Source organism: Nannobrachium achirus, assembly GCF_963921795.1.
Source record: "Nannobrachium achirus genome assembly, chromosome: 6".
Lineage (NCBI taxonomy): Eukaryota > Metazoa > Chordata > Actinopteri > Myctophiformes > Myctophidae > Nannobrachium > Nannobrachium achirus.
In genome coordinates, this window is record NC_137815.1 from 64,660,783 (window position 1) to 64,732,871 (window position 72,089).

Sequence of the window (72,089 nt, forward strand, 5' to 3'; positions counted from 1 at the left end):
TCATCTACTGTATACAGTATGCAAGATCTGGAGTACCTCTGTAAGATCTAATACTATAAGATCTATACAGTACTTCTGCAAGATCTTGTAATTAAGTAATTTTACTGCAGTACAGTATTTCGGTAAGATCTATACTATACAGTCTTCTCTAAGATCTACATTACTACATACAGTGCTGTAAGATCCAGTTAGCATCATATTGGTTATATAACTTGATGACGGTGAGGTATTTTGTGTTTGGATGACTCCAGCAGACACTGACATCAATTGAAGGATAAGGCAAGATGCATTTAATGTGGTTGCAAAACCCATCTGTATAAGGAATAGCTTTTAAAGAATTACTGTCTATGTACTGTACAGTATATTTTGCATTTTCTTGATTTTTCTTGACATGTTTTAGTTTAGATTCCATTGAATTTAACAAGCTGAGTTCAACACATAGCGCTATGTAACTTTTACACGTGGCTGTTCTTTTGTCAAGGAATAAACGTTCCTTTAGGGCATCTCTTAGTTCACTCCGGAATATAATTAAATACATAGCACAGGGGTTGACAACTTGACACTAAGGTCTCAGAGGCACTTGCCCATTGGGCCTACATCGGGCAAGTACAGGTCATGTTCTACTTTCCCTAAAGTCATGCCCTTGCCTGTAAGGTAAATAGTCCATTATAAAATGATAGGTAAAATTTGAATTACCGTTCAATTTAACACTTTTCTTTTCTTTTGTGTGGGGCTGTGCGATAATAAATGTCATACCTTATTTTTTATTTCAAATACCTAGATAGCTAAGACTATGGGTTCACACTTGTTATTTTATATTTTTAAGTGTAGCAACAGTGAAAACAAATGAGCACTTGCCCAGTCGGGCAACCTGAAAGCAAACTCCACCTGCCCGAAAGTTTTATTTACCTGCCAGGGGCAGGTGGGCAACCCTTAGTGTCATCGCTGGAGAAACATGTGGACAGCTCTTACGTACTGTATATCATTGTTGCATTTGAAGTTCATATAGCATCTATACCACCATTGTATGGGTCATAACATTGGTTCATATGTTCAACAACCTTAGTGAATTATGTGTGATTGATCACACATTGTTATTACATTGTTATTAATATATAATTGTCAGTATAATTCACCCAATAACTTTCAATTGCACATCACTATTAAATTAGACTGTGGCAATATATAGGCAATATATTTACTACTTTGACTCTTACTGGAGGCTTACTGGCTTGGCTGTCTTGATGTTGCCCCTATTGATGACGGATGCAGCATCTCAAAGTTGTAGCTCTCGTCCAAGCCCAAGAACTCAACCTGCTTTCCATTCCTGAAAAGGTAAAAGACGTGACATGAATGTGAAATATAAGAACATCTACATTGGTCAAAATCATTGGCATATGTACAGTATGAGTTTAAAGTCAGTTTATTGGAGGGCACAAGTGTCCACCTGAAGATGCCAGATCTGATCTTCCGCCCAGCCTTAGTGTGTGAGAGCAATAAGAAAGCAGCAAACACAAGCACCAGACACCATGCACATACACCAACGCTTCCCTTTCCTGCAGGGGTCTTCAACGTTTTCAGGCCAAGGACCACTTATCTGAGAGGGAGAGTCTATGAAGCAGGGACCCCCACAATCATAGATTCCATATAGTTTCATCGTTTGACAGCACAATCCTCAATGTATTTTGGATTCATGTCAATTTGTGTTTTCAGATATTTAACCACTTGAGCCGTCATTACCTAATAAACTTGACCTTTTACTCTGTACTTAGTCTGCTCTTTTTCCCCTCTACACCAAACCTCTTTGCTGAGAATAGCCGATCTACAAGCTCACAATGCCTCGCAGCGAGAGGCGTTGTAGATCTGCTATTTTTGTCTACAGTTCTCAGAATATAGACACTAGGGTTCAGGTTGTTATTAAAGGATTGGAAGATTTGGAGGACCCCCTGTAGTAACTCTGAGGACCCCCTAACAAGACACAATACAATTACATTTGGACTGTTTTTTTTCTTGCATATATAGAGTGTAGTTGTAATAGGCCCTTGTGTCGATGTACTACAATGGTCACCTACTGTATGTCTGCATAGATTATTGATTATTGAGATTATTGTGTGATTGGCGCTTTCTCATAATCTGTAACCCCATACACTTTTTGTTTAGGTTCCATTCACCATATAATGACATTTACAGTACATGCATGATCAAAGGACTTTTATTTTAATTTTTTTGATCAGGAATGATTACATTTAGTGTAAAATGTGTGAGATTCTTTGCAAGACAATATATACCTCAGGTGAGACGCCAATTGTGAGATATAATATTCTTCATCTATAAGTCTAAAAGTCTTTGATCTACTGAGAACAGAGTTTTCTCTCCAAAGAAAGGTAATGGATATAACAATGACAGAATTCAAACAAGTGTTGTATAGCCAATTATAGAAGAAGAATACCACACAACCACTCACACTGAATATCAAGCAACCCGAGACGGGTCAACATTGTTTTGAAAAGATATTAGCTTACACACTAAATGGTCAGAAAGTATATAGTGTCAATGAACTGAAAAAGCAGTTTGCGTGTACATTACAGTATGTACTGTCTAGGGGTGTCACACCAAATTCTGGGCTTTGGGTAGAAGGATTCATTGCGGGCCCCCCATGAATGTTCTTCATAGGGGGAACTGGGAACGCATTATTTCTTGCGTTATTAAAAAAATAGCAGATACACAAGCTCACAGCTCAGCAGCGAGTGCCATTAAAAAACTATGTTTCTATGTCAGTGGTGCTCAAACCTTTTCATGTGAAGGGACCCCCAAAATGATATGTATTTGGCCACGGACCCCCATCTAAAAATAATTAGTTCCAGGGACCCCCCAGAAGCAAAATCTGAGTTACAAATGTTTGCTTAAAAATACAAAGCCTATATTCAAAGATTTGCACACATTTTAACAAGCTCACAGCGCGGCACCGAGTGCCACGCTGTGAGCTTGTATATCTGCTATTTTTCAATAGCTAAAGTATGAAATAATGAAGGCCCCTCCACCTTGGGCCCTAGTAATTCAGCCCCACTTCCCCCCCCTTGTGACGCCCCTGTGTACTGTAGTACAAATCTCTTTCACTCACCCCTTCCTCCCACAGCACAGCCAGCTGTCACTCTGGATGTCCCCTGTGTTACCACTGTTACATGGCCCATTAGAAGTTTGGGTCACAATAGCATGTCAGACATATAGAAGCAGGGGCGTCACAAGGGGGGGGGGGGGGGGAGTAGGACTGAGTTACTATAGGGCCCAAGGTGGAGGGGCCTTTAGCTATGAAAAATAGCAGATATACAAGCTCACAGCGCGGCATCGAGTGCTGCGCTACAAGCTTGTAAATCTGCTATTTTTGAAAAGGCGTGAAAATGTATGCAAATCTTTGAATATTTGTATTTTTTAAGCGAACATTTGTATCTCAAACTTTGCTTCTAGGGGGTCCCTGGAACGAAATATTTTGAGATGGGGGTCCGCGGCCAAATACATATCATTTTGGGGGTCCTTCACATGAAAAGGTTTGAGCACCACTGACATAGAAATCTAGTTTTTTCAAAAAACATTTTCATGACTTTTCAAAAATAGCAGATCTACAAGCTCGAAGCGCGGCACTCGGTAGCTTGTATATCTGCTATTTTTCAATAGTTAAAGTACCCAGGGCCCAGAATTTGGTGCGACACCCCTGTATAGAAGCACGTGGTGAACAATGTCCAGGTTCTCAATAACTGGTTCAATCTGCATGTAGTGGGGGGCTAGAGAGGGATTTGGAGAAAAGAAGGATATAATGATGAAGGAAGAAACAAAGAGGGACATTGAAAGTATGACACTATTATTCAATCCTGCTCAGCAGCATAATTAGTACAACTATAGCATTTTCATTGCAGTTACATCATTTGTGATCCATATAGTTTCTGGCAGTATTAATTGGTGATAGCTTTACAACTATGATATAGGCTAATCATAGTGAACTGAGAACCTAGATTAAGTTAATTAATGATATGGAAGACATGGAAACCGGATGCATTTCGCATGTTTATGTAATTGGCAATGACAAAAAACAAAAAGACAACTACTATTATTAATATTGAAGATGGTTCATAAAGATGAGATCCTCACCTGATACTATACAGTATGATGCTTCAAATTGAGCTTCACCTTGCAATGGTAGTGGTTAGATACAAGAGGAATAGTAATCTGTAGGCTAATCAAATAACACGCGTACTGTATATTGTATTACAATACTGTAGTTGAGAAATCATCAAATCACTAGCCCTGATGTTACCTAAACCATGACCCATGTACTTCTTTTTCATGTTCATTGTCCTCCTGGAATGTCCTAGAGATGTGAACAAGAGAGGGTGTTATAATAACACAGAACTATTGAATATAACAAGAAGGAAACTACACTAACAATGCATGTAAAACTACAATGGAGTATACATTACTAATAAGTTTGGCATGACAATCCTAAAGGACAAGATCTTGAAGAGGAACCATTTTTGTGGCCAGCTTTTATGTTCACACACAAAGCTATTCTTAGAACTCAACAATCGACCAGTGCCCAAAGTAGCTTTACATGAAAGGAAAACGGAAGGAACCAACTTGAAAAAGCATGGGTTGGATTGCATTAAAGATAATGTGACACCTTTTCACACACTGTAAACATTCTCAACCTAATTACTGTATTACAGCAATTTATCAACAGTACTAGCTGGTAAGATTTAGTGATTTAGCTTACTGAAAAGTATTTTCCATCGGGACCGATTCCTCAAATAACAACGTCTGACCATGACACGCCGCCATTTGGACTGAAGCTGAAGCCCATCCAGTCTGTAGTCCTGATGCTCAGTTTTAAGTAGATGGTTCCCTGGACATCTTTAAAGCCCCACACTGTATGGGTGGGTGACCAGCTGTTGTGGGTCTCGGCGCTCCATGAAGGGTGGTCCTCTTGTCCTTTAATTCCCACAGGTAATGTCACCATCGGTGGGGTGAAGGGAAACAGAGGATTCATAATTCGACCGCATCTACAAGTCCCTTGTACTGAACAAACTGTACTGAGCAAACACACACAATGTCAACCACTATCCCACACACCTCCAATGTAAGTTGAGTCCCAACAGGGGTGGAGGAGGAGGAGTCTCATTACAACAGCTACCTTTTCAAGATGAAAATACACTTTTTATAGCCTTTCATAGGCTATGCCCTATGCGATAGACATTACTATACTGACACAGCCTGGGTGCAGAAGGCCAGGTTGTATTACTGTCAAATTTACTGTATACTTTTTTATACTGTCTTTTATATTATATTGTTACACTTTTTGTTACTAGTCTTAATACTCTCTACTCAAGTTATTCTCTTACCTGTATCTTTGTTTTTCATCTTTACTCTGTCTATCTATAATTTCTTGCTGCACTTGCTTTGCTAAATATGTTGCAAATATTATCTGGTGTCCATGAAGGCTCTCCTTCTCAACATCAGTGCTGTTGAGGCCACTGTGCACTCAGCAAGGTCAAGATGATCAAATAAACATTTTAACCTGGCGAGATTCCAGTCAGTCCTCAACCAATGGCAAAAACAACTTATTTAGATGAAAAATTACCCTAAATGAATAGGCATATTCTAAGGATATTTTGTTAAATGACAACTGCTGTCAACCAGCATTGTGCAACACTAGATGCTGAGCTGTGAGGTTACACATTACTCCTCCGATTCCAGAATGCCATCATGTCATGTCATTGCAAAAGCGCACAGGGAGGCGGTTTTACTTGGTCCTGTCCTGTGTGAAAAAGCTTATCCATTGAGGCAGGCTGACTGAGAGGGACCTCACTGCATGCAGGTGGGGTGAGGATTTGACCTACTTCTACTATTACTTCTGACTTCTGTTTGCAGGCTCATCCTTCCTCACTGATGCCATCTAGCACCACAACCAGGGCAGGAATTTCATGGAGGCCATGAAGGCCATGGCTGCCATTTGCCCCTCAAACCAATGGCATGACCTGAGGCCACAGTGGCATTAATGCCCCAGCTGACTGTACCACTTTCTCCTCTGTCTCTTTCTGGTCAATAAGTAGACAGTAGACACCGGTGTTTCTTTCTTGTCATGTAGACACCAGTGTCTTTTGTTGAGATTCTGAAATCTTAACTCCCCATCTTTAAACCAGTCCAGTGACATTTATTGGTGCTGGGCTGAGCATGGATGAGATTGTAAATACCACCATTTATCTATTTCACTGTAGGTTAGGTTATTAACCCTTAAATTCAACAAATTCTTTCAATGGACTAAAATCTTGTATTATTTGATGGCCTTCCTGCCCTGGCCTTTGTGCCCTCACTAAAGGCCAAGTGGCCTTGCCCCTAAAATGACGAAATTCCAGGCCTGACCACAACACTAGCTCTTTTCAGCTGAAGATCCCATGAAAACACTGATTTGGGTGTCTTACAATAAACTGAACTTGGGCATCTGATGTGTGATATGAAAATGTGATATCAGCAGGGGTAGGGAAAGTATCAGTCAGAGCACTCTGGGTTTTCAATTCATTTACAGTTCATTTACAATTAGTCAGAGTAGATAATCAACGTTGCCATTGTCATCTTTATCTCAGGGCAGGAGACAGAGGTTAATATTTTAACCCCTGTCTGTGTGTGTGTCTGTCTGCCTGCCTGTGGGTGGGCCCTAATTTGGAATTACATGTTAAGGGGCCCTCTATATAGAGCACACACCTGCAAAAGAGCCCTTCTGTGCTGTGCACAGCCACAAATGCATGTGTGATGTAGAAATACTACCCCCAAGTTCTGCTCTCCCTCCCAGTTTCTTCATGCCCTGGCAGCCACAACCCATGACTTAAGTGTAAAGCACACTGCCAGCGCAGCTGCGTGTCATTGACATGCGTGCAGTGCCGCCCAAGCACTAATAGGACTGACTGGAATCTCATCATGCTGCCAGCCACACGCTGCAGTGACAGTGTGAACACCACTGAGAACACACACTACGTCTACGGTAGTGTGTTACACTTAGAACCCTGTCGCACTTAGAACCCTGTCACAGTGTCGCACTTAGAACTACAGACTCACTCCCTATAGCTTCCGCCGTGGACTGAAGACTCACCTCTTCAGACTACACCTAAATCCATAGCACTACTGTAACACTCCCCTTCCCTCAATGACCACACATGAAGCTAGATAGCGTTTTAAGGTTTTAGAACCTTTTTTTTTACTGATTAGGTGCGTGGTCTACCTATGTTATTGTTTTTGTAATTGTTATTCCTATGCATTGTTATATTGTTGTTGATGTACTGACATATTATTGCTTATTATACTGATGTATAACCTGCTTATTGTAAGTCGCTTTGGATTAAAAGCGTCTGCTAAACGCCCAAATTGTAAATTGTACGGTACATTTGTTCTGTGGCATACGTTCCTCAAAAGAACGGTACAGGTCTGAACGACCCCTTCAGTGAGCGGGTCTAGTCGCTTGTTTTGCTGCGGGGGAGATGGTCCACTTGTCCCCTTAGAGGGGGAATAGTCTATGTGAAAGCAAGTTATTCTCAGAGATCACCTTTATCCTATGATTAATATTTTAAATTCATCTATATCCTCATGGTTGTGGTCTCATTCATGATAAGGATAAGCAGGGAAAGAGTGTCACTGAATGGGTTGACGAGAATGAAAATGAATCATAATGCTACGGTCTTTCACTCATCTCAAACAGATTGTCAGAAATGTTTTTTGAGAATTTTCTACCGTTGTTATGGGAGGCTTTGTGGACATATGTTTCAGTGGCAGTGGTTCATACAAAAAATAACACAAGACATGCATGTCATATGATACTAAATCAATGAACAAAAGCAGTTGACAATGGACAGATTTTTATTTATGTTCTCTCTTTTAACTCCGAATTCCTCTGAACCAGGTCAAATGATGATAGGGGTACATTTCACATAATATTGTAAATTTGTAGACCATGCTTTTGTGCAGAAGTCCACAGTCTATAACAGGGGTCTTCAACGTTTTCAGGCCAAGGACCCCCACAACATTTTCAGAGATTCCATATAGTTTCATTGTTTGACAGCAATAATCATCAGTGTGTTCTGGATTCATGTCAATTTGTGTTTTCAGATATTTAACCACTTGAACTATCAATACTTAATAAACTTGACCTTTCACTCTGTACTTAGTCTGCTCTTTTTCCCCTTTACACCAAACCTCTTTGGCCAGAAATAGCCGATCTACAAGCTCACAACGCCTCGCAGTGCGAGGCGTTGTGAGCTTGTAGATCTGTTATTTTTGGCTAAGGTTCTCAGAATGTGGATGCAAGGGTTCAAGTGGTTAATATGAAACAAATGAGAAAAAGGGTTTCTATCACACAAAGATTTGGAGGACCCCCTGTTGTAACACTGAGGACCCCCTAGGGGTCCCGGACCCCCTGTTGATGACCCCTGGTCTATAAGATGAAAGGCAATGCACAGGAGTGAAAGTTTAAACATGCCCTTAAAACTGGCCCCATTACAAATATCTCTTTGACTATAATTACTGGCTTTAATTACATTTTGGCTGATTCAACGGGTAGGATTATTTTTTCTCATGAACAGTAGGGTTATTATCTGTTTCCATTGTAGATTCTTCATTCGATAGCAGCCGTCAAATCAAAAGAATCTTCAAGCCTGAGAAAAACACACAGGTTAAACACAGATTAGACTTTAACAATATTCACGTTACTAATGACCATGCTTATCATATTCACATTTTTGAATATTAGTCATCAACACCACCATTAGCGTTTATCATTATTATCACATCATCATTGTCACCACCCATAGACCCTCCCTCTCCTTTTTATTCTCCTACTCCTTTTCACATCCTCTCATAAAACGCCCTTACTTAGAATCTCCACCATCCAGGAGTGTCCTATAGGTGGCGATCTCTGCCTCTAGTTTCATCTTCATGTTGAGCAGAGCCTCATACTCCTGGGTCTGCTGTTGGATTTTGAAACGCAGGTTTCCCAACTCCTCCTCCAGTCGCATGATGACGGCGTTATACTTCTCTGTCTCCATGTTGTTACGCATCTCTGTGTTATGCAAGGTGTCCTCTAAGGAGACTTTCTGTGGATGGAATATGAAGCATATAGTTAAGATATGTACAGATATATTATTCAAGTTATCAAGTAATGGGATTAAAGAACATCAGAAACTGAATGTGGCAGGAAATGGTATTATACTATTTACTCTTATTTGAACCAGTAAGACTCCCTAATCGGGAGATAAGCGACCGCCACGTCACATACACAAACTTTAGAAGGCAGTCGTAGCCAATCAGGAGGGAATGGGAAATGGGACAGATCCATGTTGATGACATGACTTTAGAGATACTGTTTACTGCTTTGTGTGATTCAAGGGCAAAATCTGTAGGAGCAGTGTCCAAAAATGTGTTTTGCAACAATTGGCCTGATGGTGGCGCTAGAAGAGGGCCATGTGAGAAATCAGGGGCAGAGGTTGTGATTTGCCATCCAAGGAGTATGTGTGCAAAGTTTGGCATTGATAGGGCCAATGGTGGCATAAAAGATTATTTTTAACCATTAGAGTACCGTATGTTAATACAATATAACTATCACGTCTGCAGTGGTTGGAGGTTGCCTCCCCACTCGTCCACTGAGAAATTCTGACCCTGGTGTCAGCGGACTGTACCGTAGGACGTATGAAGGAATTGAAGGAAACATGACTGAAAAGGACACGCTTACCAAGCTCTGTTGAGATGCAAGTTCAATCTCCAGCGTCTGGATCTGCCTGGATAAGTCACTGATCTCCATCTGAGCCCCCTGGAGAGCCTCTGTGTTTTGTGAAACCTCTGCATGCACCTCTTGAATCTTAGGGAGAGATGAGGAAAATACAGAGGCTTGTTATCGTCATTGTCGGGTAGAAACCTTGTATCTCTAAGTTTCAAATTTGTACGTTCTTTCGCAAAGTAAAGCCCTGCTTCATCGTACAAGGCCGTCGCACAAAAGTAGTGAAAACAGCAGATCTACAAGCACACAACGCCTCGCGGTGCGAGGCGTTGTGTGCTTGTAGATCGGCTGTTTTCACTAGTTTAAATCATTTTTTAAATGATAAATGCAAACGGTTTTGGACCGACAACGACGTACCTTAGGTCACACTTTACACAGACAAACTGTGACATCTTTCCCAGTCAAACGTAACTACATGTACAACTCCATTAGTGTGTTTTACTGGAACCTGTAAAACATACTGGTTCCAGGTTCTATCAGACTACTTGTTCGTTTGGGTGCTAAATCAAGTGGTACGCAAGAATCAAGAATGTTTTATTCGTCACAGTGATGGCGTGTTTTCGGATCGGAGGAGGAAGGGACTGAGCTGCATTGGAGAGCTATAGACAATACATTGGCCTCTTTTGTTCATATCAATTTCAGAATATCATTTCTCATTTCTTCCGGTACCTTCAAATTAGGCACTTAATCTAAACTTAAATTGGTCATGTGCGATAGATGCAGAGGGTTCAATGTCACGTTTATTCTGTCAATGTCCAATAATAACCAATTTCTGGAGATATATATTCAATTGGTTAGTTTCTAGACTATGGGAAAGTGATATTGAGCCAGATTGCTGCTTGGCAATATTTAGTTGCTCTGATGAGACAAGGGCCCTTCCCTCCCACCAAAAACAAATATTTTTTTTTGTTTGACTTTTGATCTTTTTTTGTCTACTTAATTTTTGTTTCTGTATGTACTGTTGATCTTTTTTTTCTTTTTGTGTCTTGCATTGTGTCCTATTTGACCAAAAAAATCAAAATAAAGTAAAAGGGACGTGCTAACATTCTAACGTAAATAATATATTACATCAAAAAGGAAATAAAATATAATATAATAACAATATACAAATATTAAAAACATACATTAAAAGATGACAATCATACCTGACTTTCATGCCATTGCTTGAGGTCGTCAGCGTTCTTCAAAGCCAATTTCTCATAGTTCGCCCTCATGTCCTCCATGATCTGACCGAGGTCTTGTCCCTTTGGTGCATCGACATCCACCTGCACACCTGACCTGGAGATGTGACTCATCATCTCCATTACCTCCTGTATGGAAGAAAAGAAAGGTCACAATAAAAATATTTAATTATCTTCCATATCAATGGAATGTTATTAGCTTTGGTGTACTTCACTTATTGGTTACTTGCATTGGCCATGTTTTTTTGATAACTTTTTTCATTTATTTTTAATAATAATAACTGATAACATTTACATCAAATATCTAAATATTGAATGAAGCAAATTAAAATCTGTCCAGGGTGTTCATAAAAGCTTGATTAGACGATAAAATGACCTAAAGTTTTTTTGAAAGTGAAATATCCCTTTAACTTCTGAATATGCCGATTAGCCAGAATTGGATCCACATAGAATGCATAACACTGTTTTGACTGTTATAGGGGTTCATTAAGGAAATTACACAATGAATTTGAGGTGTAAAATAGCTGGAAAACCACTTTGACGCGATACTACTAATGGATGATAGCTCACATTCTCGTGGTTCCTCTTGAGGAAGAGGAGCTCCTCCCTCACAGCCTCAATCTCACTCTCGATGTTCATCCTGCTCATGTTGGTGTCATCCACGACTTTCTTCAGCCCGGCGATGTCTGCCTCCACAGACTGACGGATGGCCAGCTCGTTGTCAAGCCTGCAGTTTTACATAGAGACTCACTGTTTTAGATGCAACAAGTCGTCGTTGTCGGGGGGAAACCTTATAGGCCTATGTCCAAAACCGTTCGTTTTGCATTTAGCATTTTAAAAATGATTTAAACTAGTGAAAACAGCCGATCTACAAGCACACAACGCCTCGCACCACGAGGCGTTGTGTGCTTGTAGATCTGCTGTTTACACTACTTTTTTGCGATGGCCTTGTACGATGAAGCAGGGCTTTAAAGAACGTACAAATTTGAAACTTGGAGATAAGAGGTTTCTACCCGACAATGACGATTTAAAACTAAACATTTGACTACTTGACTTGGTAAAAAGCTACTTGGTAAAAAAATACTTACTTTATTTTGAAGTCATCAGCGGCCAAACGTGCATTATCAATCTGGAGCACAAGACTAGCATTGTCCACAGTCTTATCAAACACCTGGATGGGAGAAGAGATTGTTTCAGAGGTTAATATTATGTTATTGAAGATGAATGCATTAGCATTATTCTTTGTTTGTTCCACATTTGGCTGATCCCAGCGCAAAGTACTTTTCGTTACGATGTAGGTTTCACTACTCTGTAAAAATGTATCATCATATTAGTTTGAAGCACCATCTTCCCTGTGTGTCATAGAAGCCGTCGAGTCTGATTACACAATGGGGATAAACATGTTTGAATCTATGGCAACAGTTACTGAAAAGAGGAACCCACAAACCGATGGACAGGAAAATATGATGCTTTGTTTTAGTACTTTTGGAAGAATGGGTTGAGTTTCCTAATAACTCAAAAAGAGGCTCTTCCCTTTTTCATTTTTCCTCTCTCTCTCTCTCTCTCTGTATAGTGGAGTATTTATGTGGGTGTGTACTGTAACACTGTATTATAGTGCAATTGTGTTTCTTTGCAGTTGTGTACTGTCTGTGTATTTTAGTGAATCCATGGCCAGGGGTGTCGCATCAAATCCTGGGTCCTGGGTAGGCCTACAAGGATTCACTGTGGGCCCCACATGAATGTTCTTCATAGGGGGAGGGGGTTTAACCCATTTAGACTGGGAAAGCATTATTACGCATTATGTTGTGCTTTAACTATTGAAAAATAGCAGATATACAAGCTCACAGCATGGCACTGAGTGCCAAGCTGCGAGCTGGAAAATGTGTGCAAGTCTTCCAGTGGACCCCCCATGCAGAAACTATTTTTCAATAGCTAAAGTATAAAATAATGAAGGCCCCTCCATCTTGGGCCCTGGTAACTCAGTCCCGCTTCCCTCCCCCTTGTGACGCCCCTGTCCATGGCATCCTGTTGTGCAGAGTGGCGATGAAGGAAAACTCTTGTCGCTTTATGTGTCGGGATGCGACCATGGATGTGTCATCATACAGCACTGAAAAGCCGGACTGTAGCAAAGAATGTGACATTTGACTCTGCTGAGTGAGACTGATTGTTATACAACCACACACATATGCATCTGTGCACACACGCATGCTGGCAGTGTGGGATTCTTTGTGCATACTGCACATCTGGTTCCCATTGGGAGCCCTCCTACGCCATAGCAAGCGTGTTATATTGACCACTCACTATTGGATACATTCGAAAATGTTCCTCCGATGTTTGTAATAGTTGTGTGAAGGTTGTTTAATAGGGCCTTCTTGTGTTATCTCAAATGATGATTCCTTATTTCCCCTATTTCTGATGAATCAGTGGAAGTCATGCTCGTGGCGTGGGAGAGACTTTTATGGGGGGATGGGGGTTGTAAGAGGAGAGCTACCACACCCTCCATTCTCGCTTGAAATCTGATAATCTAAGCCAAGTTCCTCACATAATACTCTGCGCAGGGACACCTATCACGAGTCCTGAAAAGGGCTGTCTCACTTTTTATCCCAAAAGAAGCGCTATGAAAGGAATAGAATACAATGAACTGATTATGCAACAGCTGTCACAAGTAAAGGGATGATCATCACATGCATTCACTGATCATTAAAGTCCCTTGTTATCAAGCACTCCTGTGAGCGTTTGCAATCAAATACTCAAAATCAGCATCTATACCCCCTTGTCTAACGTAATATTTAGCACCCTTTTTTGATCTATTCGCCATAGTAACTCTTATCACCCTCCATCCACACTGACTTACAAATACCTTTGTTTATATACTTGTAATTACAGTAAATGTCATCATCAACTATTTCTACACAGCAAATTTGACTTTAAAAGTGTACATAAACGACCCTTTAGGTCACATGGAACCACGAGGGCCCATTTTGACTGGTTATACTTGCCTGCTGACGTAGGTCTTCTATGATAGGGGTGTATTTGCTGTAGTCTCTCATTTCGGGTCCCCCCTTCTCCAGGGCCTCTCGGATCCTCATCTCCAGCTCCTTGTTGGCCTGCTCCAGGTTCCTCACCGTGTCCAGGTAGTTGGAGAGGCGGTCGTTCAGGTTCTGCATGGCGCCCTTCTCGTTGCCCATGATCCCGCTCTTGTTGGCACCGCCGCCGGCCGTCAGGGACGAAGCGGCACCCGCCATGCCTCCCCCCATGCCCATGCCCATGCCCATGCCCCCGATGCCACTGCTCACCTTGTAAGCAGACGAGGAGGAGATCATGGAGGGCGCTCCCGAGCGCATGCCGGAGAAGGAGGCGGACGAGATGCGCGCGCCGTGCCCGCCGGCGCCGCCGTAGATGCTGGCGGCGCGGTGGGTGGGCACGGAGCGGTTGAAGGAGATGTGCGCCGAGGGCGTCTGCATGGTGGACCTGGCGTAGCTCATGGTTGGAGAGAGATGGAAGCGACGATGGAGAGCAGGAGGGGTGAGGAGGAACGCGGGGCTCAGTCTGCGCTGCCGGGCTGGCTTATAGAAAGTGGCGGTGGCAGAGGAGAGGGGGGGAACTTATACTCGCCCCCCTCCCACCCCTAGCCTGTGTCCCTCAATCACAGCTGGTCTCTCTGGCCCGGCCCACTTCCACATACCTCCGTCCTCCCTCCCTCCCTCATCTTTCCTCCCGCCCTCTCATTCACAGACACAAACTCCCCGTTTTGTCCACTGGTTTTGTGTTTGTCTCCAGGGAAGTGTATACTGTTACTGTACTTACGTAGGAACTTTGTATAAGCGGTTTATATTATGAATTTACACAGCCAGTCGGCAGTTTATCTGCTGGAAGTTTGGAAGTCAATTATGAAAAGAAGAACAAGACTCGGTGCATACATGAAACAGAGCAAATGACAAATGATATGCACGAGGTGCCATGAGATAGAGCAGTGGTTCTCAACCTGTGGGTCGGGACCCCCAGGGGGGTCCCCAAATTATTTTGGGCGTCCCAAGATGATTAACTTAATGTGCAACATTGTTTTCTCACTCAACAGTAAACAAACCAACATAAAGTTTAAGTGTATAGAGGATATATGCACAATTCAAGTGACATTTCAAGGACTTTTCAATACCTCTAAAATTACAAATTGTAAAATATTAGAGGCAGAAATTGTGAAAATAGCAGATCTACATGCTCACAACGCCTCGTGAGCAGGTAGATCTGCTATTTTCAGAACCGTGTTGTACAAAATGTAATTCCTCAACTCTTAGTGCTCGTCAGGGTGGGGGGGTCCCCAGTTAAAATATGATTATTTTGGAGGTCGCGGCCTGAAAAGGTTGAGAACCACTGAGATAGAGATACAGTATAATCCTAAACAAAAAAGAAACCGAAATGAAACTAGAAGAAAAACAACGTAAATGGAAAAACAGACTTTATTGGAGGCATGCAGCAGAATTCCTTTGGTTTTTCCATAAAAGGCATAATGCCTACTGCTTGTTACATGGCCTCTAAATATGTGGTCTGCTACGCCCCAAAATAAACATATTTGTACTGCCTCCCTGGCCACTCTAAACTGATACAGCTACTGCAGACACACAGCAATACACAGAACCCTTTCATTGCAACAGAAAGAAAGAAATTACATTTCCTTACCAACCCATTCAATTTGTCTCGGCACTCTTCTAACTATATAATACATATGTTCTAAGTAAATAGAATGAATATACTGAACCTATAAAGGGCAGCACTCAGGTTTCAGACACATAGGCGTCCATACGAGAGGTGAAATGCATAAAGAACTCGGGTAAACTGATATCGCCATTTGAGCTTAGATTAAGGAATACAATTGAAGGAAAAGAATAGGAAACATCCATTCTTTTTTGGAGCTGTGTGGAACATAAGCTCCCTATACGTGGCCGTGTGTGTGGGTCTGTCTGTCTGTCTGTCTGTCTGTCTCCGTCCGTGTCTGTATGTAGCCTAAACTTCGGCGCGTAACTAGTGCCGCACCATTTACGCCACTCGCGCAATATATACATCAAAATGTGCGGCTCGGCCGGGAATGGTGTTCTATTACCTTTCGTTCCGATCCGCCTTACCATGCCGACGTAATCGGCAAAAAACAACGCTTAATTGTCCCCATTGACTTATAATGGGACAATGCAAGAAATCACTTTCAAGTATTTTTCTCTCGTAAACCATAGGAGCTACAGTTTCAAACCTCGGAGAGGAGATTCATAATGATTTTAAGAATGAATCGAAAAATAATTACATCACTCGGCCTCATGGTGGCGCTATAACGGCCCACTTTACGTTTTGCCCCGTAACTCTTGAACCGTAGATCGGAAAATTAAAATTATTTTTTCCCTGGATTCCTTGGGTCAAGACGCATCTCCCCATATAGGCCACGCCCATTTGCGCCAGGATAGATTTTCCGCCATCTTGAATTTTCTCCAAAACACACTTTTTGCTCCTTTTCCTACATATTTTCTTCAAATGTCACAAAAATCGGTACACATGATCTAGCCTGCCCTGAGCATCAACTGCAATACACACACACACACACACACACACACACACACACACACACACACACACACACACACACACACACACACACACACACACACACACACACACACACACACACACAGCTCCACTTCGAACAGAGGTTAGATTTTTTTTACAAGTAAATACACAGATATTGATGATAAGGGGCAGCCATAGCTGAATGGGTGGAGATGCCACCTGGGAAACAGAAAGTACCCGGTTCAGCCCTCTGGTGTCCAAGTGTGACTGAGCAACACATTAACCCCTAACTGCTCCTAATAGATAGGATGGGTTAAATGCAGAGGACACTTTTCATCATAATGTGACAACAAATGACAAGACATACACCAATATTATGTTTATAGCATAACAATAGGAGGCACCCGAAAATAATTAATACAAAATAAATCAGTGACTTCAAATATCTGGGTTCAGGGCTGACTTTGACGGCGCAAGACCTTAAAGTAAGCGCTTGCAGAATCAGCTTTGCATGAAGGACTCGGGTGTGGAGGTCGAGGCTCCCACGACATATCAAGTTCGGCTTCATTTCTGCGACGGTAGAGTCTGTTCTCTTGACTGTGAATACTAGACCCTGAAGCCGGTCTTGGATGGGTGCTACACCAGAATGCAATGAGCAATACTAAACAAACACCAACCAGAATGAGCATGTTCCAACAAGCATGTATGGGGGCTACCAAGGGTAAGTGAGAAGACAGCAGCCAGGAGAATGAAGCTGGCTGGTCACTGCCATAGACAAAGGAGCTTCCAACAAGCAAACATTTGCTGTGGGAACCTGTACACGGACATCGATCATGAGGGTATCCTACACCTACTGTACCTGTATGTGGACGTATAAAAGATACTGTAGAATGCAGTGGTGGAAAGTACTGGTGAGCTAGTTAGATACAGTAAGGAGAATCAAGATGGATCAAGATTACTGGAGGGCTCGTCCGAGTACAACCTGAGAGTTGTTGTTATAGGGCGAGAACCACCAATTTTTAACATTGAACTATGTCATTAATTGCGACCGTCAGGTCGCAGTTACTATCAAAACCTCCAGTCAGTCATTCTGTCTGTCCGTCACACATCACACTTTTGCCCTAATCATATCTTCGCCACCGTTGCCCCTATCCATGCCAAACTTTGCACACACACTCCTTGGCTGCCAAACCACAACCACAACCTCATTTCTCACATGGAACTCTTCTAGCGCCACCATGAGGCTGATTCTTGCAAAACACATTTTTGGAAAATGCTCCTACAGATTTTGCCCTAAAATCACGCAATCTGTCCCATTTCCCATATTCCCTCCTGATTGGCTACCATTGCCTTCTAAAGTTTGTGTATGCAACCTGACGGTTTACTGGTATACCTTTGAGTTGTTAAGTGGAAATAAGAAAAAAGTCCCCCCTTCAATGTTGAAAATGGGTGGTTCTCCTCTTTAAGATCTAAGCCGTTGATTAGATCTCTACGTATCAAACTATGTATATATAGATGGTTATTGCGACTGTCAGGTCGCAGTTACTATCAAAACGGTCTGTCTGTCCGTCACACTTTTGCCCCTACTCTTATCTCTGCCACTGTTGCCCCGATCCATGCCAAACTTTGTGCACACACTCCTTGGCTGGCAGTCCACAACCTACGCCCCTGATTTCTCACATGGCCCTCTTCTAGCGCTACCATGAGGTTGCTTTTTGCAAACAACATTATGCGACCTGACGGTCACTTATCTCCCAATTAGGGAGTCTTACTGGTAATAAGTATTATAACACTGGATAGGATACTACGAGTATTGGATTACTGTCAGGTCAAGTAAGTGTTCTGCTATTTCTGCTAGTATTAGGTACCCACGTATGTATCCAAATACAACCACTGATTTTTTTTTTTTTTTTCATTTTTATCCCACGATTTTGCAACCCATTTTTCATCCAGTGCCAAATGCCAATTATCTGATGTAATCCTGGGCGCAACACTCCCTCTGCCAGCCTGGGGAGAGCAACGGACTGACCTAATGCTTCCTTCTATGCATTTTTCATGGAGGGGAAGTTTCCCTGGCTGGAACACATTATTCCAACCAGTTCCTTTCCCCTCCGTCAGGCACCCCAGCTGGCCAGGGGGAGGCAGTATAGAGCAGGGGTTTTCAAAATGGGTGACGGGGCACCCTGGGGTGCGTGGACGGCAGTCCACGGGTGCCGCGAGATAATTTGATAATACCGTATTTGGAATTTATTTGGACACTTAAAAAAATATTTAGTATCATTTTAAACTAAAGTACAAAGTTATTTTCAGTCAGTTCAAACCAAAATGGCTGTTATCTCAATGTTTTCCTCGTAACATAATCGCTAAAATATGCTATAAATATAAGGTGCTGGGAGTGAAAATGATCAATATCGTCACTGTCATGCAAAAACCTTGTATCTCCAAGTTTCAAATGTTTTTTGGTAAAATAAAAGCCCGACAAAAGTGTCACACAAGCAGTGAAAATAGCAGATCTACAAGCACACAATGCCTCGCATCGCGAGGCGTTGTGTGCTTGTAGATCGGCTATTTTCACTATTTTAAATCGTTTTTAAAATAATAACACAAAAAAGAAGGTTTTGGACATATTAGGTTTCCACCCGACAACGACGATTTAATGTAGGAGTGCCTCGGATGAAAAAAGATATTCATGGGGTGCCCTGAGACAAAAAAGTTTGGGAACCCCTAACGGGTTCATTTGGTTCCATTTGTACTCCGTCAAGAGTTAAGGGGAGACCTTGAAATGTGAAAGTTTGAGAAACACTGACATAGAGTTTACAGAAAAAGGTTAAATGAAAACAGGTTTAGGTTTAGGTGACATAAAAGTTCTCAGAACAAGAACAATCTGGTTGCCTATAGCAACCACACTAATAACGTCAATCAGCTTGTCATTGCTTTTCCTAATGCAATACAAGATGGGCGTGGTGTCGTCAGTAAGTAAACTCCTGGCGTCGTCACAGATTGCCGTTGTAGACTATTTTTTACTTGCCAGCATGTTTCATAATGACATTAACCGGTTCCACATAAAATAAAAACTGGTTTAAACTGGTACACCGGACCAGCTAAACAGGAAATCGACATGCAGAAGCCTGCATGCACATGGGACAGTTCAGTTCAAGTCCACATAACATGACAACATGCCGATATAACAACATACCCCACTCACTTACCGTAACATACTGTATACGGGCATATGTGTCGCTGAACACACGTGTGCACGTACAGGGAGAGACACACAGTTTGTCATACTGCGTCACGTCCAGTGTGCCTCATGGTACTTCATTATTATTATTTATTGTGTCATTTACTATTTAGTTTTCTTTTCTATTTTGTTTAGTTTTTAGCTTTTTTAGTAAATTGGTATGCAGCCAGATGTATGGCTGGCTCAGGGAGGAGGACACCCCTGCCATGCATAGTCCTTTTGCAGATGGGTATGTGTATTCTTATGGGCAGGCATGTATTGTGCATGTGTGTGTGTGTATGTGAGTGTATGAGTGAGTAGGGTTGTATTTTAATAATTCATGCTGTTATATTCTGTGTTGTTTTATAATGTAATGTAATGTTATGTTCTTATGGACTCTTGGAAGATTAGCCCGATGGGCTAAAAGAGATCCAAATCAAATCAAATCAAATTATGCTGTGAAGAAGAACATTATCTGACTTATACATGCAATAATACAGTATGTATGATAACTCCAATGTTTCTATGACAAACAGCTGCATTTATTCCAGCTCTCTTTAACCCGTTGAGCTTTGTTACTCAAAGAATGACGCTATCATAGGCTGACAGCTTTATGCACCAATATTACTAGTCCTGTGCGCGGGGGGTATGCACAGTAGGCTATATGAGAGATTGATTATACGAGTATCAGAAGTAATGTTGGAGAACCCAGACGGGTGCCCGTTGGGCAGAACAGTCACCATTGATGTCCAGTTGTGCAGTAACCGTTGTATCAGTCTGTGATGTCTCCGAATTTGGGCATTGTTTCAGCATGCAGCTGTTACCATGCTGGCGATACTGTTTTAGTATCAGTGATGTCAGCATGCTCATCTCCAAATTTGGGTATTGTTTCAGCAAGCGGCTGTTAGGGCTGTTCGATTTGGCCTAAATATAAAATCCTGATTTATTTCTCAGAAAAGCCGATTTACGATTTTCGATTAAAAAGAATATACTGTTTCAAAAATATTGTTTTCATAAAAAAACTAGACCAGGTCAACCTGGTTGTGCCAGACCCCCTGTCTGTCATCATCATTTATGACATCATGCCTTTTGTAGGCATGTCATCATCATGTCATCATCATATATACCCTTTATATAGAAAACCAGGACAGACAGACAGACCGACATTTGCTTATGTAGGCCTACCCATTTCATGGGTCTGGCAAATATGAACAACCTTTTTTTTTATATACAATTTTGGGATTAATAAAGTAACAACTTTCACAATATGTTCTTCTTCTCTTGACTGGACAAATCTCATCCTAAAAGGTAACCGGTAACCTCACATTTTAATTGGCTTATTCTTTCCTAAATGTTCAAATCATAATATATTTTACACACCATTATCCAAATTCCTTTTTTCTTTTTTACATTTTCGGAAAAATAGACAATTTAGCATTGAGGGGCCCACATTGCCCACCAGAATGACCCTAATTGAATTGAAAATAGATTTGACGATTTTCATTTTTTTTTATCTTCCAAACAAAAAAATCCGCTTTCGATTTAAAATCGATTAATCGCCCAGCCCTAGCGGCTGTTACCAAGGTGGATGTCAGCATGCTGATCTCCAAATTTGGGCATTGTTTCAGCATGCGGTTGTCACCATGGTGGCGACACTGTTTATCAGTGATGATAGCATGCAGACAGATGACAGATGGCGGACATCATCTCCAAATGTGGGCATTGTATCAGCATGCAGCTATTACTAGCTCCTTTCGGAACCCCTCACTCCACTGCTACGCAGCTCCGAGATGGGGTTCCTACTGGTCGCATGCCGGAATCCTGCGGCTGGATCGCTGATCCGCCGTTAGCGAACACTTCTTACCTTTGGTGAACACTCTATCCAAAAAGTGACGGGTCTCTGTTAATCTATAATCGTTTTACTTCTTTAAGGTGGAAGAAACTCGAAGCACTGGGGTGAAATAAAGACTTTATATCGCTCAGAAGGTCAGCCGGTTCTGTGTTTTCCCCGTTGTGTAACTTGTGTATATGTCACGGTTAGATAGAGAAACGGTTAGATAGAGAAACGGAGCGCTCGCCGTGCGGCACGGGGCGGAACAAGCGGTCGCCACAACAACGTCCTCCAGGCGGAGCCGCTCGATTGTCCACGACATTGCAAGCGGCGCGAAGGCCAGTGGACCTTGGCGCGAGTGGCCGCGAAGAGCGGGCCAGGGCCGCGCGGCCGGCGGAGCGCCGCGCGAGTTACGAAGCCGTGGTGAATGCAATCGTTATATTTATGCCCAGGACGTAAGGCCTGGGCAAGCTAGGCTAGGCTAGGCTAGGCTAGGCTAGGCTAGTAAATAAAGAAAGAGAGTCGCAAACGAGTGACGTCAGCGCCTTCACTAGTGAATGGCTGTCGTCGCCATCTGGTGGTGATTGGTGTGTGGTGAACGACAAAACAAGCGCTCTTACCACAGTCTAACCGAGTTACCCAAACTAACCGTAACATATATACCACGTGACCAGGGGAGGCAGTAATGTTTACCTATGCGGCCGCAACTTCCGGAATGTCTAAAAACACAGAACCGGCTGATCTTTTGAGCGATATAAAGTCTTTATTTCACCCCAGTGCTTCGAGTTTCTTCCACCTTAAAGAAGTAAAACGATTATAGATTAACAGAGACCCGTCACTTTTTGGATAGAGTGTTCACCAAAGGTAAGAAGTGTTCGCTAACGGCGGATCGGCGATCCAGCCGCAGGATTCCGGCATGCGACCAGTAGGAACCCCATCTCGGAGCTGCGTAGCAGTGGAGTGAGGGGTTCCGAAAGGAGCTAAGCTGACTGTTTAGTATTTTGGACATTGTTTCAGCATGCGGCTGTTGCCATGGTGGCGACAATGTTTAGTATCAGTGATATCAGCATGCAGACAGACGGTCAGATGGACAGACCTTCTGAAAATGTATAGTTAAACCAGTAAGACGTCAGACCATCTGTCTTGGCCATCTGTCTTGGCCATATGGATTCTGTTAGTGTGGTTTTCCTAACAGGGCGATAGAATCCCTTTTATTCCCATATATGGAGATCACTGCTCTGAGTATCGGTACACACAGATATGGGCTGTCTTCCTCCATATATGGGCATTCCCATATGAAGTCCTGTTAGATATGGGCTTAATATTGATGACATCAGGGTTAGGGTATATGGGCATAGAGTGTTTCCCATGACATTACAACATACAATCCCTTTTATGCCCATACATGGTTGGCCCATATATCCACATCTCGAACATATATCCGCGTATAGATTGTATAAATTGGCCTTTAGTTTAACGGAAACTATCTGCAGTAGAAAGTGCTATGGTGTAAAGTGGTGAGAGCCTTCAGTTCAGTTGAGGCGAATGCTTCTGCAGGGTAGATAATCAAACTGGGCCCCAGGGAACAGACAAACAAGTTAACCACCCAGGGGGAGTTAGAAAAGACCCAAACACCCCCTGAGCTCTCATAAAACCCAGCTCTATTCATCTGGGTTCCTACTTTACCTTTATGCTTGATCAAGTTTCAATACGTTCTCACCCTGCTTGGACCACACCATTTCAGCTCTTCACTTGTGTAGTTCTAATGTTAAAAACTGAATGTGGAGCAGGGACGTGCTGGGCCCCTGATTCAGCCCGGGAAGAAGAGTTGGAGAGGCCCTCATTGCTGCTACTCAAAGATTTGCCATTTCAGATCATGACAAGTGACAAGCCAGTGGGCCAATTACATGAGTTATATTTCGTCGTTGTCGGGTGGAAACCTTGTATGTCCAAAACCGTTTGTTTTGTATTTATCATTTTAAAAATGATTTTAACTATTGAAAAGGTGCGAGGCGTTGTGTGCTTGTAGATCTGCTGTTTTCACTACTTTTGTGCAACGGCCTTGTATGATGAAGCAGGGCTTTGCTTTGCGAAAAAAATTATACATTTGAAACTTGGAGATACAAGGTTTCTGCCCGACAGTGACGATTTACTTTGTTGGCCGCCCTGCCCCCAAAATGAAACGAAGGCTGAATTTTTTTTTCCTAATGGCCGGCCTGGACCGGCCGGGAATGAACCGGCCGTTCGGGAGTTGTCCCGCTTTTCCCAATGGCCAGCACGTCCCTGATGTGGAGGTTTTTGTTGTTGCCGTACTCTTTACTGAGAAGCAAACCCATGAGATAAAACAGGATGCCAAGGAAACACCCATGATTCTGGCTTCTGATTATGAATGGTTCAAATGGACTACAAAGAATAAATTGTTAAGAATGGTATCGGCGTGACTCATCTTTCATGACAGAGCTCTGCTTCCACCGTCTTGATTAGTTTAAATGAGTGCCATGTGTGTTTAATGTAGTTTAATAAACTACATTATGTCCCCACTCTACTCTTAGAACCTACATGAGAGAAGCAAAACAAGCTAAACTATATAATCATCATGTTTGTTTACCGCACGGTCACGCACGGTCGGTCGCACGCACGCACGCACGCACGCACGCACGCACGCACGCACATATATACAGTAGTTGAAAACATACTGTGGTGAGGTTTACCTGCTTTGAGTATGAACTGAATTCACCTTACTGTAAAGTCACACAGTAAATCAAGCATATCGGAAATGTAACTAAAATGTAACAACACGGTCCTCAGATATAAGGGCGGGCTGGAAAAATGAGTAGAAACAGAAGGAAATGGAGTGTGTGAGTCATGTGGGCTAACAATACGCAGCAGGAGGGTTGCTGCCTGGACAACAGTTAGAAAACTAAAACTCTCAGCTCCACTTGATTGTGTAAATGTGGACTTGTTGCTGGCGCCTAACTTCACTGCTTTCCATTCAGTCATCCTCAGTGAGGAGGAGGACAACACGCACGCACGCACGCACGCACACACACACACACACACACACACACACAGTGTGTGCGCACATACACACACACACACACACACCCCCACCCACACGCACGCACATAGACAGATAAACAGACACATGGCTATGATTTTTGCAAATCTGATTTGAACCACATTCCTTATGCTGCGCTCACACTGACATCTACAAAGCTTACAGGCTAGAATCCTACAGTATATTTGCGCTGCCTTCAACTACAAAGCTGCAAAACAACCAAGTGTTGTTTAACCATTTCCATTCAACTTCTCTCTTCACACAATTCCTGCTTGGAATAGGGGGAAACTAATTATTTCCGTCTGTCAGTTCTTTTTCACCCCAGGCTTTATATTTCTTCCGCCTGTCAGACGCATGCTTGACGCCAATGAACGTGTTGATCAGCACTTCAACATATTGGCCCAGTGTCAGTGACATGTATGCTGGGACACTTTGTAACTTTGTATGTTTTTAGCTGCCAGTGTGAATGCATGCTCCAATCTGGATAGGAAAACAGATTTGAGCGGGATTTTGGGCTGGCAGTCTGAACAAGGCCGAGACAGGACAGGACCTCTTCTAGATGCAGTGTCATCATGTCGTGAAAATAAACAAGATGAGCTCCTAAAATCACACCCAGTGTGAAGTAAGCGGTGCCTTTATATACCGTTGTTTCCTGTTGAGCTTGGCACATTTCCTGGGGCAAGCTGCCCAGATCACACATGTCACACGGGTCTTCTTATTTTTTCACTCTCAAAAAGCACCTGCAATGTAGTGCATTTGAAACTACATTGCAGTGCACATCATAGGGTGATCACTGATCACGGCTTGCCTCCTGTGAATTGTTTTATTTTTCTGTTTATTTCGTTGCTTCATCATACAAGGCTATCGCACAAAAGTAGTGAAAACAGCAGATCTACAAGCAGTGTGCTTGTAGATCGGCAGTTTAAATCATTTTTAAAATGATAAATGCAAAACGAACGGTTTTGGACATACAAGGTTTCCACCCGACAACGACGATATACAGTATAGTGGGCGGTCAGACCACTATACTAATACATAAGGGGTCTAGAAAAAAGCAAAAGACTAGCATTTAAACACAATAGAAATAGCTACAACCTATACCCATACAACACTAATAGCCAGGCAGCTAGAGTCAATTCTTTTAGAAGAATTGTTCACTTTGTGATACAAGCACCGAATTTTGCACGTTTCCTCTGGACCTACTTTTTCCAAAAAGCAAGTTAGCCACTCAATTAAAAACAAATAGGGTTGGGGTCCCATTGACTTTCTATACAGTAAAATAATACAAAAAAATAAATATGCTTTAAAGGAGTAGTTCACCCCCAAAATGACTTTTTTTCTATTGATTAGTCATGCCATGGAGAGTAGAGTTCAATAATATTTTTTGGTTTTTGTCACATTCCTAAGACAAAAATTTGATTTGAGTAAATTTACCCCCATTGATTCCGGATGGTGACCCGTTTCCAAACGGGTCACCATCCGAAATGAATGGGGGTACATTTATTGTTATCACATTTTTGGTTTTTGCAGTAACAAAAACCAAAAAATATTATTGAACTCTACTCTCCATGGCATGAGTAATCAATAGAAAAAAAGTCATTTTGGGGGTGAACTACTCCTTTAAGTAGTATGTGAGGGGTCAAAATAGGGTTTTTTCATGATTCTGAATCCATTGCAAGCATTTGCTTTGCACAAAAAACATTCCTTGGGCTAGAAAGGCCACCACTAAAAACAAAATCAAACAAATAAACCCCTGCCCCTCCCTGATAAGTATAAAATAGGACCTTTTAACCTTATAATTAAAAGCTCTGATAGTCAGAGTTATTTTTGAAAAGTAAAAGACGAGAAACCAATATGAGAAGAGAAAACGGGAGTACAATAAAGTTGGTTTATTCAGAGAATGCATTCTGAGAGATACCGAGAAAAGCCACAGTTTTCATACAGAAGTTAGACACTCCCCTCAGAGGGGAGAAAGCGAGACATCAAAGAAAAGGGTCCTGTGTACTATCTTTCTGTACCAGGCACCTGGGTAGTACAGAGTGGCAACAATATAATCTCATCTCAAGTTGATGAACACAGTTCAGGTTTAAGGTCAAACTGACACAGTTTCAGGTGTATGCTAGTGGAAACTCAAATAATATGATGAGCTATTTTTAATGACAAGACAAATGTAAACACTTAAAACATACACATGTTTAAAATAGAAGCACACTATAAAACATTCTTTTCACTCCCCATGGTGCAGAGAGAATGTGGTGCAGTCCAATTTAAAAGCACATTATGGACGAGCCGGTTCCCCTTTCATTGGTCAGCCAATCATCACCAGCAGCTTCTTACAGAACTGGCTCAGAAAGAGTTCAAGTAGGCTATCTCGCTCGCCGTGCCGCACTGTTGTGATGAAGAGAGAGCGTTCAGTCCAATCACCTATGGTCATGATGAAATGTGGGTCATGACTGAAAGAACAGTATCATGGATACAGGTGGCTGAAATGAGTTTCCTCCCTCAGGGGATAAGGGTAATAATATCAGTCATCTGGGAAAGTCTTGAGTATAGAGCCTCTCAGGCACGTGCACACATACAGTAGACATCAAACGGGGCTTGAGCCCCTGACCTTTTATCCCTCTGTAAAAAGTGCCCTCTCCAGACCATGAATGCAGTTTTTGCTATGGTGAAAGAAATGCAAATGCCCTCTTTCCATGCCATACCTGAAGGCAGCATTCAAGAGAATTGTGTTGTCCAAACTCTCCTGAACTTGAATGCAGCATCTTATGTTGAAAGATCCATGCTGTATGCCACATTTCCAGTATTGACTTGATTATACTTGGTTCACTGTGGTATCAAGCACCGAAAATAGCCGACCTCCAAGCTCACAACGCGTCGCATCACAGATGAGATGTGTATTGTTTATTGAATGGGTCCCCATTAGCTGAAGGCAAAGCGACAGCTAGTCTTCCTGGGGTCCATATAGGATACATACAAATATAAAAACATGAATAGGCCTACATAATTACAATGAAATACAAAAATAACAAATTAACAAAAACATAATTTCAATACAAAAATAACAAATTAACAAAAACATAATTTCAATACATAATATAAATTCAACAATGTAAAATTAAGATTCTGGTCATGTGGTCAGCTGCAACATATGTGTTTTTAAAGCATACTTAAAAAAGATAATTTGGTTTGCGTAAGATTAATATGAGAAGGTAACAAATTCCAGAATGACATTGATCGATAAATAACTGTATGTTTGAGGAGGTTGGTTCTTGGCGCAGGAAGTGTTAAATGACCAAGGCTGGCATTCCTGGTTTCATAATTGTGTGTGATATTATTGAATTTAAATACTGATTATAAAAATAAACTGGTGATTGAGTTAAAATAATGTTTCTGAAGAACATCAGTAGACTACAATGCAGTTTTTGTTCAACCGACAGCCAGGCCAGACGTGTATGCATACAGGGGCGTCACAAGGGGTAGGAAAGTGGGACTGAGTTACTAGGGCCCAAGGTGGTGGAGGGGCCTTAATTATTTTATACTTTAGCTATTGAAAAATAGCAGATATACAAGCTCACAGCGCGGCACCGAGTGCCGCACTGCGAGCTTGTAGATCTGCTATTTTTGATGAAAATGAAAATGTGTGCAAATCTTTGAATATATGTATTTGTTAAGCGAACATTTGTAACTATAATTTTGCTTCTGGGGGGGTCCCTGGAACTCAATATTTTGAGATGGGGTTCCGTGGCCAAATACATATCATTTTGGGGGTCCTTCACATGAAAAGGTTTGAGCTCCACTGACATAGAAACATAGGTTTTTCAAAAAACCTCAGAAGGATTTGAAATATTCAAAGATTTTCATGATTTTTCAAAAATAGCAGATCTACAAGCTCGCAGCGCGGCACTCGGTGCCGCGCTGTGAGCTTGTATATCTGCTATTTTTCAATAGTTAAAGCACAGGGGCCCCGCAGTGAATCCTTGTACCCAGGGCCCAGAATTTGGTGTGACGCCCCTGTATGCATACTGTATGTATAATATGTTCAACTGCGTGGCCAGATAACGGAGGGTACGTGGGTTTAAAGCCTATGTTGCACAAATCTTTCATAATCTCCCAGTATGCTCTTCTAGAACTTTGGAACTGTAGTCTTCAAATAATATGTGGATTGATCTTTCTTTACAGTAGTATTTACTCCATTTGTTTCTGGGCTTCACGGACCACCAAGCCCAGATCTGAAATCTGAGAAAGCCTGACATGACCTGGGTTTCCCTTTTGGATCTGGTTTAGCAGTTATGCTATTCTATTGTTATTGTTATTATGCCCAGAAAAAAATATTTCTTGGGCTTGGAAGACATTTTCATTCTGAATACTCAGTGGTCAGTTGTGTCCACACTTATGTCAAGTTGTGCCGTTGAAGTCAAATGAATGAAAGTAATATTGATTAGGGTAATACTGTGGAGACATTTTCCATGCTGGTGCCAATCGGAAGCCAGTCTCTCTCTTACTAAATGAAGAGTCAGAGATAATGATGCATGAAGGGATAGGAATGCAGACATGCATGTGGCTGTCATGCCCACTCGTTCAACTCCTCAACCAGTCAGTCAGTCAGTCAGTCAGTCAGTCATTCACTCAGGGGTGTCGCCACAAATTCTGTGCCCAGTGTACAAGGGTTCACTGCGCCCCCCCCCCATGAATGTTCTTCATAGGGGAGGGGGTTTAACCCATTTAGATTTTCATGTGAAGGACCCCCCAAATGATATGTATCACGACTTTTCAAAAATCGCTGCGCGGCACTCGGTGCAGCGCTGTGAGCTTGTAGATCTGCTATTTTTCAATAGCTAAAGTTTAAAACAATTAAGGCCCCTCCTCCACCTTGGGCCCTAGTAACTCAGTCCCACTTTTCCCCCCCTTGTGACGCCCCTGCATTCACTGACTAATAATTCAACTGGCCTTTTACTCACTCATGATGATCAATTAATTCACACTCACTCACTTACCCACCCACCCAATTTAATTGTAATTTATATGGCTGGCCGGAGGCCAGTAATCAGTGGTTAGTGAAATGTGACAAATACGAGACATTTTCACTATGGGATGTCATGTCCATTTTTAGCACATAGACATTCCATGAGAGGCCATTGAAACAGTGCTGATGTCATTGTCACAGTGCAAGGCCACTTGTAACCGAACCGCCCTACCCACGTGGAATAAAACTAGGCTATTAGTTTGTAAGGTAAATGGATATAAAGTATGGTTTGTATACATAAACTAAGCACAAGAAGAAAGGAAACTTGACTTTGGTCCATTATATATCCCCTTTAATAATACCAATTTGTATTGTGTTTCATATCATTTTATCGTTGATTCGTCACCTTTACGAGGTACAGCTTGTAAGTATCGGGCATTCGAGGCATGAGCTACACAGCCAAAGATGTGGGTAGCACCGACCAGGATTTTGCCAAAATGGCTTGAAATACTGTTCGTTTTGGGCTTCCCTGACACTGAGCTTAAAATTAACAAAGTGTAAAAATGGCCAATATGTGTTGTTTTTTCTTTACCTTATTACTGTGGGTGCAATCACTCAATGAACCAAGCAACAAAGGTGAACACCAAAAGAACAGGGTCCCATCCTCTTTTACAGTACACTTTAAGATGGGACCAAGAACAGTATTGCAGGCCTGCCAGGCCATTTTGACATTTTTTCAAGGGCGCTACTAACACATTTGGCTGTGTTCCACGAATGTCAGATCCTTACAATCTGTACCTCATTGTAAAGGTCACAAATCAATGATAACAATGATATCAAACACAATACCATTTGGCATAATTAAAGGGGAGATATAATGGACCGAAGTCAAGTTTCCTTTCTTTTTGTGCTTAGTTTAGATTAAACCAGTTTCATCAAGTTCAAATCACTTCTCTTAGATATATTAAAAAAACATCAACCATTTAAAGTAAGTTGTAAATTATACATCTAAATTATAACTATACATGTGTGGCGGAGAGAGTCGCAGCCCCAGCCTGAAGCGTCAAAAAGTCTAGTATCTGCCCTCATTTCATAGGGATATCCCTTTGGAGTAATGGTTAAGATACTGGACTTTCAAGCAGGAGACCTGGGTTTGAAGCCTGGTGGGGAAGTTTGGATCACCTCCGTTACACATATTATAACTATACTTATACATCTAAATTATAACTATACACATTATAACTATACATATACATCTAAATTATAACTATACATATTTTGTTTAGCTGAAATATCAGGAAGCACAGGTGCCACTAGTATTAGAAAACACTTATGATCAGAACGCTGTGATGACATCTGTGCAGATTACTGGGTTGAACATAATCAGTTCCATCTTCAAGCCACTAGATGGCATAAGTCTCAAAGCAAAACCGTTACCATTGTTACAAGAATAGGCCTACAAGTTCTCCATCAGCCCTGACCCTGACCTGTTAATAGTGACTCATACACTGAACCATTGTTTGTTTGACTAACATCAGAGCCACTACCTCAGTACGAGAGTATGAGCATGTTTTTAAGGTTCTGTGTGTGAAGGGGGTGCATGGATAAGTAAGCATAACAGCATTACAGCAAGCAGTGAATACAAATCAGCCATGACTTCCTCCCAGCATTATTACAACGTTTTCATGTTCTCAAAAGGGTGAAGGAAGAATTTAAGGATGACATGACACCTTACATGCTCAAGTGCAACGTGACGGGACAAACGTGTCAGTCACAAGACCATCGCACTGACAACTGCCTTGGCACTGACCATTTTCTTGTGAGAGACATTAAGGGTGCGTTCGGAAATGCACACTCAACGCACTGGTGTGCCATGTTGTCGTTCGTTTATTCAGTGCACTTGGTGCGTTGTCGTTCGGAAATCCAGTGCGCGGCGCACCGGTGTGTTGAGTGCACGCACTCACCGACCCTACTCAGAAGATGGGGTTTGACGGTGTGGTGCGTCAGTTAGGGATGGGTATCGTTCACCTTTGAATCGATACGATACCTTTTTCGATACCTGGGAATCGATACGATACCCTTTTCGATACTTTTTATTTAAGTTTAACTTACCGCAGAGGTGATGATGATGATCACACAGTGTGGCGGAGCGGAGCGTATAGACGTTGGATAATCATCATAATAATAAACATTATAGGCTATTGTCGGCTATTTTCCACAGTAACGAGTGTAGCCTCAGTAGCCCAACTGTTACAGATGCGACCGGCCAGGGGTGCGTTCCAGAGTATCGAAACAAGGTATCGTTTGTTTTTAAGTGAACCGATACCCGATAGTATCGACGTCATGCAATCGATACCATTAAAAGTATCGCAGACGATACCCATCCCGCCGTCAGTGCAGTGTTTTGATTGGTTTATTGGTTGGTTTTCATGGCCATGTCTCGAGCGCTTCTCAGCTGTGAACAATGGCATTTGCTGCTTTATTAGTCCTTTGGGCTTTATTGTTACACACGCACCAACGTGTAAACTAACAGCAGGTTGGCCAATGTTATGAATTAAATTACCTATCAATAGCAACGTTACGTTAGCAACTGCTGTTTTTCAGAAAGTTTTCCGACTGAAAAGCGCACAGCTGCCTCTAAACTGGTCGTTCGTAAATAAGCCACACTGAATGCACTGACAGCGTCACCGCCCACTGCCCTCACTACACTGAGCACACACCCGGTGCGCATTTCCGAACGCACCCTAAGTCTGTCTAAAGAAGTCTTCTTTATGAATGAATGAATTAAAGGGTTCTTTAATTGTTTGTGGTGTGTGAGTCCTTCACCTCTTTCAGTTCTTCTTTTATTCTTACGTACTACAGATATTAATGCATCTTTAATTTATTACCAATTAAAGCACTGTCTCACTTTTCCTGAATAGTATTGTGTCAATAAAGCATATCGGCACTGTCTGGCCAAAACCTCTTAACTTAATTTTTTAGGTTTTTGATTTTTCAGGGCTATTGAACAACCTTTACATCTGAGTGTTGGTTAAAATAATAAAGGGTATGTGCATGCATAAAGCGAATGGCAAATCGAGTGGCAAAGTGAGTGGCAAAATGAGTTTAACGTTGTTTAATGTCGATTAATACAAATCAGATCACATTTCTGTTTGGATGTATGGGCTGCCTGTCAAGGCCAGAAAGTAGGTTTTTGCGACTCAGTAGGCGTTCCTGCATAACTTCCGAGTATGATGATGTCACACGCATAGCTACCCTCTATACTGAACCAATGGAAAGTAGTAAAAAGTGCTTGGGACAAAACCTCCTAACTCCACACTTTCTGCCAAACCAGCTAACTCCACCCGATTGGCCCTCTCTTTTTTTTCATAAATATGTGCTATTGAACACCCTTTACGTCTGTGTGTTGGTTAAAATAATATTGAACCAATGACAAGTAGTAAAAAGTCCTTCGGTCAAAACCTCAACTCCACTTGAGCTCATTTTCACGAAAATTAACATTTTGAAGTTAGGAGGTTTTAGCCCGACAGCAGAGATATTTTAATTATTATTCTTAGAAGGTATGCATTGTGGGCGATATCCATCATCACATGCTTCCATATACGCTAGAATTGCCCCTGGGATTTCCTGCACTATTGCTGCTTCCTGGACACCACCCAATTCCAAACGGACATCTCACAGTATAAACCCGTCGGTCCTTGTGGAACGGGCCTGTTTCTTGTCTTCACTAATTATTGTCTCCTAGATACGCCCCCCACATCACCCCACCCACCCCACCCACCCCAGTCGACCCCCTTTCTGCCCCTTCTCTCTCTCACTCATAGCATGTACGTGTCCGTCTCAGCACATTCCTATCTTTATGTGTCACGTATAGCAGCCTCACACAAGGCAAAACATCACTGCCCTCTCAAGAATCGTCAGGTCAAGAGGGTCTTTAATTTTCCCCGCTCACACCCCTCAGACCAAAGCGACCAAAGCGCAGATCTTATATCTGGAAAATAAATAAAAATCTGAAATTGTACATCATCAGGCACGTGCACACATATACATCAAAGGGGGCTTGAGCCCCGTTGCCCTTTTACTCGACTGTAAAAAGTGCCTTCTCCAGACCATGAAAGCACTTTTTACTATAGAAAGAATGTCCTCTTTCCATGCCATACTTGAAGACAGCATTCAAGAGAATTGCCTTGTCCAAACACTCCTGAACTTGAATGCAGTGTCTTATGTTGAAAGAATTGCCCTCTCTGAGTAGAAATCCATGCCATTACATCTTGATTATGCTTAGTTTAGTGTGGTATCAAGTACCGTAAATAGCCGACCTCCAAGCTCACAACGCGTCGTGCTGCGACGCGTTGTGAGCTTGTGAGCTTGGCGGTCGGATATTTTCAATATTTTCACCAAAAGGCCCTTTTAGAAATTTCAGCCCCTGCCTCTGTAACATTCTATGCACATCCCTGTACATCATACTGTATCTATACAATTCAGCCATCAAAGGGATAACTGGGGTAATGTACACCTGTAATTAATGTATATATACAGTATTAAGTACAGTAGCATTAGTCCAGGGGGTTGTGGTTCAAGTCAATAAGCCATTGGTCAGTTCCATCAGTCCATATATGGCTGCCTGGAACCAAGCACAACACTCCCATTGTGGACTGAAAACATCACTGTTTGCGTCAGCCAAGCAACACATGCACGATTCCAGATTAGTTCATGCTCTTTACAACCACTTTCCATGTTACTTTCCCCTGAGCTTTTTCATATTCAGTTTCCAGCCCAGAACGACACCTAGTAGGTTGAGCGTTTCTGATTGGCTTGGTACTAGGGTGTGGACTATTTTTCAGTGCCACCATAAAGTGGTACACAGGGGCGTCGCACCAAATTCTGGGCCCTGGGTACAAGGATTGAAAAATAGCAGATCTACAAGCTCACAGCGTGGCACCGAGTGCCGGCATGCGAGCTTGTAGATTTGATCTTTTAAATCATGAACATTTGTGCCATCCATCCATCCATCCATCTTCAACCGCTTATCCGGAATCAGGTCGCGGGGGTAACAGTTCCAACTGAGACTTCCAGATTTCCTTATCCTGAGCAACTTCCTCCACTCCCTCTGGGAGTATACGGAGGCGTTCCCAGGCCAGTTTGGAGATATAATCCTTCCATCTGGTCTTTGGTCTGCCACTTTGAATATGTCAAATCCTTCTAAGGTTTTTTGAAAAACCTATGTTTCTATGTCAGTGGTGCTCAAACCTTTTCATGTCAAGGACCCCCAAAATGTAAAAAATGTATTTGGCCACGGGCCCCCATCTCAAAATATTTAGTTCCAGGCAGGGAACCCCCAGAAGCAAAATTTTAGTTACAAATGTTCGCTTAAAAAACACATATAATATTCAAAGATTTGCATTCATTTCACGACTTTTCAAAAAATAGCAGATCTACACGCTCGCAGCGCTGTGAGCTTGTATATCTGCTATTTTTCAATAGTTAAAGCATAAAATAATTAAGGCCCCTCCACCTTCGGCCCCAGTAACTCAGTCCCACTTCCCCCCCGCCCTGTGACGCCCCTGAGTGCTACACAAAAAGGGTGCTGTAAAGGTTTAGTGACAAGAGGGGACCAAGGGCTTATTCTGCAATGAATTAGGCAACAATTGTCAATGACTTCATAAAAAGATACCCAGAGCATGATAGATGAATTCAGTTTCCTACTATTTGATGTTTATTTTTAAACACAACTGTCATGGCACGATAAGCTTTTCCAAGGGGAAGTGTGTAGGCTGTTAGGCTTGCAACCATGGCAACGCATGAACAAACAAAGCAATGCAGCCGAACGACGTACCAAAGAGACAATGTATCTCCCTGTGCGAAAACTAGGAGGAAAAGCTCTGTACTGCATGACAATGTGCATATGAGCATTGTTGCGGTGCACTCAAAGACATTGATAGCTTTTTAATGCAGCTGATTAACACATCTGGAAAACAAGCTGCCAATTGTTAGGAATAATCTGCATGATTCCGTTCATCTGAGGTAGGTTTCTTACAATAGAAAACTGTGTTTGACTGCACATTTTAAAGTTCATCTGATTTAGGGCCATTCACACTGAAGTCAAAGTGGGTGGCAGAGTTCACACCAAACTATTAAAATAGTTATCGTTATAGTTATAGTGACCAGTGTAAACCAGGGACGTGCAGAGACGTGCAGGGACGAACTTCGAAAAGGGCCTTTTTGGTGAAAATATCGAAAATAGCAGACCTTGGAGGTTGGCTATTTTGAGTATTTTCGGTACTTGGTGATACAAACACTGAACTAACTTTTGAATGCTGCCTTCAGGTATGGCATGGAAAGAGGGCATTTGCATTTCTTTCACCACAGTAAAAACAGCATTCATGGTCTGGAGAGGGCACTTTTTACAGAGGATAAAAGGGCAGGGGCTCAAGCCCCCTTTGATGTCTATGTGTGCACGTGCCTGGTGTAAACAGCATTCACACTGAGCATGACAATGATAAAATATAGTTTTAAAAATCGAGAGAAAAGTCAAGTGGAGTTCACACCAACCATAAAAACAATACAATGGTGAACCACATAGTTATAGGTAAGAGTTATGGTTATGGTACTCATTGTGAATTGTGCTTTGTCACCAACCGTACACTGGGTCTATTGTCACACAGATATGCCACAGGTGGAGAAGAGAGAGGGTGGGGATTAACCGCAGAACCAAGATGGGGACGAGAATTATGTCGAGCTGAAAAGAAAAAGACAGGCTCTGTTTGCTCTTTACTTGGCGGATAAGAGCGGAATGTTAATGAGCAGACAATGTATATATCTTCTGAAAAAGCATTGTGTGCGCGCGTGTGCTCACTGCTCATAGCGTGATTAATGTACCATCCTATGTCATGTACTGCACGTTAGTCTATGTTGCAGGTAATACATGTGACCATAAAAGACTTGGGTAGACGGAAATGTTTGATAAAGCCTTAAAAAGAATCGTATAACTTAACTCTGCGTTAGTGAGACTCGAGCGGTAGATAGAGGATACATGGGCTAAGCAGGTTCTCCCACAATTATGAGACATGCAGGCAATGTCAACAGAGACATAAAGCATATCACACCGTGCACACTTGGGCTTCTGTGCAATATGACAAGAGTCTGAGAACTGCTGTAAATGGAAAGAGGAGACCTTTAAAGCTGTCTCTTCATTATTAAAGTTTTTATTGCTGTATATAATATACTGTATGTACAGTAGCCAACGCATGTATGCATGTCAATGTGTTTTTTTGCCTGTCTCTGTAATCCATATGCATGCACACTACAGTATGTAAATATACTGTACATGTGCAGTGTGCACGTTTGCATATGTTTGTATAGCTTATACTGTATCAACCAAACACCTTGGCTTTAACTTTAGCAAAGTGTGGCTCCTTTTTTGTGCTAAATGTGAACACAGTTTAATGTATACAACATCAGAGTACAGATTACAGCTATCATATAATCTGTTAAAAACGTTATACACAAGCTTATACAGTAGTTCACAATCAGCAAGCACAGCTCAAAAGTTTTCTGGAGGCAGAACTCGAGCAAATCCAACTTGAGTTTCCACTCTAGCTTCCCAGAGTTCTGGCAATCCGCGCGTTATGTAAGAATAGTGCAGTGTACTCCATGTGCTGTAAATGTGTAACACGATTCTACTTTTTTTCCCCCCTTCTTTTCTTTCCTGGACCATTACCCCATCTTTCTCCTCCCCTCCCTCCTCCCCTCCTCCCCCCCTCCCACGCTCCTGCTAAGCACAACTGGCCAATCGCGTCGTGCCTCAGTACCTCCCCTGCTCTGATAAAAGGGAACCCAGGGACCAGGGTGGGTCTATCTGCTCTGCAGCGTCTCCCAGCTTCCACTAAACACCAACCTCAGTGCTGTAGGAACCGTCTGCAAACCATGTCTACCAGAGCCGCTGTGAAGACCACCACATACTCCACTATGTCCAGCTCCACCGGTGGCATGGGCATGGGCATGGGCATGGGCCCGTCCCACGGCTTCAGTAGCCGCTCCTACTCCGGCAGCGGCTATGGCGGCCGCAGCGTTGGCAGTGGCAGGCAGAGCAGCTACGCGGTCCGCAGCTCCTACGGGGGTCTGGGGGCGAGCAGCGCAGGCATGGGAGTCGGGGGGTTCAAGGTGGCCGGGGGCTACGCGGCCGGGGGCTCCGGCCAAAGAGGCGTAGAGTTTGGGTACATGGGCATGGGCATGGCAGGTGGCATGGCCAACGGGATGGTGGCCCCCATCACCGCCGTGACAGTGAACAAGAGCCTCCTGGCCCCCCTGAACCTGGAGATCGACCCCAACATCCAGACGGTCCGCACCCACGAGAAAGATCAGATCAAGACCCTCAACAACCGCTTTGCCACCTTCATTGACAAGGTCAGTGGGTTAATGCATCTGGGGTTCCAGTGTTGGCTTAGTTGGTTCCATCAGTGTTTCTCAATGGGGGTACGTGTACCCCTAGGGGTACACGAGGGTACTGCAGGGGATACAGGAGAAAATGGGAATATGTATTTACTGTTATAGGTAATGACAAAAGAATTACAGTCTTTGTGTGAACCTGCTAATCTGTAAATTGCAAAACCAAATTACATCAATAACTTGACTAGCGCAACTGTTATTGAATAGAAAGCAATGTTTATTTGCCATTATGCTGTTTTATTTTTCACATATTGGCATTGGAAATGGACTTTTGATGAGCTTTTGATAAGCAAAATGATGTAGTCAGGGGAAGGGGGTACTCAGCTTCAGATATCAATATAAGGGCGTACTGCAAGCAAAAAGGTTTGATAACTACAGAGTAACGACAAGTTATGAAGGGACAAACAGTATAGGAACAAACTTCAGTATCTCAGAATCTTGGCTGAACTACATGTAATTCAAACTCAATAGCCCAAGGTAATGGATAGTTGATATCCAGCATCTTTGAAATATTTCTGGTACAAGCCGGATACAAACCAAAACAAACAAGTTTTGCTTCTCTATGTAAGCCATGGCAGTCTTTGCAGATGATACTGTCTGTTAAGAACCATGGATTACAATAATTCATACATGTAGCCTACTCTATGTGATAGTTAACTTCCAGGGGGTTCATACTTCATACAGATTTAAGGATTTTAGTTTTTGCTTGGTGGGTGTGTGTCTTCTAACGTACACTATATCCTGCAATAAGATAACAATATCCAGAGGTTATGAAAGTAAACAGTTTGGCAGATGTGCTATTTCATTCCTCGAGGTTAGAGCTGCAGTAGGTGCGCAGAGTGTTTTGATCTATTTTTACTCTCTCAGAGTTAAGCTAAGCATCAAGAGTTTCCTGCAGAACTATAAAGGAGTGGGAGTGGCAGGGGTGACAGGGTTTACAACAAGTAAGACAAGCTGTTAAATCAGCATATCTTATACTGTACATTTATACCTCTATACAGGACTGGCTTGGTGATCTGTATATTGTCATATACAGTACCGTGATTTGTAGAAGCCTATGATGCCATGTTCTAGTCTGCCTTTCAAAGGCATGTCATGGTATAGATAGATGAATGGATACATTGTTGTCACTGTGCACCCATCCATAATCAAACAGAGATATGAGTCGAGATCAATGTCAGAGCTTCCAGATCAATCCCAAGACAAGGGGTAGCACTTTCCATTTTACGAATACTTTATTGATCTCTCATTGACAGGTTAAACCATAAGTCAATTACCTTTGCCTTATTATCTTGCTGAAACTGAAGATAGTAAAGCAGACTCAGGGCACGACTTTATTACAGGCACACCCACCTGCCCACACACACACACACACACACACACACACACACACACACACACACACACACACACACACACACACACACACACACACACACACACACACACACACACACACACACACACACACACACACACACACACACACACACACACACACACACACACACACTTTATCCACACTAGCACACACTTGCAAACACAAAATCATTGTTTGCCGAGTGGAAGCACTACCCCACCCAGGGTCTCTGGACAAAATGTACCGAGTTGTAAAAGACAAGAATTGTACCGATACTGTGAAACAGTGCCACTCTGTGTTGAAGCGCAGTAATTATTGGATGGAATTGAGCTAGGTTTTAATTACCCTGACATTTGGAGAGAGTTGGATTCGAAATAACTCCATTCTTTGCCATAATTGTCTTTTAGTTGATACCCATGCATTCTCTTTGCACTATAAAAAGAGAAAGAAAGAAGAATAAATACAGACAATAAACCCATTCATTCTGCCAGATCTGCACAGTTCGACACACGCCCATCTTTGTCTGCGATACAGTACATACTTTGATGCTGTACATTCCTCCTGCAACGCGCCACATATGTTTATAATTTTACTGAGAGAGAATGTAAGGCTTGTCATGGTTATAATACATTCCATTCACTGTCCTATCTGGTCTGGTCCATCCTTCAGTTCACCCAAACACATAGCACATGTGCTTCCAAACATTCATTTATGTATTTTACAGAATTTTGGGCTTCATAGAAAAATAGAATATCTTTTGCTTTACTTCTTACTTAAAATAACGTACAGTACTATTTGTACCCACTATTGATTTTTCACTTCAACATTTCCAACATAACATGTCCTGGGGATAAATAAGGTTCTACACAAATAAACCTGGTGTTAAATCTTCAAACCGTGAGAGGGTCAACCATCTGGATTTTATCGTAATTTATCTTAATCTGTTTTCACATGTTTTTAGGACATTCACTGTGATTCATTCAATTGTCTGTCTTGTCTTTCCAGGTACGTTTCCTGGAGCAGCAGAACAAAATGCTGGAGACCAAATATAAGCTCCTGCAGGAACAGACCACCTCCCGCTCCAACATCGATGCCATGTTCGAAGCCTACATCGCCAACCTGCGCAAGCAGCTCGACAGCCTCGGCAATGAGAAGCACAGACTGGAGTCAGATCTGTATAACGTGAAGGGGCTGGTCGAGGACTTCAAAAACAAGTGAGTTGCAGGTTAAGGGTTTAAGTCGGGGGTCTTCGACGTTTTCAGGCCAAGGACCCCTTAGTTGAGAGAGAGATGAAGCAGGGACCCCCACAACTTTTTCATAGACTCCATATAGTTTCATCGTTTGACAGCACAATTATCAGTGTATTTTGGATTCATGTCAATTTGTGTTTTCAGATATTTAACCACCTGAGCCGTCATTACCTAATAAACTTGACCTTTTACTCTGTACTTAGTCTGCTCTTTTTCCCCTCTACACCAAACCTCTTTGCCAAAAATAGTCGATCTCTAAGCTTGTAGATCTGATATTTTTGGCTACAGTTCTCAGAATATGGACACTAGGGTTCAAGTTGTTAAACAAAAAGGATTGGAAGATTTGGAGGACCCCCTGTAGTAACTCTGAGGACCCCCTAGGGGTCCCAGACCCCCCGTTGAAGACCCTTAGTTTAAGTAGATGTATGTTTCTTGTTGTTAGCTATAGCTGATCTATTAGCTTTAACTATAGCTATTGCCTGCCAAAGTATCTGATTTATTTCTACTGAGACCTTCGGAAAAGACATGAATGAAATATTGCTTCATTATATTCTGTCATCTTTCCCAGGTATGAAGATGAGATCAACAAACGCAACGAGTGTGAGAACAACTTTGTCCTCGTAAAGAAGGTCTGTTCAGTTTGCAACCACAAATCATGCACCCAAAACTATAATTAAGCTTTAAAGGCCCAATCAGTGATCCAAATGTAAACAAATGGGAGGCACCACTAACAAAAACTCAAAGTAGCAGTTTGTATTGATAAAGATCTCGGACATTTAACACTATAGACAAGATTCAGATACACTTCTTTACTCTTTAAGAATGTATTAAAAGTTAACCCTCATTCATAATTATGTTCATATCAATCCAAGATTGGGCCTTTTAGCAAAGCAAAGGCACACATTCCTTAATTCTAGCTCCATGCTGCAGTGCTGACAAGGAATGCATATTCTTCTTCTTTTTTTTCCTTCTCCCACTCAGGACACAGATGCAGCCTACATGATCAAAGTGGAACTGGAGGCCAAACTGGACAGCCTTTCTGATGAGATTGAGTTCCTGAGGCAGGTCTACGAAACGGTAAAGAACCCTGTTTATATTTCCATTTCATGAAGGGTGAAATGAAAATGGTCACAGTTTTTATTTGTGTGCGTCAAATACTTTTCTTCAATGTAGGGCCAAGGGTCTTCAACAGGGGGTCCGGGACCCTTATAGGGGATCCTCAGAGTTACTACAGGGGGTCCTCCAAATCTTCCAATCCTTTTTAGGTCAACAACTTGTACCCTAGTGTCCATATTCTGAGAACTATAGCCAAAAATAGCAGATCTACAAGCTCACAACGCCTCGCAGCGAGAGGCGTTGTGAGCTGACCCTGACCCTTGTAGACCCCTGAGCTTGTACATCGGCTATTTTCGGCAAAGAAGTTTGGTGTAGAGGGGGAAAAGAGCACACTAAGTACAGAGTAAAAGGTCAAGTTTATTAGGTAATGACGGCTCAAGTGGTTACATTTATGAAAACACAAATTGACATGAATCCAAAATACACTGATGATTGTGCTGTCAAACAATGAAACTATATGGAATCTATGAAAAGGTTGAAGACCCCTGATGTAGGCTATGTTTTTTTTATAGTATTTTAACTATGTGTTGTAGGAGATTCACGAGCTGCAGAGCCAGATCAAGGACACATCAGTGGTGGTGGAGATGGACAACAGCCGGAACCTGGACATGGATGCCATCGTGGCTGAAGTGCGGGCTCAGTATGAGGAGGTGGCCAACCGCAGCAGAGCCGAGGCTGAGACGTGGTACCAGACTAAGGTGAGGTGATGATCGGTGATCAATCTTTGTGTCCAGTGTTAGTAATGAAAGTGTATATGTATCGCTCTTTTTATGAACACAAAAAAACATTGTTGGCATCGGGTGCTTCTACAATATCTAAACTGCATTCACAGGTGATCATAGGCCTATTAGACATCTATAAAAAAACAAACTGGGGTAAATTTTCCATTTGGCTAGGTTTGAAAAATGATGTATATATTTTTGAAGTATTACTTGTGATATTCTCTGAATTATTATTGTTCATCACTTCAATAAAAAGACTGAGTTTGATTGTTGGTAGTACTCAGTCCTGCATAAAAAAGGTTGTGTAGCCATTTGCAAAATGTCATATATTGTAGTTATACTATAGCAGTGACTGAGACAAAGCCAATTACAGCTCTGTAAGAAACCGTACCCGAACATGCATGTGTGTCCGCAATTGGACGCGGCTATCACCAAGTCAACCTTCATCAAATGCGGCCCGCACTCCGAAATGAGTTTGACAACCCTGTTCTACATGCTTTCCCAAAACAATCTGAGAAAAAATTAAGAAAGTGAAAAACATATCAAACTCAGACCCAGGTCACCAGGGGCACATGTCTACAGGTTCACTCTACTTTCAAACAGGAAAAGAGGAACACATGAACATGATGATGACATGGAGCTCAGCCAAAACATTACAAGACCATACAAGCATGTCGCATTTCAGTGATGTCAGTGTATCGGGTTGTAGACTGAGAGGCCCACCGGTGACTCAAAGGTTGCTGATTTGATCCCTGTTATCATTCCAACTGTCAACTAGGGACTGGAGTATAACTAGTACTGCATCTGGTCTGTCAAATTCTGACTGAGCCCCACCCATGCTCAGGGGGTGCTGTATCGCAGCTGACCCTCTGATAAGCCTCTCTGATGTAATTGTGACCGTCAGGTCGCAGTTACTACCAAAACCTCTACCGGCTGTCTGTCAGTCTGTCAGTCTTTCCGTCACGTCACACTTTTCCCCAACTCATATATCCGCCACCGTTGCCCCAATCCATGCCAAACTTTGCACACACACTCCTTGCCTGCCAATCCACAACCCCTCCAGGGACCTCCTTGGCTGCCGCCAAAAAGTGCAAAAATGACCAAATGACCACCCAAACGGGGCTGTTCACGGGGAATTCCCGGGGACCACCGACTCCTTGTGCTCCAGAATGGATGCAAAAGTGGTCGCACCCCCTAGTGGAGGACCCCCGCCACTGCAGCGCACATAAAATGCCATAACTCGGGCTAGGAGCGACCGGCAGAGCCGGGGCCGGTACCCATGCGTCCGCCTCGGCGGCGCCAAGACAGCCGTCAACATGAATCTGTCCCATATAGCGCCACCATCAGCCCCATTTTTTCAAACAATTTTTTGGACACTGCTCCAACAGGTCTACAAGCTCAGATCTACTCAGATCTACTCAGATCTACAAGCTCCGATCTACAAGCTCACAACGCCTCGCAGTGCGAGACGTTGTGAGCTTGTAGATTGGCTATTTTCGGCAAAGAGCGTTGGTGTATAGGGGGAAAAAAGCTTGTAGATCGTCTATTTTCGGGAGAGAGCTTTCGGTTCAAGTGGTTAAATATCTGAAAACACAAATTGTCATGAATCAAAATACAATGATGATTGTGCTGTCAAACAATGAAACTATATGGAATCTATGAACAGGTTGTGGGGGGTCCCTGCTTCATCTCTCTCTCTCTCTCTCTCTCTATCTCTCTCTCTCAGGGGTCCTTGATCTGAAAACGTTGAAGACCCCTGCTTTATAGGATAGGCATAAATAACATTTAATTACAATAAAGTGATCTTCTATGATGTTTCTCCTGTATGTCACAGTATATGGAAATGCAGCAGTCGGCAGGCAAATACGGGGATGACCTGAAATCCACAAAGGCTGAGATCGCTGACATGAACCGCAGGATCTTGAGACTTCAGTCCGAAATCGACGTCGTAAAGTCACAGGTGAGGAGCATTCAGGAGAGTTTTGTCCCTCTGCAACATGTACCGTAGCAGCAATCAGTGTGCCTAATGACCTTCTCTCTTTCTCTTCCTTAATTCTTTAGCGAAACAACTTGGAAGCCCAGATTGCAGAGGCTGAGGAGCGCGGCGAACTGGCAGTGAAGGATGCCAAACTCCGCATCGGAGATCTGGAGGCGGCTCTGCAGAGAGCTAAGCAGGACATGGCCCTGCAAGTCCGTCAGTACCAGGAGCTGATGAACGTCAAGCTGGCACTGGACATTGAGATCGCCACCTACAGGAAACTGCTTGAGGGAGAGGAGGACAGGTGGGACGTTATTGTGATTTGGAGCCTGCAATGCTATATGAGCAATAATAGCAATTCTTATTTCACACTTTTGCTTTTCCTCCCATCTCTCTCTCGTTTCCTTATAGGTTGGCAACAGGAATCAAGACCAGTGTGTCCAAACAGACCTGTAAGTTCATGGTACTTCTTCAGCATGCTTTAGTGTTTTAACTAGTATGTGTTCCTTTGTCATATAACAGGCTCTGTTATATGTTCATCATTCTAGTTTCTGGCATTCTCTGGTTACCAAACCACACTGTGATACAACCTGTCAGAACACTTGCTATGGTTAATACCAAACCACACTGTGATAAAACCTGTCAGAACACTTGCTATGGTTAATACCAAACCACACTGTGATAAAACCTGTCAGAACACTTGCTATGGTTAAAGGAGTTGTTCAGACCAAAACACATAGGGTTAAATCTGCCTTTTATCATACCCCTTCATACCTGCTTTAGTCGATTTATTTCATAGCTGCCCCTGTTGCTAGATTTTGGCTGCCCCTGTTGCTAGATTTCGCGGACCCTCTCATAACTAACAGAGTAGATAGTCTTTATTCTAGTGTGGTTATTTCTTTAGCTTCAAAGTTAGTATTTTATTTTTTTTGGATTGTGTTTACACAACGTCCTGAGACAAACAAAACCGCTGTTTTGACCCCACAGGCACCCTTACGGCATATTCAGAATAATACAAAAATATACTTTAAAGGAGTGGTTTACCCCCAAAATGACCTTTTTTCTATTGATTACTCACGCCATGGATAATATTTTTTGGTTTTTGTCACATTCCTAAGACAATAAAAATAAAAAAAGTGCCCCGACGGTTTCCCCATCCACTGCCATTCATTTGGGTCCTCATCCAGGGCCATGCATCCGGGTCCCAATCCGGAATCAGTGGGGGTACATTTACTATATAATCACATTTTTTTCAGTCTTAGGTATGCGACAAATACAAAAAAATATTATTGAAGTCAAGTCTCCATGGCATGCGTAATCAATAGAAAAAAAGTCATTTTGGGGGTGAACTACTCCTTTAAAGTGCAACTTCACTAAAACCTGAATCCTATCCTATTTCCTAACTTGACACCCCGTAGTGTGCATGCATCACCATTCACCTTTCAATTCTTGTTCGGTCTACTTTAACATACAGCAATGAACTACAACGCCTACGGCCTGGAAACGACTCGCACACCCTCCTACAACCTCAGCGCCTCCTACGGTGGAGTCAAGGCCAGCAGCACTTCTTTCGGTGGCCTGGAGGGAGCGTTGAGGAGCAACACGGCCAGCAGCCTGTCCAGCAACAAGGCCAGCAGCATGGTCAGCAACAAGGCCAGCAGCATGGTCAGCAACAAGGCCAGCAGCATGGTCAGCAGCGTCCCCAGCAAGAACGTCGCCAACAGCAGCAGCAGCAGCAGCAGCAGCACCACAGTAACCAAGACCGAAACAGTCGTCGTCAAGACGGTGGAGAAGGCGGTGGAGAAGGCGGTGGAGGAGGTCCAGCAGGCAGCAGTAATGGAGGAGAAACCAGCCGTTATTGTAGAGCAGGTTGTAGAGCAGGTTAAGGAGGAGAAGGTTAAGGAGCAAGTTAAGGAGGAGCAAGAGCAGGTGGAGGCAGAGGAGGAAGCAGCAGAAGAAGAGGAGGCAGAGGAGGAGAAGGAGGAGAAGGCTGTGGCGGAGGAGTGAAGCTTGGCGGCTGTTAGCTGAACGAACCGGTCTTGTTGATGAGTTTTGGTTTGCCGATCTGATTTATAGCATCAGGAACTAGATTAAAAACGACACACGTTACCTATTCCATGCTCGTCATTTGACCCAGGTTGAAAATACCATGAGTGCCACCCTGGCTATACCAAAGAATGGATCTGATCCATAGAATGTGCCAGATACCCAGGTTCAGTTTTGAGTAAAAGTTGTCTTTTTCTTGCAGCAAAGCCATCGTAATATCGTCGTTGTCGGGTGAAAACCTTGTACTGTATGTCCAAAACCGTTCGTTTTGCATTTATCATTTTAAAAATGATTTAAACTAGTGAAAACAGCCGATCTACAAGCACACAACGCCTTGCACCTTGTATGATGAAGCAGGGCTTTATTTTGCGAAAGAACGCACACATTTGAAACTTGGAGATACGAGGTTTCCACCCGACAACGTGTTTTTACGGCATGAGTTGTAGGCCTACTTTAGTTTTCTGAAGACCTGCATAGTTACAGACGTTATTCACTGTCAAACATGCACTGCCAGTGGGTCTTTTACTATGGCACTGTTCCGTGCACTGACACTCCAAAGTCCAGCAGGTGTCAATGTTGTACATTCTTTCCTCTGCTGTTTGCTCTCCTTGCTGCCTTTAGAACCATGCAAAGCACTGCTGATGTTGTATCTTCTGCAAACACTGACACTGCTATGACACTACTGCTGTTTAATGGGCTTCCATGGGATTCACGTGGGTGAAATTAAACCATTGTTATGCTGAACCTGCTGTACCAGGAGACTAACAATGAATTGTAAAAAAAAAAGAAAGAAAGAAAATGGCAATTTCCCCATGTCACTGCCCCCCCCAAAAACAATACACTGTGAAGGAGTTTTTGTTCTGGTGGACTGTTGTCAGCAATGTCTGCATGTCCTATTTTCCCCAACAATAAATCCCTCTCCCAACATTACATTTCATGGTCTCTCGTATTTTGATTTAGTCAGCTATGTTTCACCGAAGGTCCTCCATAAGGCCTATTTGGAAACTCACTTCATCATCAATCTTTTGTGTGGGAACAAAATACAATCATCATTTGTCATATGACATAATGACAGGAAAGAAAAGCAGAGAACAGTGCTGAGGGATACCACTCGGCAATTCAGCCCCAGGAGTCTTATTAGTAATTACATTCCAGTCTATTTACCTAGTCTGTGTGAGACATCATACATGTACTGTATAGCAAAAAGGGATTCATAACCCTTTCGATTTTGGGTGTATATACACCTGAGTATGCATGCGCACACACGCACGCACGCACGCACGCACACACGCACACACGCACACACACACACACACACACACACACACACACACACACACACACACACACACACACACACACACAGGCACTCATTCATAAGGGTGTGTGCAATCATCGTTAATTTAATAGCCTATTAAAGGTGTGAGAAAGTGAACAACAAGAGATTGACAGCATTTTCCACCATAACTTTGAAAAATAACTGAGCGTCGTGCAGTGCACTTCAAATGTCAGAAATGCACTTAATTGATTATGTAACAAAAAATATAACCTATATTTTACCAGGATTTACAAGGATTTTACTATTTTTCAAGAGTGTTGGGCAACAGTGGTGGCACATTTAGACGCAAGGAAAAGAAAACACACACTATCCGTCTGTCATTCAATGTTATATGAGATACTTAAATGGTTCCCTGTGCAAATAAGCAGAAACGCTTACTAGGATCCCCTTTTAGTTGACCTTGTACTAGTGAACTGTACCGTCATGAAACTGTATCTTTCCTATGCAAACAATAATAAAGTCTTCAATCAATCAATCAATCAAACAAATCAATTCTATGCACAAAAGACTGGAAACCTTCCTATCATGCATGTAGCGGTAGTGCGGTAGCCTACATGAGTAAACAGAACACTTTCAGAAGCAATGGGTGGGTTACAATACGGACCCTGTAGAAGCCTGTGTGCATGTGCACATGTGTTTACTCAGGGCTGGGACATTCTAAAATGGTGGTTACACACGGGGGTAATAGATTTGATGAACAAGAGGGTTTTCATTTACCATGATGGATTATGAAAGAGGGGTTATGGGCTTTGAACGAGAACAAGTCTGAACAGAAAGCGTGGATGTTGATGCGCCTGCAGCGCTGCACCTTTAGGCGAAGTAAAGTCCCAGACACAATCAGAGTGTGACGAATCCACCCTTCCGGAAAGCAGAGAGATAATCTCATCATCGACTGCTGAGTAGACGTACAGCTCGTAACATGTTATTTGCACAATCAAGGCCAAACCTTTCTGTTTCTAGGGTTGAGTCATATGATGAACAATGTGACCAACTATAAATAATATTATATCCAAGTTTGTGTTTGTGGGAAAGAGATGAAGGCTGGTCTTCGCCTTTAAACACAGCTGATAGACCCTTGACAAGGCAACGGGCCTTGTCAAGGGTCTATCAGCTGTGCTTAAAGGCTCTGTAGGGCTGAAAGGGCTGCTTAAACCCTCCATTCTTAGTCAAGTGGACGTGAGTTACAACGGGGAAATCTCGCTATTCCTGCGTCCCATCATTTCGACTAAGGGAGTCGGCAGGTTAGCTACTCACCCGCGTCACGGTTACTGAGGTTAGGGTCAGGGTTTGGGTTAGGTTTAGGCATAGAGGTTAACATTCACGTACGTCAGCAGGTTAGCTACTCACCCGCGTCACGGTTACTGAGGTTAGGGTCAGGGTTTGGGTTTGGGTTAGGCATAGAGGTTAACATTCACGTACGTCAGCAGGTTAGCTACTCACCCGCGTCACGGTTACTGAGGTTAGGGTCAGGGTTTGGGTTAGGTTTAGGCATAGAGGTTAACATTCACCCACGTCAGCAGGTTAGCTACTCACCCGCGTCACGGTTACTGAGGTTATAGGGTTAGGGTTTGGGTTAGGTTTAGGCATAGAGGTTAACATTCACATACGTCAGCAGGTTAGCTACTCACCCGCGTCAGCAGGTTAGCTACTCACCCGCGTCGGCAGGTTAGCATTTCACCAGGTTAACATTCATCCGTGTTGAAAGAATGAACCGCGAACAGATGCTATATGTCGATGCTTGGACCGCTTTTCCCCCCCACCAAATTTCTTCACCAAAAATAGTTGATCTTGGGAGATTGTAGATCGGTTATTTTTGGCTAATGTTGAAATCTATCTAATGGATGCAGGGGTTCAATTGGTTAAACCTAGACACTCAGCCTGATTAGAGGCAGATCACTGTGAATAACTCTAACCAGTGTAAAAATGGACCAGTTATTAAAATGAACACACCTGACACCTCTACACTCTTCTTAGTGCCGATGACAAACCCAGCTCAAACAATACCCCACAGTGACAAGTCACTTGAACCCCTTGAACTGGACCGGAACGGTATGTATGCTATTGCAAATCCGAGGCGGTGGAACCTCAACAAAACACAATGCATTTCTCTCTTTTTGATTGAAAGGGACTGGATGGATCAGATATGCTTGTTTGAACGTACACATGGGTGTCGAGTGAGGCAAGTGACAAGTGTCGCCTCAACCCTATAAGTAGATAAATGAGAAAAGCTTATTTGCTGAGCTGCTGTGATTGATGGACACACAGCACATCACTGCCACCTTTTGTTCTGTTCTGCAACCCAGAGTTGACTCTGCAATAATGACATGCCACTCATTTCATTCATCAATGATGTCAACTATTGCTCTAGTTTTGTTCTCTTGCGCAGACCACCAAATGTAAAGTATGATCTGTTTCTTCAAGGCTCTCTGCAGAGTAAACATGTTCACACCTCACAGTCAAAATAAAATTGCTTGTAAGTGCTTTTCACTTGTTGTTTCCTGTTGGGATTGGCACATTTCACCCAGGTATTTTCATCTCACTCGCTTCACTTTGTCTGCTGACCTCACTCAGCAACTAAATAAACAGAAAATAAACAAAAAAATAAATAAAACAATTCACAGGAGGCAAGCAGTGATCACCCCATGATGTGCACTGCAATGTAGTTTCAAATGCACTACATTGCAGGTGTTTTTTGAGTGAAAAAATAAGAAGACACGTGTGACATGTGTGATCTGGGCAGCTTGCCCCAGGAAATGTGCCAAGCTCAATGGGGCTTTTAAGCCGTGACATCATTTTGTAGTCAGACCTCCAAGCAGATTTATTATCAATATCTGTCCCTCGCTATTTCAACAGATCCGAGACAAAAATAACGACTAAAGTATAATTCTACCACTTTCCTTTCAACAACAAAGAGAAGAAAAAATTGTAAATAGTAAAAGATTCACGGGCGCTGGGGCCTTTTGGCCCCAAAAGTTCTCCTCTGCCTACAAAATGATGTCAGACTTAACAGCCCCATAGGGAACAACGGTACATGTAATGCTCAGATTAGCTTATGCTAAAGCTCTCAGAATATCTACCCTGAACACATTTAACTAGAAAATCAAGGAAAATAACTCTGGCATACTTGGCATGCTTGATATGCATTTCCTCAGTGAATCAGTTCAGACATGACATTTTAAGTTGACTCTTTCCTAGGGCAAAATAAAAGAGCCAGCATAATTATTTTAGCAATAAACTGTTACATCTTTGATCTGTCTCAGCGAAAGCGTCTAGTCGGATTTAACAGCTCAATTTCACTTAAAGACAAGATACACCGCGGGCAATACAATTCATTACGCTGTCAATTTGTCTAAACTTCGATTTGTTCATACATGATTCAACAGAATTGGTACAAGACTGACAAGAACTCCATTTTATAATACCATAGACTACATTTATGTGTGTGTCTGTGTGTGTGCGTGTGTGTGTGTGTGTGTGTGTGTGTGCGCGCGCAGGGGTGTCGCACCAAATTCTGGGCCCTGCATGCATGGGTACAAGGATTCGTTCACATTCTGTGCTTTAACTATTGTAAAATAGCAGATATACAAGCTCACAGCGCGGCACCGAGTGCCGCGTTGCGAGCCTGTAGATCTGCCATTTTTGAAAAAATCGTGAAAATGCGTGCGGAATCTGAATACTTCCAATTCCTTCTAAGGTTTTTTGAAAAACCTACGTTTCTACGTCACTGGTGCTCACACCTTTTCACACGAAGGACCACCAAAATGACATGTATTTGGCCACGGACCCCCATCTCAGAATATTTTGTTCCAGGGACCCCCCCCCCAGAAGCAAAATTTGAGTTAAATGTTTGCTTAACCCATTCAGGCCGGGAACACATTTTGCTGTTTGGGAGGGGCTTACAGTACATGTACAGTATGTAGCAACATATTTGTTTTGTAGGCTAATTTCTGATTTAGCCCTATTCTATAGGTTAGGGTTAGGGTTAGGGTTAAAGTACATATATTCAAAGATTTCCACACATTTTTCAATAGCTAAAGACAGGCCCCTTCACCTTGGGCCCTAGTAACTCAGTCCCCCCCCTTGTGACGCCCCTGTGTGTGTGTGTGTGTGTGTGTGTGTGTGTGTGTGTGTGTGTGTGTGTGTGTGTGTGTGTGTGTGTGTGTCTGTGTGTTTCAGTCTGTCTCAAAGCTTGGGAAACAGGTTTGAATTCCTCGTGGCTCTGGCTAAGGGATCACTGACAGATAGAGGAACACAATCAGAACAAACACAGCACATTGTACACAAGCATTTTGGATGCCCGGTTTAGGCGTGTCTCATTCTCAGTGTGGGAAACAAAACAGCCATTGCTTTCTCATCAAATTGAAGCAGCTGGAAAAGCTGGCACTATTATACTGTACATACAGTAGCCTACTGTACATTGAGCAATACCGTGTGGTGCGAATACAGCAGAGTCGGACAACTTCTTTGTGTAGCAAAAGATAAAATCAACTTTATTTCCTATACGTTTAACAATACTAAAAGCAAGGGGAAAGGGGAGGTGGAACAATGTGTTGGCATCTGGTTCAACAAACTGATACAATCCTAATCTGAATGCAGGTGTGTCTGTCTACCTGATAAGCACTTTGCTGGGATGGGCCCAAATTCACTTAGTCAATCACTCAATTAATTAGCTTGGGAAGACACATATGACAATGGTCAATGTCATGTTGTCTTAAAGTGACAGTGCTATAAATAAACATTGCATTTCAATCAATACATTTCTAAACTATCTTCAACATACCGGTATACATGCAAAATGCATAGGGTTCACTGTTGTCATCAATCATTGTGTCATTTTGATTATGTGGTTGTCTGCTTGACATGAGTGTATGTATTGTCTCAGGTAAGATAAGACCATTGATATTAAGATAAGACTTTCATTCAATTACAGCAATTTTACCCTGCTCTGTAATTTTTGCTTACCATACAAAAGTGATAGTATAATAAATGGTTCTTCAATGTTTTGTGTCAAGCCAAGGATCCCTTACTGAGAGAGAGATTAAGCTGTTAGATCAAAGTTAACATGTTAGTACGCATTGACAAGTCAATATGTTATTTGCGATTAATTATTTTATTGCCATCAACGGCAAATTGTACACAGCTCTCTATGCCTGGACGCATGCTCAGGGGCGTCACACCAAATTCTGGGCCCTGGGTACAAGGATTCACTGCGGGCCCCCCATGAATGTTAACTATTGAAAAATAGCAGATATACAAGCTCACAGCGCGGCACCGAGTGCCGCGCTGCGAGCTTGTAGATCTGCTATTTTTGAAAAATCGTGAAAATGTGTGCCAAGAAACCTATGTTTCCATGTCAGTGATGCTCAAACTTTTTCATGTGAAGGACCCCCCCATCTCAAAATGTTTAGTTCCAGGGACCCCCCAGAAGCAAAATTTGAGTTAGAAATGTTCGCTTAAAAAGTACATATATTCAAAGATTTTCACACATTTTCACAACTTTTCAAAAATAGCAGATCTACAAGCTCGCAGCGCGGCACTGTGAGCTTGTATATCTGCTATTTTTCAATAGATAGAGTTATTAGGGCCCCTCCACCTTGGGCCCCGGTAACTCAGTCCCACTTTCCTACCCCTTGTGACGCCCCTGGTTGTACAGGTATGTAAACACAGGTTCATAGTTTGTATGGGAGAAAGCCAACTAGCCAGGGCAGTTCTTCTTGTTGTTTTGGGTTGAGAATGTGTGTTCCTTTGTCACATAATAGTCAGTTCAGCAAAAGCAAGGGTATGGCAAAGATGGGAGTCCTCATGCGCACACCGTTTTCTACGGTTTCTTGGGCTGGATATGGCAGCCTGGAACGGTTGTTCAAGTGCAGCTAAACTTGGCATGTATAGTAAAAGTGCCACAATTAACAATACTCTGCATTGCACCTGTGCAGCTGACCTGCGGAACCTGGGAATATACTGTTTTGTCGAGATGGGGAGAATACAAGTGTGGAGAATATAATTATAATACCCATTTTGTTACATTTTGCATTTGATTTGTAGTTATTTCACCGTAATTTAACAACATAATAACCAGCACAGATAGACAAAGAGACATTCATGGATTTATATTTAAAAGTAGGCTAACTTTTATTTTCCCCCCAGGGTATGGCAGCTGCATACACCTGCCATACCCAGTTGACGCCCCTGATAATAATGTTGTCTCCCCAGGCGCAGCAGAGGGAGAGCAGAGCCCAGGATTACATACTGTAGGCAATTGGCACTGGGCGAAAATGGGTTACAAAAAATCGTGCTTATATGGATCACAATAAGATAATGATGCCCTAGCCAGATCCAAAGTGTTGCTGGTTTGTGTTATGAATTTTCATGCACATTGTCCGTGACTCATTTTGAAAGAATTTTCATCTTCAGTGATGTGCTGTACTGACACTGCGCTGATTGACAGGTAACCAAATCAAGCATGGCTGAGTGGTTTTTCCTCATTTTCTACATAACTGCAAACAGTCGCATTTAAACTATTTTATATCTTATGTCTGTGATCTGGCTGCCCTGCCCTGCCTGGGAGGGGAACACACCCTAAATACTCTAGGTAGGGTTTGGACTGTAGATACTGTACAGTCGGTGTTGCATCGCTGAGTTTGGGTAGACAATAGGTCTACTGACACTCAGAGGATCCATCCATCCATCTTCAACCGCTTATCCGGAATCGGGTCGCGGGGGTAACAGTTCCAACTGAGACTGAGCAACTTCCTCCACTCCCTCAGGGAGTACAACTAGGCGTTCCCAAGCCAGTTTGGAGATATAATCCCTCCATCTGGTCTTTGGTCTGCATCGAGGACTTTCCTAGGAAGGCGCTCGGGGGGCATCCGTACTAGATGCCCGAACCACCTAAGCTGACTCCTTTCCAAGTGTAGGAGCAGCGGTTCTACTCCAAGTCTCTCTCGGGTGACTGAACTTCTCACCCTATCTCTAAGGGAGATACCAGCCACCCGTCTGAGGAAACCCATTTCGGCCGCTTGCACCCGCGACCTTATACTTTCGGTCCACACTTCATGACCATAGGTGAGAGTAGGAACGAAGATTGCTCGGTAGACAGAGAGCTTTGCCTTCCGGCTCAACTCTTTTTTCTTCACCAGTGCGATTTAGCGACTGCAAAACCGCTCCTGCTGCTCCGATTCTCCGGCTGATCTCCTTCTCCGTCTTCCCCTTTCTCTCATTCGTGAACAAGACCCCAAGATACTTAAACTCCTTTACCTGGAGTAAAGCCTAATTCCCTACTTGGACTGCACAATCCATCGGTTTCCTGCTGAGAACCATGGCCTCAGATTTAGAGATCATTATCATATCATTGTGTGTCAGTTTAAGTATTATCAATCTGGCTAGCCATCGTCAAGGAAAAGTTCGGTTGCTCTTTTCACTTTTGCAGCAATGCGGAAGACTGTAATCAAGAGACTAAAGTATTATTGCCATAATCTGAAAATGTGATATCCAGGAAGAGAGGTCAGATTATTTATTCACATGTCAATCACCATCATCAAATTGACATGCTTGCTTATCTCTCCATGTTTGTAGCCTATGACACTATTAAATGGCCAGACTACATAACCGAAGATCCACATCTCACCAGATCGGACGACTTTGATAGGAAATATTTGGTTATGGTTAATGACATCTTTTTATAGCCTGATCTCAGATTCAGCTCACGCAGTAGTCTGAAACTGTGCCCTATTCTGAGCGATTTACGGGGGAGGGACTTTTTGGCACGCGCGCATCCACGAGCGAGTGATCGCGTCGCATGGTGATCGAGACGCACGGTGGACGCGACGCACGGTCGTGGAGTGTGTGTGTGATTGTGTGTGTGTCTCTGTCTGTGCCAGTGACTGCTTCCACACAGAACTGCGACCATGAAACATGTAATCAACATTAACAGCTTGGTGAAATCAGCGTGTGTGTGTGCCTTCCTCAGCCTGCCTGTGTGTGTGAACTTCATTTGAATCGTTTCAACTGCTGCGCGGATTGGATATTCATTAGACCCACCCCCACCCCCCTCGCTCATTGGAGCAGCCGAAAATAAATGCTGATTCATGTACTCAGCTCCAGACCAGAGAAAGAGTCCACTCTGAGAGTGATCTATGGTCTGGAAGCAGGCTAATCTTTTTATCAATTCATATTGATGACTAACTGTCTGAACATCTGACACCAAGGCCTGTCACGACCGAGGCCTTGTGAAAGTACACTCTCTGCCTTATCAACTGTCTGGGGCCTGCCTTAAACAATGATAATTGTTATGGTTTATAAGGCTTGGGATATCTGGTGTCATGCAGACACCAGCAAAGGACATCTCTTCCCCCATGGATTACAATGAACTCTTTGCCCTGTATATGGAACCCACTTGTGGTTTAGAAACACCCTAGAACTGGTTAAACGTCATCCATGGGCTGACCAATTGACCATATAGTCATGTCAAAACATAATTTGTTCGAGCTATTGAACCATTATTTCTGTACTGTTCACCTTTTGTCTGATTTCTCTCACAGCACAGTAAAAATCGAAATAATAAATATACATATTGATTCACTCTCCTGTCTTATTTCTTTGTGATCAATTATGTTGTCGCATATGGGAATAAGAAACGAGGTGTTGTTGTTTACAAATAATTTATTTAACAGACTTCATGAAGATCCTTATCTCTCAAGCTCACTCTCCAGAAAGTGAGCTTTTATTGTAAATCGTTTTGCAAATGTATTTCCCTTGCAGAACCAAGTAATTGCTCTCTGCCCTGCCCCAAAGAAAGGCTCGGCTATTCCCTCTGGTTTTCGGACATGCACAGCATGTCTATCCCATACATGCCACACCCTAAAGTGTGAGTTTGCTGACTGGCATTTTAATGGGTTAATCTTTCAAAATGTGTTAATCATTACCACATGTATAAATAATAGGCTATATAAATATGATTTTGTCTAGATTGTTTAGCTTCTCTGGTTTCTAAATTCTTACTGACCTGATTGTTTTCTGATTCTAAATATTTCTATACTACTATACCGTCACTGTCGGGCAGAAACCTCGTATCTCCTAGTTTCAAATTTGTACATTTTTTCGCAAATTAAAGGCCTGCTTCATCACACAAGGCTGTCGCACAAAAGTAGTGAAAACAGCAGATCTACAAGCACGTAGATCGGCTGTTTTCACTAGTTTAAATCATTTTAAAGACTATAAATACAAAACAAACGCTTTTGGACATACAAGGTTTCCACCCGACAATGACGATACAATTATGTAATTAGATTTTCTCCTGTTTTAATCGGGTTTGAAACTTTGAGTACCCACCCTCCTAAAAGACTACGCACGGCTGTGCTTTGCACACACTGCGTGTCTGCTTGTTTGTCTTTCTCTGTGTCTCTTGTGCATGCACACACACACACTGTACTCACACATACACACCTCACTTCTTGGTGTGGCTGAGAGGGTGTGGCAGAGAGTTAACGATCAGAGTTTAGATTACATGTGCATATAATTTCCCCTTTCAGGGTGAGCTGGTTGGGGAAGTCCTCCTCCTCATGCACTGATCAACAAACATTGAACAGTTGCGAGTAATTATATGGACCCTTCATTTTACAGAATGGGGAAAAAAACATGTAATTGATTTACTTCATATACAGCCAGGGGCTCCTTTATGAAAGGCTAAAGCACAAAATGCTGAAAAGGTTTTTAAGTTGATTATTAGCAGTGAGTTACATTATCTATGATACATCACAAATATAAATGTAGGGGGCGCCCACTGGCCTGGTGTCAAGGCGCATACCACATACTAGGCTATGATGCCTGCTGGCATCATAGCCTAGGATGTCATTCCCCATCTCTCCCCCCATTTCCTGTCAGTCTACAACTGTCCTATCAATAAAGGCATAAAAGCCCCCCCCCCCCAAAAAAAAAATAAAAAATAAAAAAAAAATATATATATATATATATATATATAAATGTAGTTCTAGATGAGTAATAATCATGCCTGCAGAGTTGACATTTTGTCCTGAGGGTGGTGCTAGAGGAAAGGTCACGGGGTCATTCAAACATGACAGGGTTTATTCTGTGGAGGGCATGAACAAACTCAACAAGTTTCTTGGCAATCTGTCCATTCATCTATGAGATAAAAATATCTGGATCCATCCAAAAATCCAGATATCTTCTTTTCTTTGGGTCACATATTAATGAATGAATGAATGAATCTTACATAATGACACTACATTACACTGCTGAACATGAAAAACCTCCCCATTAAAGGACTGCATACTGTACTGTTCCATTAAGTAGCATATATTATTTTCAAGCTGCCCAGAGTCTTCTTATTTCTTCACTCTCAAAAAGCGCCTGCAATGTGGTGCATTTGGAACTACATTGCAGTGCACATCATGGGGTGATAACTGCTTGCTTCCTGTGAATTGTTGTATTTTTATTTTTGTTTATTTTCTGTTTACTTTGTTGCTGAGTGAGGTCAGCAGACAAAGTGACGTGAGTGAGATGAAAAAAACTGGGTGAAATTTGCCAACAGGAAACAACGGTAATATAAGAAGAGAATGAACAATACATTCCTGGTTTGTCATTTATTTCAACTTAAAGATCTAATCAGCTTGGCTTTTGGAGTTTTGTAATCGTTACAGTGGCACAGTTCTGTAGTACCTGAGTCAATGAAAACTATGCTCACCTAAATCGTAGCTACAGTACCTGCCCATGCCTACAAATGCATGCCATTGAGTCATTGTTTTCACGATGGCAGGAGGACAAAAAGGGTGTGGATGTTTTATGGAAAACGCCTACATGTACACACTTTCCCTTTACTTGCTCCAACTAGCAAACACAAGGCTAGTCTATCGTGTGTGCACTCAAGCGCGCACACACACACACGCACACACACACACACACACACACACACACACACACACACACACACACACACACACACACACACACACACACACACACACACACACACACACACACACACACACACACACACACACACACACACACACACACACACACACACACACACACACACACACACACACAGCCCCTGTCATCTCCTAATAAGGAGCGAGTGAGAGAGACAAAGCCAATAGGACTGACTGGATGGCAGCATAACTTCCAGAGAAGATTGTAGGCCTGAGCAAAAGAGGACAAAATGTGCCACAGGCACTCAGGTGGATTTCGAAATAAAAGGCCTTTATTTGGACAACGGGCTAGAACATTAAAAAACACCGATTGTAGGCCTATTGGAAAGTTACAACTTCTGAAAAGGTTTTCAACTTATTATGCTTAATAGTTTTTCAGCTGCTTTCACATAGTTTGAATTGTCTTTACTCACATTATATTACCACTTACAATAGTGCCACAGGTTGAGCTCAGAGGAGCACATTTTCAAACCGTAAAATAAAGTTGCCTATATTTGGGGCTTCTAGTTGTGTCTCTCACACTGTGAAGCACATGAATGAAGTGGAATAGCGAAACTAACATTGTGTGTGAGTCAGACAGAACTGCAGGCAAAGGTTACATCATCATAACCACACTCTTTCTTTCTCTCTCGCTCGCCCTCTCTCTCTCTCTCTCACACACACACACACACACACACACACACACACACACACACACACACACACACACACACACACACACACACACACACACACACACACACACACACACACACACACACACACACACACACACACACACACACACACACACACACACACACACACACACACACACACACACACACACACACACACACACACACACACACACACACACCCAGTGAATAAGAGATGACAAGATAGAGGTTGCTAAGGTGATGTGCAAGTATGGGCAATAATAACAGCAGGGTTCCAGACATCAGTCATGATGTGAGAACAGAAACATGAAACAGATGTCTCTTTACTTGGGGAACATAGAGATTCTTCACTCTTGACTCCTAGACAAGAGTGTAGAATCTATATGTTCATTCTCAATCTATGTTCATTCTGTTTACTGCCCAAAATGAATACCGCTAGTCTACCATTGATGCATGTTATAAATGAGTACAACAGCAAACATTCATGTATTGTTTATTTGGCAGGGACCATGCCCAATTGTACCTGAGTTAGCTACAAACTACACATTTTCATCCCAGGGCAAGGACGAGTAAGGGCAATACAATATAAGAGATCATATTTAGGAAAAAAAGAAGAACAGAAAAAACATGTGGACAGCCATATATATATATATATAGTAGGGGTAACGATATAGTAACTGAAAAAAAGATTTTAATTTGCAATGATCTATTATATCGATATGCAAAAGCATATATCGTACCGCTTTGGCTTTGGATCGTATAGGTATCGTTTTACAATGCATATAATCGGTATCGAATCGTTTTGCAGTGCAAATAATTGATTGTATGGGAACTAAGTATTTGTGCCTTGTATTTAGCAATTTTAAGAGGGAAAATTAAAAAGAGGGGTTTCATTACTTTTCCATTGCATATAGATACTCTTGGTCTATCGATAAATGTGTGTAATCGCTGTGTACATGTCAAGGTGCGGGTTTGTCCATTTGTTGAAATATAATGTCCATGTATTTGCTAGAGAATCACAGTGTTTACTTATTTATATCCATAATACCGGTAATACATTTTGTCTTTGCTAAATAGTTACTATATCGATTTTAAATCATTGTATCGAATTGTATCGTATCGCCATGAATTAACCAATATCGTCCATGTATCGTATCGTCAACCATGTATCGTGAATCGTGATGCGTATTGAATCGTTGTTAAAAAGTATCGTTACACCCCTAACATATAGGATACTTGCTTTAATCAAAATGTTGATATTGTTTTGTAATATACAATACAAACACATGATTGTAATTCTGGTCCAGTTCAGAGGTCAGAGAAGAGAAAGGCTTATTCAGCAACCAGAGTTGAGGCCGGCACCCATGGAGTTGGGAGTCAGCGGTGGGGAGGGTCTCACAGCAGTAAGCACTCACTGAACAGACACACAGGAGTCAGTTGTGCCCTAAATAATCCGACATCGGTCTATGGAACTGGTTTGGATATTGAAAAACGCAGGTATTGAAAAGTGCAAACTAAGCATATTATTTGTAACGTTTGCAACAACAATGTTAGAATGTCTCTCGACATTAGTAGTGTTTAAACGGAGTCGGCATAATGGGTAGTGGGTATAGCGTCCCCAAACTACCATTTAGTTATATAGCAAGTTGCCTTGGCCGCATTTCTCGGGTATAGGGTGAGGATAAAGGATATAGGGCAGAAATTAGGGCCCATATCGTCGTTGTCGCGTGTAAACCTTGTATGTCCAAAACCGTTCATTTTGTATTTATCATTTAAAAAATGAACTAAACTAGTGAAAACAGCCAATCTACAAGCACACAACGCCTCGCACCGCGAGGCGTTGTGTGCTTGTAGATCTGCTGTTTTCACTATTTTGTGCGACGGCCTTGTAGAATGAAGCAGGGCTTTACTTTGCGAAAAAAAAACATACAAATTTGAAACTTGGAAATATGAGGTTTCTGCCCGACAGTGACGATATACATGTACTGTATATCACCCCTGAGGTTATAATACAAGGAAATCTGGCTGGTAACGCTTGTTTCATCTCCAAGAACAACTTGGAGAGGTTTCGGAGAGGCTGAGAGGGAGCAGTTTGGAAATGCATTTTGAAACCTAATTAATCTAATCTACTTTTAAGCATTTCATCGTATTACAATACACATGACAACGAAGTTGAACTGAACTGAACTAGTCGGAGTAGATTAAAGCAGATGGAACATCGTTTTGTACTTGCCACGTCTGTGATCATTTTTTATGATGACAGTTGTGAGAATTATGTGCATGCACGCTGTCAAATTGCCATAAATTCAGAGGGTTTCTTAAGGGTGAGGTATATAACCTCCAAAATAATTTTGAGTTATTGAGCCAGAGGCAGATCTCATCTTCAAACTGACTGACTGACAGGTGGTGTTGCAGGAATGTTTTCAATCCGTGGTGGAGTGGATAGGCCTGCTTTTGACAGGTTACATACTGTACCCTTGACAGTTTTATTTGACAGGTTACATTTGACAGGTTATTTGGTGCTCGGCACAAAAGATCATAAATGGTCCATTTTGAGAAATAGGATATGAAATACCACGGATCTTTTGATACTGCCGTCAGACCATTTATATCAACATAAGAAAAGCTCATTTATTTTCCAACTAAACTTGTTAATGTGCAAATGCCAGTGGTAAATGAGATTGACTGTACAGCGACACCAATTAGCCTTAGCCACACCCTTTGTTTTGTGTTTTTTTTCCTCCCCAGAATCAAAGGTTTTATGGTCAGCAGGATCCTGGATGGCTTGATTCTAGGCTTAAAATAATTGATATAAATATTGTTGTAAATCTCTATAGGATAAATGAATAGAGCAGTGAAGTTTGACATTATTTACACAATCCTGCCTGGTTCACGATTTTTCACCCCATTCTGAATTCCCATAGACTTTTTTCATATCGCGTCATATAAGAACTGTGTTCCAAACATAAACAAATGATCTCAGCGGTTTGACTCATATGGATATGAAGAATCAACTGATGGCGAGAAAACGCTAATGTTACTGTCGCCGAATTAGTTACATTTTCACCAGAAACAGACTGTATCAAATATGAGTGACTGACAATCATAAACCATACAGAGCCACCTCCCCGACAATATCATGGAGACCGTTTGTTTATTTTTGGACCGCAATGCTTATATGAGACGATTTTAAGATGACTCAATGTTATTCTCCATTGAGAAATTACTTCCGCGAACCGGGGGATGAGCGAGTGACGTCATGACTTCGTTGCTCTATGGACACATTTTTAGTGGCACCAGAAGATCACGCCCACTGCTACGCCCTATAAAGTGCTATGAGTATTCAACCACAGCTGTTTCATTCAACAGTGATGCTACAATGCAGCTGTTCACACCTGAAATACATGCGGTGCACACAAGAGTGTTGATGACAATTACATCCATGACGCAAACAAGCTCAACTGAACGTGATTTCCAGTAGCCTAGACATGATTATGGTCACATCTCATCCACAGTGACTCACCCAACCAGATTAAAGAGCTGAGGTGAGCGCCCGCATTCCCAGGCTTTGTTTTCTCCTGCAACCATGGTGAGCAATAAGCCGCATCATTAGCAACGCATTCAATTTCACATATTACAAAGGTGAATGGTTGTGGTCTAATTGTCATTTTCATTCCAATGCAACACTTTCTAACAAGGAAGGGAAGATGTGTGCCGTGTGTGTGTGTGTGTGTGTGTGTGTGTGTGTGTGTGTGTGTGTGTGTGTGTGTGTGTGTGTGTGTGTGTCCGTGTGTGTGTGTAGAATAGAATAGTCCCCACTCCTTGCAGTGTTTTTATATACCAGTAAGATGCCTAAGGGCGAGGTCGCGCAGGACAGAATTCGCACAGGAGGGAATTCATTTGCAAGTGTGATTCGAGTTGCGGTTGGACAAAATATTTTCCCAAATATGGATATGATTGACGTCTGACATCATAGATGTCTTTTGTTATAGACCACATGAGACTCACACAATATATATATATGTCCATATGGGCATTCCAAGCCACAGACTTAACTCATACAGTGCCAGGCGACTTTTAGAGCAACTTTCTCACTATGGGCTTCCCTGCCAAGCGACTTTGGGCGACTTTTACTTAGAAAAAAAAACAAAAAAGATTTTTTTTTTCAAAACATTTTTTTTTTTCAAAAAAAATTTTTGGACCCCAAAAAATGTAGTAGGCATGATAGAAATCGCGAAATTGCATGTTTAACCCCCATAGCAACCCCATCTATCAAACATGGCAGCCATCTTTGTTTACATTTTAGGAAAACATAATGGCTATTATCTCAAGAATGCCTGAACGGATTTCCAATCTTTTTTTTTTGTTTGAAAGCTGTGAACAGCCTGCACAAACATGGTGCATGATCTGTGCATGGGTGTGCATGATCTGTGCACTACAAATTACATGGAAGTCTATGGAGAGGGCTGGCACTAATGCCACTCGAGGGCATTTTTAATTGGCAGTGAGTTAATATTGATGATGTGAAAGTGATGTCTATGACATCTGACATGCATGCCCTTACATGTTGATCCCTGTCTGTAGAACCAGCCACACAATATGGGCTGTCTTGGCCATCATTGTCGCAAATTGCTTGCTTAGGGTGGGGGCCTCGTACCCGTGAGGTATCTGCTCGGGTTCTCTCTCTCCTTGGCTTCTCTCTCTCCCCCCCCCCCCCCCCCTTCCCCCACACGCACACGCACACATGCAGCACCTGTGTGTGTGCTGCAAGGGATTCTGTTAGTGTGGCATCACAGTGTTGTCAGATTATGCATGTCAGAGCGACAAACCCATAGACATGTGATGTCACAGTGATGTGTCAGGGGAACCACAGTGTCAGGCGTGACCTACAGAGATATGCGGACAAGATGTGCTGGTTTTCATAGTTAACAACAAGGGAGCCGGCACTCGGGGAGCAATTAGGGTTCTTGCTCTAATTGCTTGGGCCATGGACACACATTGGCATATTGCTGAACTGGCCTGGAATCGTACCTGGGCCAACCAGGGGCTCTGGCTGTGTGTGTGTGTGTGTGTGTGTGTGTGTGTGTGTGTGTGTGTGTGTGTGTGTGTAACCTGTTTTCTTGTTTGATCACCGCTGTGGCACAAACAATCGGTTTACTTTACAGCGCCATTGCTTGTTTCAAGCACTTCCAAATCACTGTGAAGTGAGGGTGTGTACGTCTCCCGATGAAAGATAGCCTCCCAAGTAAAAGCTCTTTTGACAGCACTCCCACATGACACACCCACACATTACAACCCCTATGGACAATCTAACACAAGCATCGAGGGGTGTGTTCCTTTGCTGAACTTTCTTTGACTGAATAGTTTGATTCTATTTGTTCAGGTCCACTTCACACTATGGTTAGCTAGATGTTGCTTTGATGAAGCAGGTTTTAATTCAGCTTCAGCGTGTTAACCCTGTAATGCTGAATGGTAAGAGAGCCCGCCTGGCAAGCCAAAGGTCCCATATACCATTCCAGGCCTCAGCAATTTGTCAAAGTGTCCCTAAGCAAGATATTTAAAGGACAAGTCCAGACTAAATAACATTATATAGGCTAATTTTCCTACTTATAATCACCCCTTATAATTGCCCCGTTTCTTTTTTCTTACATTTTCATCCCACGATTTTGTAACCCATTTCACCCAGTGCCAATTTCCCTTGCTGTAATCCTGGACGATGAACTCCCTCTGCCATCCTGCTTCCTTCAGTGCATGAGGAGTGAGCAAGCCGCTTCTTATCACCTGACAGGGGGGAGCTTCTCGGGTTGGACGTGGCGCGTGGAAGGAACGCGCTATTCCAACCAGTTCCTTTCCCCTCCATCAGGCGCCCCAGCTGGCCAGGGGGAGGCATTATAGAGACCAGGATTACTGCATGTTTTTTGTGAGGGTATATACCCTAGAGGACACAGGGAGAACATGCAAACTCCACACAAAAAGGCACTTTCGGCAACCCCACCTAGGGTGTGGGCGCTGATGATGCACAGCGATCCACAGCGTCCCCAGCGGGAATCGAACCCAAGACCTTCTAGCTGTGAGGAGACAGCACTACCAACTGCACCACCGTGCCCACTGAAGAACAATTTCCCCTGTAGTTTCCCCAGCAGCCCTCATAACATGGAGTGGAGACCTTTTTTTATTTTTTATTTTTTTATATAAAATAAAATCTGTTATTAGTTGTCATTACACATGCATCGCATCCATGACTTGGTTGTCTCACATGAGGCGCCACAGACTCGTAAAACATGTTTTGGGGTGAGCTGGCCAAACTGAGCGCATCTTTTCCAGGACTTGGCAAAACACATACAGTAACAGCATAAAATCTAATTTAGCAGTCTACATGGCGGCTCATGTAAGTAAGTAAGTAAGTAAGCTTTACAGTGGACACAATAAAGACATAAACAACAAGTAAAACAAGGTCAACTAAAACACAACAGTGTAAAATGCAAACAACAGAAAAGAAAAGAAAAAAAGGAAAAGGAAAAAACTGTCAACTCACACAGCATTTTTTAACAACAAAGGTAGGGCGTTCCACAAAGTAGGAGCCACTACTGCAAAAGCCCCGTCTCCCTTCGTCTTAAGGTTCGTCCCGGGGGACAACCAAGGCATGGAACCTCTACTGACTCCAAATTTGGGCAAGGTTTCAGCCCGATCCCATATCCATTGACTTGTGTTAGAATTAAAGATAATACTTCACAAAAATACAAACATAATTATGTGAAAATGCATAGAGGTACTTCCTCAACTGTGATTGGTGGTGACACACACACACACACACACACACACACACACACACACACACACACACACACACACACACACACACACACACACACACACACACACACACACACACACACACACACACACACACACACACACACACACACACACACACACACACACACACACACACACGACTCGCCTCCGTCAAGAACCATGCTAAAAATAAGCCTCCATCTAAAATTCCAGTTTGAAATGCAGCACTTGTACAGAACAACTTTCCCAGGCGTATTACAGTACAATTTATTTTAGTGTAAATTCCATGCAAACAGACAACTTGCTCGAAGCATAGGTTAGACACTGATGAACAGGTTTCTGATTATCTTGCCATTAAATAAAACCCTACAGCAACAGACCGTTCCTAGAATTTCTTTTGTTTGAAGAATGTTTTACCACCATGAACCACTTTCACTGCTCAATCAGCTCATTCCATTCATAGGCTGGTTGCTCATTCCATTCATAGGCTGCATTTGTATCCGAAACAATAAAAACTGAGCGCTTTCATTTGTGAGTGAGTCTGATGTTCAGGGTTCACAAGGTGACGTGCGATAGGCATAATTATGGCAAGGTTAACTTCTCCTCTGATCCCATTCCTGGACAGATTTCAAGTTGGGCTCAAAGCGTATGGTAAAACCAATATTTACTCAGACTCTTGAGAGCCGGATCAATGCTGTGTCTTCAAGTTTTAATGTTTGTACAGTGAAAGGATCTGAGCTTGCACACACTCCACGCAAAAATGTTTGCACCATACTGTACTAGTAGGGCTGTCACGATTATGACATTTTACATGAAGATTAATTTTCTCTCAAATAATTGCGATTAACGATTTAATTGTGTATTTGTTGTTGTAGAAAAGAAACCGTATTTGGTCGCGGCTTCATGACAATGAACAACGCGTATAGCAGTATAGATAAGGCTCCCAACAGGCCTATCTCAGAGATCTTGAACTTGTAGACGTAAGAGATTCAGAGATTCGTAAGAAACTCGAGGGCGTCAGCAGAAACTAGATAGACATCTAGTTAGTCCGACGCAGAAGAAGATCTGGGCCACTAGACGTCAGTCATAAGACTAGCTCTAAAATACCAAGCGACCCTTAAGAGTGCCGTTACACACTCGCTCTAGAATAATACCATACAAATCCACGGGCCAATAGGCTCTGGGGGATTGCAGGTCTATCACTAAGACGAGAGTACCGATGGCGAGGTTTTCTTTCTCAGTCACCCACTTCTGACGTGGCTGTAGACTTGGCAGGTAATTCTTTATGAAGCGTTTCCAGAACTCGTCGGCTAGGAGTTGCGAGTGCTCCCATCTTCTGCGGCCAGGCTTCTCAGTTCGTTGGTAGAGGACCTGAGGGAGAAAACCTCGCCATCGGTACTCTCGTCTTAGTGATAGACCCGCAATCCCCCAGAGCCTATTGGCCCGTAGGGAAGGTCATATAAGTGTCACAGTCGGAAGAGACGACCGTGTAAGATCGGCAGTGGTCCAAGTAGAGGAACGTCAATACACCAGACCCGTGACTCGACTCATAAAGCTCCCAAAACTGCCAGAAGAAACAGCTAAGATTAGGGAGCAAATCCCCCGGCAAATCAAGAATACACGCAAGAAGTAGACCAAACCGGCCTCATTTCCGAATGATTGTGAAACCAATCGTTTCACGGCGTGAGTGTAGAAAAGAAACCGTATTTGGTCGCGGCTTCATGACGATGAACAACGCGTCACCATGAATTGTGTGGCGTCATAATCAGCACTTATAAACAGGACTTCTTGTAAGTTCTGATAGGTAAGTGTTTGAGAAGAAAGAAAGTGAGATTTTAGTGATCAACAGCTATTCTATACCCCAAATCACTACACGTCTGCCCACTGGTGTGAGAGAATCACTCAGTGAATTGCCCCTGAGATATAGCTTAAGGTGAGGTGAGGTGAGAGTAAGCTCACCTCAGCGTGCCTCATCACTGAGATTATAGGTTTTAAGTAAGCCTACTCAGTGTGTATCGACTCGCAAGCTTTTAGTAAGTTTGTACTCGAAGCGTATAGCAGTATAGATAAGGCTCCCAACAGGCCTATCTCAGAGATCTTGAACTCGTAAGAGATTCAGAGATTCGTAAGAAACTCAAGGGCGTCAGCAGAAACTAGATAGAAATCTAGTTAGTCCGACGCAGAAGAAGACCTGGGCCACTGGACGCCAGTCATAAAGACTAGCTCTAAAATACCAAGCGACCCTTAAGAGTGCCGTTACACACTCGCTCTATAATAATACCATACACATCTGTAACAGTCGTTGACAATTACATTTCTGTTTGGCTTTTAGGCTTTGAAGTTGCACATGGTAGATATGACACATAACCTAAATATACAAAGTAATTACTGACATATTTGTCAACTTTATACTTAAAAAAGAACATTGATAAATAGCCGATCTACAAGCTCACAACGCATTGCGATGCCTTGTGAGCTTGTAGATCTGCTATTTCCACTATTTTTTACTTTAAAAAAAATATATGAACATTTTTCAACTTGGAAACGATTATGACGAGTATGAAAAATAATCGCGATTATGTCAAATAATTGCGATTAGACAATTATGTAATAATTGTGACAGCCCTAGATGCATTGCATTTCTGTGTGTCCCCTTTGGAAAAACATTGTGTGTGCAACACAGAATACCGCAATTTATACAAAACCTGATAATGTACATAAATAACTAATATGTTCTGCAAGTCTCTCTAGTGCCATTTAATTTCACTCTGCAGAATGATTGACACCTGATTTGATAAGGCGCAGTTACAGTAGTAAAAGTGAATGGCAAATTCCTGGGCGTGTGCCTGGAGAGGAGTGATGGAATAAACTAGTTGTAGATGTGTGTGCATTCTCGCAGGACGGGTGTGTGTGTGTGTGTGTGTGTGTGTGTGTGTGTGTGTGTGTGTGTGTGTGTGTGTGTGTGTGTGTGTGTGTGTGTGTGTGTGTGTGTGTGTGTGTGTGTGTGTGTGTGTGTGTGTGTGTGTGTGTGTGTGTGTGTGTGTGTGTGTGTGTGTGTGTGGGTGGGTGGGTGGGTGTGTGGGTAATAACATGCCTTGTGTGGCAACACCTTAATACATATGGTCTGTATATTAATGTGACAAAGATTAGGCCACCACACAAAGCAATGCATGTCCACACACTTTTTACACATTAACACAGGCCAGATTGACAGTCTATATAGTCTAGATTAAAAAAAAATCGAGATATTCGTGAACCCCAATTGAGCATTACTTATACATACAGTCAACAATCAATTGGCTGGTGAACATGTTCTTTAATGTTCTCTTGTTGATGGTTGTCTACCTTTGACTATGAAACTCTTTGCATATACAGTATATTTACAGCCATACAGTACATAATCATTTTATAGAGGACTGAGCATTAATCAACAATATTATACATCTCTATTCTATAGCATTAACATTCACAGACATCATTGTGTCAGTGAGGCTTGATGATCATGCCAGACATACAGTATACATATCTAGTGTAGATTCACAAAATGTACACATGTGTGTCCCACTGCTGCAGGGCTCTGGGTGTGTACACTTTCACACCATCTCAGAGGCTGGAAAAGTATTTTAGACAAAATATGTAACCTAATAACTCTGCCCCTCCTATGCCAAACACACTTACTGTGATCACAATCTGAAATGCCTCTTAGCGCAAAACATTTACACCCAGAGGTGACATCCATAATGAGGAAGAATAACTACTGTCCTCAAAACTTTCTCTATAATTACAGAGGCTACGATTGTATCCAGAATGTCAATTATGACAGTCAACAGCTGTAACAAATGAGCACTGGCAACGCCTACTGTTTGATTTACAATATTGTCTCTGCATTGTCCTTCAACTGCAATGCTTTACAATGATTTCCACTTGCTTTCCTCTGCATTCCTCTGTTTTTCGGAGTCACTTGGATGTATTTCCTGAAACTAACTTCATTCCCAAAACGTGCAATCCCCCAAACAGTAAAAGCATTTCTCATAAAACACTATGCACCTCTGCAAAAGAACCTAAACAAGTTACAATTATAACCCCAAAAAGACACTAAGGCAGAGACAAAATATCAACAAATGTATGGCACCTTCGGATCAATGTGTAACCCTTTTGCTCAAAATGCATAGCTTTCGCATCAAAACTGATTGTGTTGCTGTCAAAATAAAATCAGATCCTAGACACACAAATGGTTGTTTTAGTGATTTATGTTTATCACTGCAACACATCAAATCGACCCCTCTGGGGAAAACACAACAGACAGGTTCTACCTAATCTGAGCTCCCAGAAGTAATTTTTTTCGTCACTATAGGGGGGTGAGAAAGTTCTACAAGCTCGCAGCACGGCACTCGGTCTGCGAGCTTGTAGATCTGCTATTTTTTTTTTAATCGTGAACATTTGTGCAAGACTTTGAATATTTCAAATCCTTCAAAGGTTTTTTGAAAAACATATGTTTCTACAGTATGTCAGTGGTGCTCAAACCTTTTCATGTGAAGGACCCCCAAAACTATATGTATTTGGCCACGGACCCCCATCTCAAAATATTTAGTTCCAGGGACCACCCAGAAGCAACATTTGAGTAAAAAAAGTTCGCTTTAAAAAAATACATATATTCAAAGATTTGCACACATTTTTACGACTTTTCAAAAATAGCAGATCTACAAGCTTGCAGCTGTGAGCTTGTATATCTGCTATTTTTCAATAGCTAAAGTATAAAATAATTAAGGCCCTTGGGCCCTAGTAACTCAGTCCCACTGTTCCCCCCTTGTGACACCCCTGATACCCCTATCCCCTACCCATGCACCACCACCATGCACTGGGACACATCTTGCATGGCCCTGAATGACATCTGTGTTTGCTCCAATTAAAACATATTGCACTGTCTGGAACCCTTAGGATGTATTTATTTGTTTGTTTGTGAGCATTGTGTTCACAGTTTTCACCTGTGGGATCACTCCAATAACAGTCATGCTGGACATTTTATTTTATGTACAAACACAATGCTCGTTGTTCATAGCATTTTGCATATGATACTGTGTCAATGCGAGTGGGAAATGTACTGCACATGTAGCCAATTGAAAGGAATAAAGTGGGTTTTGACTAGAATTAGGCCAGTCAATCTAAGCAAAAAAAGGGCCTGACCCAAAAGAAATTGCAATAGTAATGGTTCAAGGTTTTTAGTCATCCAAAAAACATGTTAAAAAAGTTCCATTTTATTCTTAGTGGATCAAGGTGAAGTTCAAGTTTGGGTCCCTTCACTTACTATATGGAAAAAAAATACCCCCCAAAAAATCTTCTTTAAGTAGCGTGTGAGGGGTCTAACTAGGGGTTTTTCATGATTCTGAATCCATTCCAAGCATTTGTTTTGCACAAAAAACATTACTCGGGCTAAGAAACCGACCCCCAAAACTATTGTTTAGTGATGAGTCATCACTTTTCTGGGGCCAGCTCAGTTTTGTTGTGTCCCTTTTTAGCCCGAGGAATGTTTTTCGTGCAAAACAAATGCTTGCAATGGATTCAGGATCATGAAAACCCCTAGTTAGACCCCTCACATGCTACTTTAAGATATTTTTTTCCCTGTATAGTAAGTGAAGGGACCCAAACTTGAACCCCATGAATTCACCTTGATCCACTAAAAATAAAATGATTTTTTTAACATGTTTTTGGAAGACCCTAAGGATCATAAAAAAACCTTGAACCATTACTATTGCTATTTTTTTTGGGTCAAACCTCAGATTGACCAGCCTAAATGTTAAAGAGGAATGATAATTGCA

At 42.3% G+C, this 72,089-nt stretch overlaps 2 protein-coding genes across 2 annotated transcripts; one reads left to right on the forward strand and one right to left on the reverse strand.

The window, feature by feature from the left end:
* Window positions 1–8,339: 8,339 nt before the first annotated feature.
* LOC308286605 (keratin, type I cytoskeletal 18-like) lies at window positions 8,340–14,537 on the reverse strand. The gene is made up of 7 exons (XM_080727693.1): window positions 13,989–14,537; window positions 12,078–12,160; window positions 11,560–11,716; window positions 10,954–11,118; window positions 9,764–9,889; window positions 8,908–9,128; window positions 8,340–8,690 (listed from the first exon to the last, which is right to left on the reverse strand). The coding sequence occupies exons 1-7, from the start codon at window positions 14,472–14,474 to the stop codon at window positions 8,651–8,653; spliced, it is 1,278 nt and encodes a 425-aa protein (XP_080583819.1). The 5' UTR covers window positions 14,475–14,537; the 3' UTR covers window positions 8,340–8,650.
* Window positions 14,538–37,540: 23,003 nt separating this feature from the next.
* LOC308286354 (keratin, type II cytoskeletal 8-like) lies at window positions 37,541–46,495 on the forward strand (the record flags this gene model as incomplete). The annotated part of the gene is made up of 10 exons (XM_080727350.1): window positions 37,541–38,020; window positions 40,428–40,636; window positions 41,241–41,301; window positions 41,654–41,749; window positions 42,322–42,486; window positions 44,345–44,470; window positions 44,572–44,792; window positions 44,900–44,940; window positions 45,963–46,104; window positions 46,216–46,495. The coding sequence occupies 10 exons, from the start codon at window positions 37,541–37,543 to the stop codon at window positions 46,493–46,495; spliced, it is 1,821 nt and encodes a 606-aa protein (XP_080583476.1).
* Between the last annotated feature and the right edge of the window lie 25,594 nt (window positions 46,496–72,089).

What these genes read in the sequence shown, in the direction of transcription:
- LOC308286605 (XM_080727693.1), bottom strand. Translation starts at nt 14,474, where the DNA reads ATGAGCTACGCCAGGTCCACCATGCAGACGCCCTCGGCGCACATCTCC. An exon ending in TAGAAGACCTACGTCAGCAG is followed by an intron (nt 12,161 to 13,988) that starts GCAAGTATAACC and finishes TCTCCCATCCAG; the next exon opens with GTGTTTGATAAGACTGTGGA. An exon ending in GCTGATGACTTCAAAATAAA is followed by an intron (nt 11,717 to 12,077) that starts GTAAGTATTTTT and finishes GTAAAACTGCAG; the next exon opens with GCTTGACAACGAGCTGGCCA.